Source organism: Benincasa hispida, chromosome 11 (genome assembly GCF_027475165.1).
Source record: "Benincasa hispida cultivar pf3 chromosome 11, pf3_genome.v1.1, whole genome shotgun sequence".
Lineage (NCBI taxonomy): Eukaryota > Viridiplantae > Streptophyta > Magnoliopsida > Cucurbitales > Cucurbitaceae > Benincasa > Benincasa hispida.
In genome coordinates this window covers 2,757,803-2,829,891 of record NC_143488.1, presented here as the reverse complement: position 1 = coordinate 2,829,891, position 72,089 = coordinate 2,757,803, and the positions used below count along the sequence as shown (strand labels likewise).

The 72,089-nt window shown below is 32.9% G+C and overlaps 3 protein-coding genes across 4 annotated transcripts; 1 reads left to right on the top strand and 2 right to left on the bottom strand.

Moving 5' to 3' along the window:
- Window positions 1-1,662: 1,662 nt before the first annotated feature.
- Window positions 1,663-9,005, bottom strand: LOC120092108 (electron carrier/iron ion-binding protein). The gene is made up of 5 exons (XM_039050316.2): window positions 8,550-9,005; window positions 8,172-8,233; window positions 3,287-3,377; window positions 2,679-2,781; window positions 1,663-2,592 (listed from the first exon to the last, which is right to left on the bottom strand). The coding sequence occupies exons 1-5, from the start codon at window positions 8,723-8,725 to the stop codon at window positions 1,867-1,869; spliced, it is 1,158 nt and encodes a 385-aa protein (XP_038906244.1). The 5' UTR covers window positions 8,726-9,005; the 3' UTR covers window positions 1,663-1,866.
- Window positions 9,006-37,641: 28,636 nt separating this feature from the next.
- LON2 (lon protease 2) lies at window positions 37,642-49,278 on the top strand. Its single transcript, XM_039048800.2, has 17 exons — window positions 37,642-38,126; window positions 38,574-38,686; window positions 38,863-38,971; window positions 39,202-39,371; window positions 40,608-40,699; window positions 41,821-42,000; window positions 42,094-42,177; window positions 42,819-42,943; window positions 43,577-43,778; window positions 43,862-44,068; window positions 44,474-44,604; window positions 45,160-45,373; window positions 46,304-46,603; window positions 47,017-47,211; window positions 47,305-47,550; window positions 48,251-48,352; window positions 48,709-49,278. Exons 1-17 carry the CDS (start codon window positions 38,020-38,022, stop codon window positions 48,790-48,792), a joined length of 2,661 nt encoding a protein of 886 aa, XP_038904728.1. The 5' UTR covers window positions 37,642-38,019; the 3' UTR covers window positions 48,793-49,278.
- Window positions 49,279-52,782: 3,504 nt separating this feature from the next.
- On the bottom strand, window positions 52,783-65,483 carry LBA1 (RNA helicase). Of its 2 annotated transcripts, none has more exons than XM_039047570.2 (29): window positions 64,743-65,483; window positions 63,793-64,044; window positions 63,533-63,703; window positions 63,377-63,427; window positions 63,065-63,157; window positions 62,865-62,960; window positions 62,312-62,362; window positions 62,103-62,221; window positions 61,785-61,893; window positions 60,639-60,761; window positions 60,476-60,547; window positions 60,211-60,282; window positions 60,039-60,105; window positions 59,220-59,362; window positions 59,069-59,140; window positions 58,862-58,990; window positions 57,276-57,431; window positions 56,742-56,855; window positions 56,561-56,659; window positions 56,400-56,477; window positions 55,802-55,936; window positions 55,607-55,681; window positions 55,403-55,520; window positions 54,909-55,279; window positions 54,767-54,829; window positions 54,610-54,681; window positions 54,137-54,268; window positions 53,938-54,057; window positions 52,783-53,717 (listed from the first exon to the last, which is right to left on the bottom strand). In XM_039047570.2, the coding sequence occupies exons 1-29, from the start codon at window positions 65,259-65,261 to the stop codon at window positions 53,580-53,582; spliced, it is 3,810 nt and encodes a 1,269-aa protein (XP_038903498.1). In that variant the 5' UTR covers window positions 65,262-65,483; the 3' UTR covers window positions 52,783-53,579. The 2 variants fall into 2 exon arrangements, with proteins under 2 accessions (XP_038903498.1, XP_038903499.1); XM_039047571.2 differs by having other exon boundaries at window positions 52,783-53,714; window positions 64,743-65,455.
- Window positions 65,484-72,089: the final 6,606 nt, after the last annotated feature.

The following is a 72,089-nucleotide window of genomic DNA, read 5'->3' as shown; positions in this document are numbered from 1 at the left end:
TTCATAGCAATTAATTGTATTGTGGTTGTCCCATTTTCTTGACTTATTCATTATAAATAATAATTTGTTCTTCAGAGGGTTTTTTCTTTTTTTTTTTTTTTTGGTAATGAATCTTAATCATTCACTGAGAAAATTATAGAATCATATAATGCCATGATAATGGGGTTGATAAAAATGCCTAATGGCTTCTGAAAAAGTTAGATGTTGAGATGAGTGAAACCACGGAAAACTGAAAGCATTTGACAGCTTTTTTTGTTCCTAGGAAAAATTACTTGCAAAAAGTTTGATAGCCACTACCAAACTTGTCCTTGGGTTCAGCTTTAGAACACACCTATAATTGTGTATAAAATATAAGTGAAATTACAAATTTAGTCACTTAATTTTGAGATAATTTGTGTTTATTTAATAAATTAAAATTTTAGTCACTGGATTTTAGGATTTGGTGTTTATTTAATTCATCTTTTTAAGTATTCAAAATTACAAAATTTAACTACTACACATTTGAATTCTTGAAATTCACGAATCTAAAAAGGACAAAATTGAAGTTTATAGTTTCGTTGGACATAAGTTTAGAATTTATATCTAATAGATTAATTAATCTTTTTAAAAGTAAATAAATTTGACAAGGACCCATTAGACACGAAATTGAAAATTTATGAACCTATTAGGAGCTATTTAGAATGCTAAGTTGGTTATTATAGTTGTTATTTATAGTTTGTAGATTATAATAATCGGTGAATTATAAAAATTTGTCTGGGATGCAGAATACTTTAGTATGGATTATAATAGTTGGGTGCATACTTTTAAATCTAGGTTACATATGAAGAGATAAGATGGTTACCCGGTAGATAATGAATGTTTTCAAATAGTTTTACGGTAGAAAAGTGTGAGTTATAATAATTAGCAACTTCAACTATTATAATAATGCCCAAACATTTAAGTGAGTTATAATAGTCCATTTCATTCAAAGTAAGTTAGAGGTCCAAATGCCACTTTAAATATTTATGATAGTTCAGAGATCAAATAACTACCAATGCACAATAGCTCAGAAAAAGGTTTAAGATGGAATTCTTTGTCATAATTAGATCAATGTTTCCTATGGAACCCATATGGGGTTTTTTTTTAAAATTTATTTCCTCCTTTTCTATTTGGTCTTTGGTTGTTGGGTGGTGGGAGTGTGCAAGCAACCCATCTGAAGCAAATGACTTTGATTCAAAGATAAATAATGAATGAGATATATGGTTGTGTTTGGCTGTCCCCATTATGTAGACTTACTGCTTTCAATTGTTTATCTTTAGCTATTGGAAAGAAAAGAAAGCAAAGGAATTCCCTTTTGTTTGAGGCATCTTGATTACCTCATTTTGTGACTTACAAAAAGGCAAATATATCCTGTAGAAGAACACCACATGTTCCAACTTGATTTTTTTCCTGCAATTATAGCTTTTGAAAAGAAAGATCAATGATTAACCCACTATAAACTATTTTAGGCCCATTTGTTCCAATCTTCTGGCCCAAAAATAGCCCATGTTACAAACTTTTCCTTTTCAATATCTTTTTCACAAACATCTAGCAGATCTTTCTTTGAAAACTCTCAATCTCACACTTCCTGCTAGAAAAATAACACCCCAAATGGCCAATCAAGGTTCATGATCCAACTCATCATTTCATCACAAATAAGAAAGATCAGATAAATGAGATGTGGAATTTGTGGAGACAATGCACATTTAATGCTGTTGCCATATAAACATTAATGGCTGTTGAGAGAATAAATTACACAAGGACATAACAGCATCATGTTTGGAGATTTTAACCTAAAGTCAATAGAGGGGTAAAAAAAAAAAAAAAGAGGACAAAATCTGCATCACATCATAGAGTGCCTATCTGCTTGAGAGAAGAAAAGTGAGCATCAATTTGGTTGAGAGTTTCTTGATCAATATTAGTTTTATTGATCAACTTTGGCAATGAATAACCCAATTCTTTCCTTGAGTCTAAATCTTTCTTTATAACTTGCTCCTTGGATATGTCAGTCTCTTCAGATTCTGTTTGACTGGATGTTGTTTTGTGTGGGTTAAAAAGCTGATGTTTCATTGCCAAGCAAGATTTTAAGTCCTCCTCATTCCGGGCTTTGTTTAGCTTGTCAATGAGATCGCCTAAAGCTCGAGCTCTTTTGGCATGCCAACCTTTTACCGTTTTGAATCCATCATTAAGATTCGTCTGGTCAGCAGTCTCATCAGCTTCGGCATGGTCAGTGACCTCATCGATGTTATCAGTTGCCTCGACTTTTTTAAATTTCCTTAGTCTATCTTCAACAATTTCCTGTATCCTCTTTCTAGAGATGTCTGATGTAACTGGATTTGATCCTAACTTTAACTTCAATCCGGGTATCATTTCCTCAGGGTTGGCTTCTGTAGTAGAGTTTATAGAGGGTCCATCCTTAAGAGACCCATCAATCATAGATCTCATGGAAAAGACTTCCTCCAATAGATTAACATTCTGCATGTATCGATCAAAAGCTTCATTTTCTGCTTCAATATTTCTCTCCCGAAATTCCCTTAACTTGGAAAATCTCCATTCATTAATAGCAGCGGCATCCTAAAATCCTTCTCAAATTAGAATAAGGCAATGTACTTGTGTTCAATAACTACAAAGCAGAAGATAAATTGACTAATTATGAACACCTTTCTGGTCAATGGCTTCCGTGAACGGAGAGGGATTTGCACATTGTTGAATTGGGAAAAGTTGTTAGAGAGTTGTCGAAGTGAAGCTACTCTATGCAAAGTCCTGAAGCACAAAACCAACAAAAATGAAAATCTCCAACACGCAGAGCCAGAAGAAAAGCCTAAATATGGCTATCCAGACTATGCTAACGATAGCCTAATTAGGCATTGTTGTGTTAAACAGTCTGCTGTAGCAGGGGTTGGGGATCCCGGAGAAGTAATCTGATATCATCTTCAGGGGAAGAAAATTATCAAACTTTAAAGGAGTTCAGAAACGTTAAAAAGGAGTGAAGGAAATCCTCCATGATCTTTAGAACTCAAGGACACTAATATATAACCTATAGAAAAAATCCTATTCAAGTAAGGTTGTAAAATCTTCCAATCTCCATCATCTTAAACCAATAATATCCTGAAGAGCCTATTGTTCAATTGTCAAACGAGAATACTGCAGGCTACAAGCAAGATTGGTGCATGGAAACCAATATCGGGAACAAAATTATCTTTTGGTAGTGACGAAAAAATAAATAAAGGCGTAAAATAAAATTAAATGGTGTCTGGAACTCGCATACCCAGATGATGATGGATCTGATGATTGCTTGTCGAATAGAGGAGAGCTAGAAGTAGGTGTCTTGTCTGGAAAAGTCGCATTTGCTTTCAACACTGCAACATAATATCAATTATATTGGAATCATATACCAAGCCTTCAAACTACAAATCCACAGGTCTTCCCAACCTCAGAACAAGCTACCGGGCATACGTGCAGACAGGACAACAAGAAAATATGAACAGAAACCGATATTCCTATTCTAAATGCCCAGATTATATTTGATTAACAAGATATATTTTCAAGGGGAAAGATCAATATTTACCCCTTTCTTGACAAGATTTATCCATTTTTTACCATATAATTTCAATGACATCAAATTGTACCTTAAAACATCGAAAGCAGGTGTGATTTTTACCTCAAACTTTACCGGGTTTTGATAAATTTTCATTTAAATTTTTGCCCAAAAAATATTCCTATGTACAATTTATGAATCATAAAACATATAGCAGGCACAAAAGTTTATGAGACTTCGTAGGAAAACAACATGCATATTGGATTTATGTTGAAAGTTGCGAATTTTGTGAGATTTTATCAGTGGTCAATGTTGTGCATTATGGAAGATAGTGTTGTACAATTCTCGACTTTTAGTGATATTTGTAAGATTTTTTTCTTATATATCCATGATCTTATTTAGCCCATGTGGAACTTTACTACATTCCCAACAAGCATCCCCTCGAACAAGGGATCACCAAGCCTCCCATTAGATGATCATCTATCCAATCGAGCTCTTTAGGTCAACTCCCCTTCTAAGGAGCAAACCGTTGATCCTATAGAGCTCAACCACAAATCTTCACCATTACTATATCTTTCAAGACTCACCACTTCTTTGTTTGGCACCCAAGGATTCTACCGACATGATTAAGTCAAAGGCATGGCTCTAATACCACTTGTTAGAGATGGCAACCTGTACGACCTCTAGTTATAGTTATATTAGGAATATTCGTATGTTTATGCATAAGAGCATTTTAGTGATTAGCTAAGGAGTTTGTTAGTATTCTTAGTTATAAATAGAAGGAGTGGATTGGGAGAAAGTGTGAATCATTTTGGTAGGAATTTCCATTGTGGGAATTTGGAAGAATGTAGCTCTCTTGAATGGTTATGATATATTGTGTAACTTCTCTTATATTGTAATATATATATCTATCTTTGAGTTCTTTGTGTTCTTGAAGCTTTCTTGTTAGGTGGTTTCCTAACACGATCATCCAAATATCTTCATTGGTATGAGGCTTTTTGGGTGAAATCAAAAATAAAAACACAAGGATTTACACCCATGGTGATATCTGTACGATCTTTACTTCCTTTAAATTAAAATTAGTGGGTGAATTTAGTGAATATTGAACACATGGTAAAGATTGAAACACTTGTCTGGGTTAAAATTGATAAAATTGAAAGTTTATTTAGGGTGTAAATTGATACATAATGCCAAGGTTAGGGTTACATTGATCTTTTTACCTAAATTTTAAATATTTGATTTATAATCTGTAGTTTGGAAAGTCCATGGCAATTTACCAAGCATCTGAGAAATATCAAGCATGTGTCCCACAGAAACAATTTTTTCTCCAATAAAATATTAATGTTTCAAACAGATAAAAGATCGAATGAAACTAAGAACCAGTCCTGGTAAATCTAGACTCAACTTACAATGGTGCTTGATCATTTTAATTTAGTAGAAAAATAAGGGAATCCACCAAAATGCCAACTTCCTAGGAGTATCAACTATCAACTAATACATTCAGGTCACAGAAACCACTCACCATTATATTGCACTACTGAATAGGAAAAACTAATGGAAAAACTTTTATGCCACATTCTTTTGACAGAAATCTTCGGATTATCTTCTGAAAAGGTAAGAATCTCAAGCTTAACATTAAATGTTAGAGAACCAAGGAAATTAATCCTAATTCTTCAGTCTCCAAGTACTGGAAAGAGCCAAAAATTGAACTTCAGTCCAAAATGCTTTATACTCTAGTGCACCGAATACTCCTGCTTTTGTGGTAATATCTCCTTTGCCTGGTTTTCCCTCATGCTGATAATCTTTTTTTTCTTTTCTTTTCTTTTTTTTTTTCCTTTTCTTTTGTTTTGTTTTAATTCACCTTCGTGGCTTAGTCCTCCATTTTCCTACCAGATCCACCTTGTACAACTTCAATTGGACGGTCCTGTTTGACATCAAAGCATCTAATATTTCTACTTATTTTCATGGTTGATCGACATCTTCTTAGAATTCAAGGGCACAGTTGTGCAACCTATAGAATAAAACAGATCTTGCAGAAGTATGATCATGATATCTTCTTTCTTTACCCAAGACGAGATATTTGTATATGCATAATAGATTACTCATAGTTCCTTTTTCTCTCTCCTATGTTATTCTCAACCCCCACCCTACATTTATCCTCACTTTGGAAGGTTAGAATTTCAGATAATGCCAAGCTTTTTTGCCGGCAATCAATACACAAGAGATTAAGTATAATTGACCTTACCCAAAGATTGACTTCTCCTGTCTCTAGGGCCTCACTTGTGCCTCTTATGTAAGGGTGTTTCTGTACCGAAGCACACTTTATAGAGATGTCAATTTTTAAATTTAAAATGAATAAAATAAAATAATGTGCATATGCAACCCAAGACCCTGACTTTGGAGATACCACAGGCTTTTCCTTATTAAGCTCACTCAAAGATTCGAACATGCAACCTCTAAGTAGGTGTTACTCAGAGATTGCGGGCCTTATAGAGAAATCAATTTGCAAGTTCAATTCGCAGGATGGAGATTTTTTAGAGGGGTTCAGAGCCCTTGGAAGAGATGCAAATCTTGATTCAGTTTAATCTACCTTTAGATGTCAATGACTAAGGAGTTTAGTACCCATAATCATTAGAGCCCTTTTTTGTACTTTCTTTTAGTTTGCTTCCCGTGTAGAGTTCTCAATTTTTTTCTTGTAGCATACATTTGTATTTTTTTTTCATTAATCTTAATGAAAGTTTTGTTGATCATAAAAGGAGAGAGAGAAGGATACCAAAATTCTCCACCCAATCGATTATAACATGAGTTTACTTTAAATGTTTCTAAGGAAAACTACGACAAATGCCTATAAGCTAAGAAGCACAGATCTAATGACACATTATTTTTTAATAGTCCAGGACATGGACACGACAATGACACATTTATTAAACCATACCTTTTTGAAAATATATATCATTTTTATACAATAAGGAAATTCAAAGTCAATAAGGTGGTGCATTTATATGCTTAAAAAATGAGTTTGATGTATTTCACTTTAAAAAATTTATTCGAAGTTAAATATTTGAGGCTTGTCTATCAAACGTTCGACCTATATTGACTTTGCACAACTAGTGCTTAACGCATCCATTAAGTTGACAAGTGTTCACAAGTGTCAGATTATCGAGTGTCCAACAAGTGTTGGATACAAATGCGCTAGCCAAACTAAAATATATGTGCTTCTCTTAGCCTATAAGAACGAGCAACACAAAAAGCCCTAGGTGCACTTGATAGCTTCTGGATGTGAAATCAGCTTTCACTAAGAAATTAAAGTACAAAGAAGGCCCAGCCGAAGGTGGGAAGTACAAAAACTTGAAAATATATAATGGCAGCAACATCACACATACACTGGCCTTGGTCACTTTCTGGTATATATATGTGTGTGTGTGTATATGTATGTGTAGAACTTTTTCTTTTGGGGATGGAATATTCACCTTTTGCACTTTGGAACTTGGAAAAAATAAAATAAAATACTTATTCAATTTTTAGCACTTTTGACAGATTATCTTTCTTTTTCTCAGGCATCGCTGGAAGATACAGAGGGGCACCAGAGCAAATGTATTTGTAAATGTATCGAATTCAGATATAACAATTTCATTTATCACGAATTCTTATTTCCTAGTTATGATCTATAATTATACTTTTCCAATTCCAATTTTATATCAAGCAATGTACTCCTCCAGGCAAGGAGAAATTTTGTTATTTTTATTGTACGAAATTAGAAAGAAATAAAATAATACAAGAAGCATTCCAAAAAAATAGTTAGCAAAAAAGCCAAACTAAAATGAAAAGGGGATCAAATCTAACAAAATAAGACCTAAAGAGTAATTACAAAAATCTTTGTACACCAATGCCAAAGAAAGATAATAGAACCTATCTAGGAACCAAATGTCTTCCCAAGGACTCTAAACCCCTCTAGAAATTCAATTGTCAAATGCGGATGTTTTAAAGGGCTAAAAGCAATGTTCGAGCTTTTTTTTTCCTTGGAGTGGTGTAAGACATAAGCCTCAATTTAAATATACAAAATTTATAAAAATCTTTAAGAAGTGGCTTGGGCTCCGGCCCCTTTTTTTCTTTTTGTAAATTTCATATATCAATGAAATTTGTTTCCAATAGAAAGAAAAATAAAAATCTTTAAGAAGTAGACCATAAATTACTTACCATAGTGATTACATAGAGAGGAAAATATCATCTCGTGTTTTCTTAAATCTCAACAATCACCACTCTCATATGCCCATAAGCCTCTTTCAATCCAAAGAATAGCAATCCTCAGCGCCTAATATGAGTTCCTTTCGAAACACTAAGTGCATCTTGTACTCTGAGAATTGCCATTTCCTTCTCAAGCTAGAGTGTTCCAAGGTTACAAGGGATGTTTCCCCACCCCACCCACACAATCCCATTCCTATATTCAGAAAGGGCGGAGATGGAGATGGAAATTCAACACATCACACACACACACAAATAATCCATGATAGACAATTTAACATCCGTTAAAATGTTGGAAAATCTATATGCCATGGCAAGAGATAAATAACTATAACAGATTAACAGTGCAGCCAATAGAAGATCAGTTTCTTACCGTGAATATAGCATGGATTTTGGTTTCTCGCACAACAGCTCTTGCACGATTCATAAGGACACCTGCCGCGCACGTTTCAGCTTAGGAAATTATTGTTGAAAATTCAAAACAATGACTTGTAAATCAGATATCAAAATTAGCTGACCAAATAATCTAATCTAATGATGAAAAAATGTAAAATAAGTAAACGTTAGTTTTGAGAACTTTCCAAGTATAATCTCATACATACTGGCGAAAAATCAATCTACTAATAAAAATATTGAGAGAAGAAAACAATCAGAAGACCACAAAAACAAAACAAATCTAGGGTTTCAAGCGCATGAGAGACAAAATTCAAGTCAAAAGGAGAGGAAACAGCAGAAGGAGAGATCAATAAACCTGGAACGAGCAACATTGCCACAAACCCTACACTTGGGCTTGTTAAGGCCGCGAAGAGTCTTCGGTGGCGTTCCTGTACGGTTGGCCAAGTGGTTGGAGGAAACAGCAGCGTTAGCCGTGACGGCGCTGGCAGTGTCAGAGCTGTTGTTGCTAACGGTTGGCGACGGAGCCGCCATGCAAGGGTTAGAGAAGAAGAAAGGAGAGGAAAGGAGGTGAAAAATTGGGGGAATTGGAGGGGGAAACGGTGAGAAAGAGGATGAGAATTGGGAAATTGGTGAAGAATTTTTGAAATTTTGTTGAAGGGCGGGAGATTTTGGGCTATTTGTTAGTGTTTTTAGAGTTTGGCGGTAACAGATCAGGAAATCGGCGACGGCGAAAAACTGTAAAGAGATCCGGCAAGCATCCAGTCCCCTTCCTTATTTTCGTGGCATTTCTGAATTTTATTTTATTAAAATCAAATATATCTTCAATTGGCCCAACCCTTTGTTTTTGGGCTTCCCTCTATTGGGCTGGGCTGAGTTGATTTTCTTTTTTTTTTTTTTTTTTTTTTTTGCATCTGAACATATCCAGCCTAATTTAATTTGAGAGTAAAATTACAAATTAGTTCTTGAGGCTCTCTTGAGTAATTATTCAGTTTTTTTTTACTTTTAATTTCTGAAATTTTAGCCTACTTTTTTTAATTTTTTTATCCTGGTTTTCATCTTTACTTGGGTATGAAAATTAAATTCTCAGCCAAATTTTAAAAATAAAAATGTTACTAAATTTTTTTTTTTATTTTTTCAAATTTTGGCTTGAATTTTGAAAATACCGATAGAAATTAAATAATGAAGCAATAAATTTATAAGTAAATGGGTATTTGTAAGCTTAATTTTTCAAAAAAAAAATTTAAAAAAAAACCTAAATTGTTACTAAACAGAGCCTAGATTTTCAAAGTTGAGTTTTTTTAATTGCTAATGCTATGTTTGGAACCTCGTTTTGAGAGATTTTAAATTATGATAGATTTCAAATGAGAAAAAATGAGTGATGTAAAAAAAAATTAACTAAAATAGTTGAATTTCATAGGAGTTCATAAGATTTAAAAGTAAATTACTTATTTATACCCTATTGGGTAATCATTTGAATTTTTATTTTTTTTAAAAAAAATTAAGCTTAGTTCATCCACATTTCTTAGGATGGTCGAATTCGGAAACATTAAGCTTAGTTCATCCATCTCGTTGTGATAACGTGAACTTTTTAGTCTACCAGGTCTTCTCAACAACGATGGATCAGGATGTAAGACAACCATATTAGGGTGTGTGATCCAGTAATCTTCATGCGATACAAGTTGAAATTGAGGAGAGTAACATTCAGCATACGTTGATAATTTGTAGTAGTCCTCGATAAAATCTTCGTAGTTCATGTTAAAATGTGAGTAAACGGCCATAAAATGCGAGCATGGAATGTCGAATGCTTGCCACTTGTTACGTACCGCTCAGACCTGTTTAACCTCAATATTTGAACGTTTCCTCCTTTGGCATTGAGACTATGACGGCCGATCTTCACATGAAACACACCTTCGATTGTACTTCATGTTTACTAGATCGTGCAGCCCATTTATTTACTTTGTCGTGTGTACCTGGATTTTTACTCCACTAGTATTATAAAATATGTTTGAAATAAACTATTAATAAATTATATATATATAAAATAATATTTACCAGGTGTATTTATCTTGACACTCCAATGCATACCATATTTCTGCTCTTCTTTTAGAGCATTTATAGGCAACATTCGAGCTCCTTTGAGGACTTCATTTATGCACTCTGATAGATTTGTCGTCATCCACCCATATTTGAATCCTCCATCATGTGTTTGAGTCCATTGCTCTAAACTAATGTTGTCAAAAAAAACTTAGACAGCTTCGATTTATTCCTTTGATATCTTCAATTGCTTTGTTGAACTTTTGAATTTGAAACTGTCATCCGGCACGATAAACATAATTTTTCAATTAATTAAATTTATACTTTTTATTGAAGTTGCTGACAATATGTCGTAAGCAGAAACGATGGTGACATTTCGGTCCCGTCCAACCATTTGTTGGGTTGTTCACTGCTGCAATTATATAGCATGTCGATCTGAAATTAAACACACCTCTTCGTATGTTACAATTTCTCTCAGATGTTTCATACTTAGTGATCTCGAACAAGCCACCATACCGAGCGATACTGTTCATGTAACAAGTGGCAAACATTCGGCATTTCATGCTCGCATTTTATGGTCGTTTGCTCACATTTTAACATGAACTACGAATATTTTATTGAGGACTACTACAAATTGTCAACGTATGCTGAATGTTACTCTCCTCAATTTCAACCTATATTGCATGAAGATTACTGGATCACGCACCTTAATATGCCCGTCTTATATTTTGATCCATCATTGTTGAGAAGACCTGGTAGACCGAAAAGTTCACGTTATCACAATAAGATGGATTGGACAGAACCAGCCACTCGACAACAATGTGGATTTTGTAACCAGTTAGGACATAATCGAATGAAGTGTCCTTCGTTACTAAGACGGGCTCCAGATAGTTAGGGATTGAATAATAAATAATTTTTTTTATTATATATTCATTTTATTGTATATTCAATTTTTTTATTGTAATCAATAAAGTTTTACATTATAATAATCTAATATATTCAATTTATAGTATAATAATCTAATATATTTAATTTATTTAATTTATTGTCTAATGATTTTTCAATTATAGTATAATAATCTAATATATTCAATTTGTTGTCTAATGATTATTTAATTACAGTATAATAATCTAATATATTCAATTTGTTGTCTAATGATTATTCAATTATAGTATAATAATCTAATATATTCAATTTATTGTCTAATGATTATTCAATTATAGTATGATTATCTAATATATTCAATTATAGTCTAATGGTTATTCAATTATAGTATGATTATCTAATATATTCAATTATAGTCTAATGATTATTCAATCATGGTATAATTATTAGCTATTTTTTCTCTTTTTTTATATATATTTATATGGAAAGTTCAAATAAAGTGAAGACTCTCACTCTCTCCTAAGATCTCGCTCTCTTAGTCTCGCTCTCTCCTAAGATCTCGCTTTCTCCTAAGATCTTGCTCTCTCACTCTCGCTCTCTCCTAAGATCTCGCTCTCTCTGTTATTGTTGTTATTTTTCCATTAATGATTACTAGCTTTCATTTATTCTAGAACAATCACAAATACTTTTTTGATAATGGATCTACTACTAGAAACTCGATGTGTAATCTTAGCAGTCAATGTGTATTTCTGAATAATCTCATTTTTCAATTATTCAACCATTTCATTTTACCAAGTTCAAGTCAGATTAGTCAATATAAACTAAATCTCGCTCTCTCCAACATTCTCGCTTTGAATCTCACCTTCTCCTAAAATCTCGCTCTCTCTTAAAATCCTGTTCAACATCTCGTTCTCTCCTACTATCTCGCTTTGAATCTCGCTATCTCCTTAATCTACTTCAGCCCATTTATCTCCTTAATTGCTTTGAAGTTTCGACATGTGTGTAACTTTCAACATCGTAGACAAAGCTAATTTAGAATTCCAAGGCATAACTTGTATCCATGTGCTTCATATTCGCCTGGAGTTTGCTCCCAGAAATATAGCCATCCCCCCCCCCCTCACGTCAATCCCACAAGCCTCCGTCTAATTCGAAATGATAAAAAATGCATAGGTTGTTAGAAACAACTCGAGTACACATATTGTTTCCAAGTTTTTCTTTGTTCGTCGAGTTCTCAACGTTCAACCTCCACACTAGTCGAGTTCTCAACGTTCGACCTCTAACCTCGAACTCCCAAAACAACAATATTTCTCTAATAAGTTTTGAAAACAACAATATTAATATTAAAGGTCCATTGAATTCTTAGTCAAATTCCAAAACAAAAACAACTTTTTGAAAGCTATTTTTTTTAGTTAAATAGATAATAAAAGAATAAATTTGGAGGTGAAAGTAGTATTTATAGGCTTAATTTTCAAAATCAAAAACAAAAAATAAAATATTACCAAATCAGGTCTCAGTATTCTCGTATTCTAATTCTCAATTTACAAATCTCAACTATAAGCCTATACTAGTAAATTTCTTAAACTTTCTTTTATTTTGTAACACAATATTTTAAATACATACATTTTAAATCTTTCTCGTTTCAAATAAAGTAAGAATTTTAAAAGTATTTCTCAAGATTCAAATAATATGATCTAAAAATAATTTCTTTAACTTCCTTGATTTAAAAAGAGGGTAAACCTTAAATAGTATTTAATAAATCGCTTTTAATTTTATGTCTAATAGATTATTAACGCCTCATTTTCTTATAATTGGGGAATGGGGATTTGAACCACAAATTTCATGGTTACTAACACATTCGTATGCCAATTAAGTTATGCTCGGTTTGGGATAAGTCTTGTTTGGTAGCCATTTCGCTTTTGGTTTTTAATTAAACTCATTCTACCTATAAATTTCTTGCTTGTTTACCAATCTTTTCATAAACCAACGTTAAGTTTTAAAAACTAAATAATAATAATAATAATTTTTAAAAACTTGTTTTTGTTTTTAAAATTTGGCTAAAAATTCGGTTTTTGTTAGTTAAGAGAGATGCAAACCACTATAAGAAATTAAGATGAAATAGAGTTAATTTTTAAACATCATGGTTAGAAACAGGGCTTGAACTTTTAAAAATATCTAATAGATCGTCGAACATTCACTTTCATGTCTAAGAGGTCATTGACACATTCAGAAATTTTATAACAGGACTAATATATCAAATACAAAGTTAATTGTGATGTCTAACAAACTTTAAATTTCAATTTTGTCTAGTAGGTACGTGAATTTTTTTAAGATGTAGAATAGGTCAATGGCTTATTAGCGACAAAATTGAATATTCAGATACCTATCTGAGACAAAATTGAATGTTTAAAATTTATTGGACTCAAAATTAAAAACTTTGAAATTTATTAGATACTTAGAATTTAGAAACTAAACAAATACGAATCTAAAAATTAGGTTAACCAAATTTATATAAAAAGTTAAGAAATAATATTTTCCAAATCCTACTTACTATATAATATATATATATAAAAAAAAGGATTATAAATAGAAATGAAAATAAATATGACAATGGATAAGAGTTGGAAAAAAAAAAAGGACTATAAATAGAAATGAAAATAAATGTGACGATGGATCAGAGTTGGAAAAAAAAGGACTATTAAATAGAAATGAAAATAAATATGACAATGGATAAGAGTTGGATGAGGTTTGCAAGAGATACAAAAATGACGCTTTCGTCAATTCATATGGGATAGATAGGTATTGCTATGTTTTCCTATTTTATTTTTCTCGGAGACCGTTGGCCCACCAACTTCTAAAAATTAATATAAACAATTCAATTTTAACAATAAACATTAACAAATTTTACACATTTATTGACTAATTTTATATTTTTTTTCTACTTTTCACATTTATCAAGGTGAAGAAATTGAATTCCAAACCGAGGCATGTGAACACAATACCAGTGATGATCAATTTTTGAAACTCCAAAAATTAGAGAAACAATACACGTAATACATATAATAAACATTTGTACTTAAAGCATGCTTCTACAAAGATGAGAGAGGAAAGAGAGAAGAGACAAGACTAACCCTTGAAGACCTTTTTCATCACATACTTCCTCTCCACTTAAGACATTACCACTTAGTCACCTTGCTATTCTCTGGCAAGGAATGAAATTGTGGGATTTCTTTTGTGTTTTGCGATAGGGAAGGGAATTGTAGAGAAAATTTGAGATTTTTTTTTTTTCGTGCTTAAGAGAGATCTGAATTCTCAGGTCTTTCCAACATCTTAAGAGTATGGTGAGTACACTCTCTAATACATAATTCTTCGATGTTTTCTCTCGAGAAAATAAACTTTAATCTTTAGACTTGTTGATCTTTTTAGATGATAAGTCTTTAGGCTTGATGATCTTCTTGGAGGATCAACCTTTTGGGTTTGTTGATCTTGTTGGTCGGTTTGGATCGATCTCTAGCTTGTCAATCCATCAGGATCGACATGTGGCTTTAATCGACTTGAATCAACCTATGGCTTGTTGATAAACTTGGATCGGCCAATGGCCTGTTGATTGACTTGAGTCGGCCTATGGCTTGTTGATGGACTTGGTGAAGGGATCGAATCCCATAACAAAAGTGGATAGTTGCACTGTTAGTGATGCGTCTACTGTGAGCTATACTAGATTGAAGATGTGATATCAATATTATACGTTTAATTGCAGTAATCATGAGTTAATCACGAGTTTTCTCGTCATCAAGCCAAGTATAACTAGATTACGAATTTCGTAGGATAACCCAAGGTTGAACACGAGGATTTGTAATAATAGAGTGACAGGTGAATGTGTGTATACGGCAAGAAAATATTGTCATAACAATGTCAGGTTAATATGATTAACTAATTTATGTGATCTTTCTAAACTAACGGAGACAACCGTGAGATAGATTTTGAGAGTACTTAAAAGAAACAACGGTCTTAACATGTAGGAAATATATGAATAAGGTAGGGTTTGGAGAAGATCAACACCACATCACCAAGCTTATAGAGAGAGTTTGTCCTGGCTCGCAATTCAAGTTATTGCATACCTCTTGGTGGTTAGCCACACTTCTTATATTTCTATGATGCACGAATAAGATTGCTATGAGCACAAGATTGTTTATATCTATAGAAATACTTCTTGCTTTGCTTAATGAGATCCACAACTACTTTTCCTCTCAGGTAGTTAGTCATAGTTACTCGACTCAATGATTTCTCATAGGCAAGCATTTTAATACTCGTGCATTAAGCAAACAGGACAACTTCCACAGATTCTACTTAGATTATGGTATTAATCTTCCCCTTACTCCGTTAGACTTAGCTACTCATGACAATAGATAGTGGAAGTGAAGACGGAGAAAATGATAAAAGTGGACATGATGATAGTGAAATATAAATATTGTTGTTAGATACACAGATGAACAATCTCTTAAACAAAATGCAATGCAATAACTAAAAGATTGAAGAGATAAGGTCTTGTTGTTAGCAATCTTTTGCTTCCTACAGATAAATGTCAAAGTTGTTGGTGATATAATGGTCAGGCGAATGGAGAAGGCTCTCTCAGACTCTTGCTCTGACAAGGATCTAATGAAGAATCAGGGTGAAATATGGAAATGGAATTTTCTCTTGTGAAAATTTGTCTCTCTGTTTAATAAAATCTCATTTATTCATGGTGTCAAGGCTCTATTTATAGATTCGTGCGCTAATTATTGGTGGGATTCCCACTCTGATAAATCGCTATCGTCTGACACGATAGGTGAGAAGTTCAACACTGCTATCATGGTCAATCTTCTAAATACTTACTAGGCGATCCGTTGTTGCCGGCTTAGAGATCTCGAGGCATGCAACCAATTGTTTATTCCTCGGATAGGGGTTTTGTGTATGCGAAAAAGTCTTGCGATTAGTATGCAAAATAGACACTTTGGCACAACATAACTCATGATATGCAGTCAGCAGGTGTTTATGAGATACTTCAATGCAAGTTTAACATGTAGTATGAATTATTAACAAAATCGACGCATATTCCTCTTATTTATCCTTATCATTCCAAGTAAAAGATTATAATAACTTGTATTTCTACAAGTTATCATTCATGAACACTTATGTTTTTAATTATTATTTCAAATTTACATGAAATTACAGATAACATAAACACATTCTAATTAGGCATGCTTTAAATAGAATAAATTTTAGGAGAAGAGAGGTGTCTTTGAAGACAATTGTTCAATATTTTATAATTCCACGTCGTGATCACGACATCAGGAACTCTTCAATGATCTTACGAACAGGACACCATCACTATATCTTCCTCGCTATTCTCCAACAAGGAAAAAATTTGTGGGAACCTTTTTGGAAGATTGAGAGAAGAAATATACCGAGAAAACTTTTTCTCTATGAGTTTTGAGTGATGAGATATTGTGATAATTTTGAGAGGATTCTTGAGTGAAATTCAGAGAGCAAAAAGAAAACTTCTTTTTTGTTCTTGATAATACAAAACATCTTTGTATTTTCCATGAGAAGGCTAAGAAGCACAGACATAGACATGGATACAGGATACAGATACGATACGACAAAACGATTCGCCAATATCTAAAAAACTAAGATACGGATACGTTGAAGATACATAATTATATGTGTGTATATAGAGAGACATGTGAGCATGGGTATTCTATACAAAGAAGTTTGTTTAAGACCGGACCACGAAATGAATAGTCCCATCATATAACACCGTTAATAATAGAGACTAACATTTCACTAGGATGATCATAGATGACATGACTTGAATCTTAAGTGAGTTGTGAACTCCTGTCTATGAAGGTGGTCTTTTGATTTGTATGGGTGAGAGTGGCCAGATCGCCGACTAAGCCTACCATTTTGAGAATTCGTCCAAAATCTATTTTGGCTAATTGCCAAACATTTATTTTTTTTTTTCAAAATAACTCATTTTTTAAATTAAACACTTGAAAAAATATTCCAAACATACCCTAAATTTATTAGTGTCAATGTATTTCACCTCTTATTTGCCAAATTGACTATGAATAATGGCATTTGGTAGATTTTGTAGAGACACACACATTGGTTAGCAATCCAAAAAGATTGGAGAAGGTGGAGAATTTGCAATTAATTGTTATAATACTTATTTTAAGTTAGATTAAAATAGATTCAAGAAGAGAGTGGGAACTTGAAAAAAAATCCAATAATGTTGAGTGGTGGTTGAGCGATTGGAGCAGACGATAGGAAAGAAGTAGATGATGAATATTGAAGGATGAAGGAGATGTGGATCATGATTTAAATATTGCGAGAGAAGAGAAGAATGAAGATTTGATTACGTTTCGGGTTTTTCTTTTAACTTTTTATGTTTTATCATTTTTAATTTATTTTATTTTGGACTGCTCGATTTAAGTGGACATTTATGTTCGGGAGTGATTTTAAAATGGTTAAAATCACTTTTGTCATTTTTAAAATCACCACAAAACATGTTTAATCTTTCAAAATATGAAAGTTGCATTTAAAAGTGTAAAATTGAAAACTAAATTAATTTTGAGTAATTGGAAGTGTATTTTTTAGTGATTTTAAAAATGAAAAAAATGATCTTGATGATTTTAAATTATTATGAAACATGCACTTAAATAAAATGGGTTGTGGATTGGGCTTTTTTAGTGGTTGGGATTGAATAAATAAATAATAATAATAAAAAAAAGAGACCAGCGTAAAAAAAAAGAGACCAGCGTATCCCCTTCCCGTATCTGGAAGCATATATGCATATTTCAATTTTTTTAAAAAAAAAACTAATAAGATACTTCAAAATCACGTATCATACATGTATTTGTCACGTATCTAGACATATTTGTATCGGAAACGTATCTAATACCGATTCTTTACACAATTAGAAGTTTGTGTGCTTCCTAAGAGATAACTCCACTCCCATTAACTCATGTTAACTCCCCTGACATTAACTCATATTATAAAGTTTAATTTTGAATCTCATTCAAAATCAACTCTATAATACAATATATCAATATACATTATATTAATTGTATTATATATAATATATTAATTGCATCATATACAATTAAGTTAAATTCCCTTATAATTTGAACAATTCAAATTCTTTCAAAAGTAAATATTCCTTATGATTAACCTTAATGAGCTAGCAAGGATCTAATAGACCTATATATTAGAAGTTTCAATAATACAAGATTAATTAATTAAAATATTTAATTAAATTAATCGATGTCATTAACTGTGAGTCACTCCACCAAAAACTCATAGCTGCACTCTTCGCACTGTAGATATATTTTTGTGTTCACGGATATAACCAATTTTCAGTAAGTCAACCTTCCACAAATTGCTTGTATCTACAACCGAATCAAATTACCGTTTTACCCCTATAATTACTCTCACTCCTTAAGTACCATTCGTCCCTCTAATGAATAGTCAGTTTATAGTCCAACTATAAACTAAATCCCTCTCGGGTCAATGAGAGAGTGAGACTTCGTTGCTCAAGACTTGGAATCAATTCTTAAGGGAGCAATTCATTTACTTACTTAAAGAAGTGAGGCTTCATAGCTCAATGTACGCATTTTTTCATCCTTAGATGCAATCGATGTAGCTACATCACGAACCAAATCATGTATTTTCATAATGTCAGGTTCAATTTGTTTAAGCATAGAAGATGTTATATGATCATGGGTCAATTTTGTCACACTACTCGCCCTTGTGCCACATTGCGAACACCACAAAGTAAACCCAATGACATAGCATATCTCTATAACGATTTCACATGAATGCAACAATCTTCTGGAAACAAGCTACAAAGCAAAAATAGCATCTTAGCTGGTCATAACGTAATTTCAGCGAAGAATCCACTTTCTCATTCATTATTCCCCTAATATTCATAGCCACAAGATGTCTGAATTGATTTTGATGTAAATTATTAGTTGTAAATTATTTTGAATAATTGTCGATAATAAGTAATCTAAACAATCATGCAATTAAGTTAAATTAAAGTGCACGCGCGCGCGCGCACATATATATATATATATATCTACACACTTAGTTTTATAGGCTTCAATCGTACATATATTTGATGATAATAAACGTTTATTTACGAGTGATTTTAGTGTTTTAAAGTGTCCGTAACATAGAGTTCAAAGAGACAACTGTACATTTTGAATCACTCGAACTGGACATCAAACAAAGAAGTTGTGGTTAAATGAAAATTTGATGTGACGTGTCAAGTATATACCAATCGTAAAATGACACGTGGTGGATTGTTGAAGAGATGAAAAGAAATAGAAAAAGAAAACGACAGACGATTTTCAACGTACTTTGATATCTCTCTCATTTTCGCTCCCCATTTAACCTCGACCATCCATTCCTTTTACCTTATATTCAAGATTGAGGTTAAATTCTTCAAATTTTATAATCAATTCTCCTCCATCCTCTAGCCACCTTCTCGAAAAAAATAAGAAAAATTTCCATCCATTACTACTTCCATTCTTCATCCTCCAAGTGCTCAAGAGTTCATCTTTTTCTCATTCTATTCAATTTTTACAAATGTGATATGTGGGAGAAAATTGTTGTCATTAGAGGTTTTTCGTAATTTTAGTTTTTTTTTTTTTTTTTTTGAAAGTTTTGTATTAAGGTGTTGGTACATATTGGATTGTGAGAAAAAATAAATTGATTAGATTCTGAACTCGTGAAAAATATATGAGATTCTCTTTAGTCTAGGTGAAAAAAAAAAATCTAGGTTTTGTTCTCATCAACAAGAGAACTTTTCTCAGTAAGATACCCAATAAGAAGTCTTAGAGAGTGGATATCGACAAATTGTCGAATCACTATAAATTTCGATGTTTCTTTTCCCTAAACTCCTTTTATTTTTGTACTTATAGTTTCTTTTCAAATTTTTAGTTTGCGTGTTAAATTGATTTGTTACTTTGCATAGTTGCGATATTGACTACTAATTTAACTTGGTTACTTGATGTTAATTTCTTAAATTAAAATTCAAGTTAGTTGCGACATTTAGATAAATTGGAATTAGAGTTTTAAGGTTAAAATTTGCGACAACCATATTCAACCTCTAGTATTATCATTACATCCTACACATAATTTTGTATTGGAAGTAAAAAAATAAATAAAATAAAATAAAATACTTTTTAATATTAATAATAAGTTAAAGTTAGTTTGGGTTTGATTTGGGTTATTTTAGGTGAACCCATGAACCAACCTAAACATAAATTTGTCATTTATTTGAATCAAACCAAATCCCAACTCATAGTACACGGGTGAATGGACAATAATAAGAATAAATAAAACTTAACACTTCACTTAAGGCATATAGACAATAATAAGAATGAAGAGAATAATGGAAACACGAAAGGATTTTAGGACTTAATATTTTAACAAATTTATGTGTTAGTCGTTGAATGTGTTAATAGTCAATATTTTTTTGATTTGACTATTTATCGTTTTAGTATGTATTAAGGGGAGGTTTTGATATTGGAAATTTGTGAGATTTTATGTTTTAACTTAAAATTTTGATTTTTTTTTTTTTTGTGTGTGTGTGTGTGTGTGTTACTGAGAAAATTGGGGTAAGTTCAAGATTATAGGGGTTTCTCAAACTAATGACAAAAATGGGGTAGATAGGAAATTTTTGTTCAAAAATAGGTGGGAATGGAAAGTATTAGAAAAAATAGGATTGTTTTTTTTGGATGATAATCGTGTACCTCATACACGATTAACTTTTAAACTAGTCAGTGTCATATCGATGGACTGGTCAAGATACAAACTTGTGGATCGGGTCCATGATTTGCCTTTGTTTTTTTTTCCTCAATTTTGACCTTTTTTAAAAAAAAAAAAATCTTAACTAACAAATTTATTCATTATTAAACTTAATCATGTATCTAATATGCAATGAAAACTTAATTAGTCTACACCCATATTAAAAATAAAATTTTGACTTGACTAAGTTGTACATCTCTCTACAAATACAAAAATAGATAAAAGAGAAATTAGTTATTTAATTTCAAAATAAAAGTTTGAAGTTTAAAGACGACCCCCTGGTGCTTACCCCATGGGGGTTGTCTTTGTGTGCCTCTAAATCAGCTTTGTCTTCTTGCCGTTGTCGTTTACAACGAACACATTTTCGATCGATGTCAGCAATATTGAGGCGACTTATTTGTTGAATAATACTTTCTACGTTAACCAACAAGTACAAGCACCACCCTACAAGTACGTACCAACATGCTCGAAAACAGATAATAGAGGGAGAAACATAAGATGTACCAGAGTATTCGGCTTGTCAGCAAACAAAAATCCTCTAATAAGTTGCATAATATATTCTCGTGCATACTTACGTACGCTGTTGTCATCGGCATCAGGAGGCAATTCTAGGAATTGGGACATTAACTACGGGATACTCAATCTTGAGCTTTTCAAATCATTTAGTAGAACGCCCAAGAACTCGTCACAAACAGTTTTCCAATCATATTGTAATAAACCTGTCAAAGGTTCTTCATCCACTTGTAACCCAAACTGAATAGCAACATCCTACAATGTAATTGTACATTCCCTACAAGGCAAATGAAATGTATGGGTTTTTTTGTCTCCAACGCTCTACTAAATTAGTAATGAGGTGTCAATCAAGTTGGATAAATCCAATTCGTGCAACCCAAGAAAACCAGCCTACTCAACGTAAGGAGTAATTCGTGGATCAAATGGGATAGTATGTTGTGCAAATGTCTCCTTTCTCCGACAATCCAAAACTATGGTAGAAAAACTATCCCATATTGATTGTGAACTATGGGTATTTTGTTGATATAGTTACACAAGATTAGAAGGATCGGACTCCATTACCTACAAAGTTCAAATTACATTAACAAATAGAGTTCCATTACATAAAAATAAATTTTCATTAAACAAAGTCATCAATGGCCCGAAAAAATAAAAGTTACATTACATAAAAATAAAATTTTAAACAATCTAAATATTTTTCTTAAATTAGCCCAAATAATAATAATAATAATAATATAGATAGATCTATGAATCAATCCAAATTAAAAAAAACAAAAATCTATGAATCAACTCAAATGAAAATCTATGAATCATACACTTAAATACGCCCAAATAAAATATGAATCATATACTCAAATCAGTCCAAATGAAAACAAAAATAGTAGACTATGGAAGAAATTTCACATATTGGAATAGCCCAAATATACAAACTTTGAAAATAAATAAATAAATAAAACTTTTACCTAAGGCAAGTGGTAGATCGGCTTACGACGGCGGAGTAGGATGACGGCAACAACAAGAAGATCGGAGACGGTGGGGAGGAGGAGGCGGCACGACTGTGAGAGAGGAAGGAAGATGAAAAGTTTCGAATGGAGGAAATGGAGGGGTCGTGGGTTTGTTGGGACCACGGTACCCGACTTAAGTAATCGTGGACCTATCCACGATTACGTGGTCAACAACTGTCCATATGGACAGTTTGCGCACCAGGTCACTGCCACTTCACGGGCTTTGAAAGAAGTCGTGTACCAGGTACACAATGTCAAAACCTATTTTTGTCAATATTTTCAACCCAACCCTATTTTTGTTAATAATATTAAAATAACATTGTTTTTTAAAAAATAAATAAAATAGGTGTAAAAATGGAAAATTAAGAGAAAAATAAGAGTATCTATATGGAAAAGAGAGGAATATCTATATAATTTGTTTTAAAATTGATTATTTTTTAACTCAATAAAACTTTAGACAAATTTATCATCATACAAACGGTAGGAGCAATTTTAAACTTATTATTATTTTTTTAATTTATAGTTATTTTTTCAACAAAATATTAACGATTTTTGTTCATATATTAACTGTAAAGGTATTTTTTAAAAAAAAATTTTAGTTCGAAGATATTTTTTTAACTTTTGAAAATTAAAAATATTTTTAGCCTAAAGTACAAAGTTTTGAGGATATTTTTATAATTTTATAATTTGGTCAATCTTTAATTAAATCAATAGTAGAAAACCAATCCACCTACCATGAAAAGATTTGGAACAAAAATACAAATAACATTTTCTTTTAATTTTTTAAAGGAAAAATACAAAAGCTCAAGTAGGTGTAGCTAATCATGCACATGTTTCCACATCGAAAGGCTTATCCAAGTCAACTTTAGAGAACCAAATAATTGACACATACATTTTGGCGTCTTTATGGGTATAATTTGCATGTATACATTTACTAATTTCTAGAAAGAGATAGATACAAACAAAAAAAATGGGTATATTTGATTGAGATTTTTTTCCAACGTTAGGTTTTGAAAAATGTGTTGGAAAATTGTGATCGAGAATTTTATGTTTTAAAATAATTGTTCCTAAGTCTGAAGTAATATCATAATATTATATTAGAAAAGTTTTAATTCATAAAAAAATTATCAAACTATTTTACGAAAATCAACGTCTATCACATAGTATTAATTATAAACTTCTATCAATCTTTGTAAAAAAGATTACATTTTACTATCTTATATAAATAGTTTCTCTTATTTTCTTATTTTTGAAAATCTCCCTTATATTATATAGTTCTAATAAAAATGTCATATAAATATAAGACGGATGAAGAAATTGTATTTCTAAACCCATCATTTTTAACTGAGATTGAAATTGTGCCCTATAAGTTCTTTCAAGATCATTATTTTCATTAGATTAAATTACAAGTTTGTCATTCAACTTTGAAATTTGTATCGGAAAACTTTTAAAAGTGTCTAATATATCTTTGTATTATAAAAAATATATAATAAGTCTATGAACTAATTTTGTGTTTGGTAAAATTTTCACATGTTAAAAATAATGATAATTAAGAATTAATCGATCTATTAGATGTAAATTAAAATTTTATGTTTAATAGAATCCCAAACTTTCAATATTATATCTAGTAGATATGTGAATATTAAAAATTTTGACTAGGTCAATAACCTATCAGACACATAATTTAGAATTTAGCAATCTATTATATACAAAATTAAAAGTTTAAGGATAGAGAATCTATTACACACTCATTGAAATTCAATACCTATTTAATACAAAATTAAAATTTTATAAACAATGTATTAGATACTTTTGAAAGTTGGGAAATTAAGTAGATACAAGACATTAAAATTTATGGAATAGACTTATCATTTGATAGTTTTGGGAATGTCTCTTTATATATATATATATATATATAACATACCTGTATTATTTTTCTTTATATTTTGTTTTCATTTTTTGAATTTTTATTATATGTCAAAATAGATATGAGGGTTCAAACGTAATTTGTCCGAGATTTTTGTGATAAGTTGTTGTGACAATGAAATATTTGGGTAAATAATGGTGATGATGGATTAAAATGAAAAATGAGTGTATTTATGTAATCCAGATGAAATCCTTAGATTAGACATAAGAATAATATTCTACAAATAGAAATCTATGATAAGGTAAAAGTTGCAATAGTTATCTAAATTTAAAGATAAATAAAGTTTACGACAAAAAATTAATTTCCTTTATCAAGTTTAGTGACACAAATTAGATCGCAAAATTGAAACATACTTTTTCTTTACTTGAAATGGGGATACATAAATCGGAAGAGGCACTTGGCCAAACCACAACACTTCACCACCCTTCATAATAAGGGAGAGGACAAAAGCTGGAAAAATAGTTTTTTTTTTTTTTTACCAAAGGAGACCTAGAAAAAGAAGCCACAAATACGAGATTATGAGTAGCTTCGTTCTCCTCTCTTCAGACCTTACAAAAATTATATATATTTACCGTCCAGACTAATAGCCTCTTTCACAAAAATATTAACTTCTCATGAATCAGTGTCTTGAAGGTTTAACAATCTGACCACCTCCATAGAATCTGATTCAACCACCACAGGAGGATTTTGACCATGCTAATGTCTTTCAACCTCGAACAAACCATCTGCCACAACTTTTGAAGGTTTAACAATCTGACCACCTCCATAGAATATGATTCAACCACCACATGAGAATTTTGACCATGCTAATACCTTTCAACCTCGAACAAACCGTCTGCCATAACTTTTGTCTACAACACCTTAATTCCTCAATTATGACTATATCGAATCGAAATGATATCGCAAAATTCAAACCAAACATCCACGATACCTTAACTCCCATTATGACTGACATGTTTCCACTCGATCAAACTCCATGCATCGAAGCATATTTTTTTAGTTAAACTAGAATTGAGTTTCTATTATTCGATAATAGTTTCAATATATTTTAGTTCATATGATTTTTGCTTAGTTTTCTATTGGGTTCCTCTCATTTAAGGGGGAAAATCAATTTTATTCTTGAAATTTTAAAGTTTTGGACGAATCTTTATAGTATGGCTAGACCGTGCTAAATCAACATTTACTCATCATGTTTGCTTCTATTTTTTTATTCAACAGTAATTCTAATATCTCCCACTACTTTTTATTCCTCTCTAAACTCTAATATAGTTAATTAAAATGGTGTATGTCGTTGATTCTAGTAGCATCTTAAAAGTGATTACAAAAGAATCTAAACTATTTTCTATATTTGATCAAACTGATTGTCAGTGAATATGTTAAACTCACTTTTAAAATACATGTTCATGTACATTTTAAAATATGTTTCTTATCACATTTGAAAGAGATTATTGTGAAATCAAATGTCACTTCCTAAAAATTTTTAAATTTCTCACTTTATCCATCAAGAAAATTAAAATTTATTTTATATTTATATATCTAGTATCTTTTCTACGAAACTTTAAAATTACAATTTGATTAGTTCCATGCAACCATTTTTAAAATAATACCAGTTTTTTTCCTTTGACAGATAATCTAGAGAAAACAACAGAAAGCATATAACAATTTAGATAATCATTTTAAAATTATAAATGATAAATTCAAATTTTAATAGCATATCGATGTTTTTTAATCAATAGCATGTTTATTTTAGTCCTTATAACTAAACTATAATTATTTAGGGAGTGTTTGAGGTAAGGACTTTTTAATATTATAATAATCACCTCGTAAATATTATTTTACAATCCATATAGTCAATACTATTTCAAAAACTCTCATTTGCTATATTTACTATTTGTTACAACTTTTACTATTTTACATTCATCATTTTTTTTTATTCTTTGTTATAGTTTTTTACTATTTTATTCTCAAAATAAAATAGTTTACAACTCAAACACATATTATTATAACCAAAATTAAAAGAATCTATACCCAAACACAAACTATTATAACCCAACTATAGTAACTTTAGGAGTATAATAACTAACTCTTTATCCTAACGCCTCCTTAATATTCATTACTAAACATGACCTATTAAGAAGATTAAAATTTATGTAATACTATTTTACATTCGAATCTTCTTTTTTGTTTTTTCATGAAAATATATTTGCTAAAAATTATTTTAAAAGCTATGTTAATAATCTAAAATTACCAACCAAATGGAACTTACTGTCTCATTACAAAAAGAAAAAGTGGCAGTATAGTTGTGTTAAGGATGATACGTGAGATTCAACTAAATCAAATGTCAATTTGAAAAAACTTCAATTACTCCCTTCTAAAAGGGAAAAAAAACTTGCTCAAACTACATGAATTAAATCTTAATTTTTAACACCATAACGACGAAATAGAAACTATGGCCATCGTATTTGTGTGTTAAGGTTTAGGGTATTTTGAGATTAATTTTAGAAGGGTTAAAAAGTGATTATGTGAGATTCTTAACCGATTTTTATATTTCGTAGAATAATTTTGATTAAGGACCCATTTAGATTGACTTGAGAAAAATATGTTTTCTAAAAAAAAAATATTTTTATTTAAACACTTATGACAAAAATGGTTGAAAATACATTTAAAAAACTATTATGAGAGATTGCAAAACACTCTAATTTCTTCAAAAAATGACTTTTTTTTTTTTTTTTTTTAAATTAAACACTTGAAAATTTATTCTAACCACACCCTAAAGACCTGGTTGAATTGACTTCAGAAGAAAAATATTTCTCAAAAGACTTATTTTTATTTAAACACTTTTGATAAAAACTTATTAAAATACATTTGAAATTTTGTTTTGAGTGGTTGTCAAACACTTCAATTTCTTCCAAAATGATTTATTTTTTTAAATTAAACGTTTAAAAATATGTTATAAACACACCTTAAATCTATCAAAATCACTTTTAAACACATCTATTTTACACATTTTCTAAAAACTAGTTCCTACTAAAATCAATGGTACTTAAATCTTATTATTATTATTATTAATCACTCATTTTACCATCACTCATAGACATGCCCTTTGAGATTTTCCTAAATTTAGTTGTCACTTTTTAATTTCTAGTTTTATCCTTTAAAACTATCATTTATTTTATACATATATAAGTATAAAAGCATTTAATAGATCAACGTGATTTGGTAAGCATTTAATAAATTTCAAGCATAAAAACGAAAATTTAGTGTAAAATGAGGTAAAGAAAAATCAACGTATATTTAAAAATGATTTCATTAGTACATATTTCACGGTATTATGAAATTGTTAGAAATATTTTTGTCGGTTATAAAATCATTTCAACTCTAATCACTTAAAATTGAGTTAATATTTAATTTTATATTTTTAAATATAATTTTCATATTATCTCAAAATTGATTTTAAAGGATAAAAACATATTTAAGAATGATTTTAAAAATAACAAAAGTGATTTTAACATTTTATAATTACTCTTAAACATGTCCTTAACCATTTTTCAACCAAACACTAAAAATAACTAAAATTTTCATTTAAATCATTGTTAGGAAGAGGTCTTATGATTTGAGAATTTTCTAGATGAGAATTGATACAAATATCCAAAAGTCATATTTGTTTCACAGTTTACAATATACAATTCTCAGATATCATCTTTTTCCATAAACAATATTTTTTTTCCTTCTTTTGTTTTTCATTTCATATATAGTTCAATTTTAAATTGGTTAATTAATTAATATTAATTTAACAAAATTATACGAATATTTATTTTAATAATTAAATAATAATTTATTAAAATGTTTACTTAATTTATTTTTATAATAAAAAATTATTAAATGGATGCAAGTACTTTATTTACATAAATTTGGGGATTTTCAAAAATAGAAAAATATGAGAAACTATTTATACAAAATAATAAATTTTCAATTTTCTTTGGGGGAGGCTAATAGAGGCTTATAGAAGTTTATGAGTGTCAGTGATAGAAAATTGATAGAAATCTATCATTAGAGATATCCACGGGGCAAGGCTAGGATGTCATTCCCTAAAGTCTCCACAGGGACCAAGGCGAGGATTTTCCACATGGGAATTTGTGGGGATTGAGTCCTCTGCGAAAAAAATTTTTCCGTTAGTTTTTTTTAAAAAAAAAAAACTGATTTAAATTACTAATGTGAGCAAATTTTAATTGAATAATCAACTCTATCACTAAAATTGTTTATCATGGTTAGTTTTACATGACAATTTGAATTTAAAGATAAATTACTCAAATTTTGGTCTAAAAAACCAACCAACCTTTTATTAGAAATAAATAAATATAAATAAAATTATTTATATATATAATATAAATTTAAATATTCAATTTAAACATATTTATTATCTTGACAAATAAACAATCAAACTTGAAATTTAAATGTAATGTTTATATAATAATAATAATAATAATAATGATAATAATATAACATTAAATCATTATTCTAAATAAATAAATAAAGGCTAACTGAGGGAGGAACGGGAAACGGGGTTGGGGTAGGGACGGGGAATGCATTTTCCATCCCTAGCTCACGGGGAATTCCCTCAGGCAATCCCCCTCCATTCAGAACCATGGGAAAAATAGATATCTCTATCTATCACTAGATGTTGATCGAAATCTTTCAATATCCATTGATGCCTTTTTTACTATTTTTGTAAATAGTTTGACATTTTTTATATTTGTAAAAATTTCTTCTAAATTGTTAATTAATTAGCTAACCGTATCTTAAAGATATTTAATTAATAAACAATGATTATTTAAGTAGAGTTAGTACAAATATTTTTTAATAATAATAATTTATTACTTATTGATTTTTTTTTAATAATCAAACAGCTATTTCTTGAGATTAATTTTAATTTGATCATTCACTAGAAATATATGATTAATATTGATTATTTAGAATTGATCAATTATTCATTATGATTAATTTTTATTATTTCACTCATTATTAACACATCATATTTATATTAAAAAAACAGTATCGTGTATTAATATTTTCTTTATCAACATATCATACTTTTATCCCATTTTCTCCTTTTGTATGTAATATATTGTTTATTAAAATATATTTTCTTATATTATTTAATTGAAATTGAAATTACCTTAATTAATAAAAAAATAATTAAGTATTAGATTATAATTAATATAACATTAGGTATATTAATTGGTTAACTTAAATGATAAATTACACAATTTTCAAGTATTTATAATTAAAATTATTGTTGATTCTTAATTAATCAATTTTTATTAATATATTGAGGGTATGTTTACAAATAAAGAAGAATGGATCAACTTATTTATAAATATAGCAAAATGTAACTATCTATTAGTGATAAACCGCAGTAGAGTCTATAAGTCCGATAGATGTCTATCGCGGTCTATAGCTGATAGACAATGACATTTTACTATACTTGAAAACAATTTCAGCAATTTTATCATTTTAAAAAATGAAAACTTAGTTTAAATGATTAAACTGTTGGAAATACTTACAAATATAACAAAATATCATAGTTTATTTGTGATAGATCGCGACAAACTACTATATGTGTCTATCACGACACAAATGGATACAAATAGTAGTTTATCACGGTCTATCGCAAATAGACAGTAGAATGTTGCTATATTTGTAGATATTTTGGTTCATTTTTCTATATTTGAAAACAATCTTAAAAACAATTATCCTATATTGAACAATACTTATTGTTTAATTAATTAATCTATTAAATTTATAAAAAAACTGTCACATTTGATTCTATAAATTAAATATAAATATAATTTTTGTTCATTAAACTCTAATAGTATTTTTTAGGGAAAATTAAAAGGATATTGTCCTTTTAGAAACTATTTAGGAAAATATTGTTGTTTTCAAACTATTTGTAAAAATATTGTTGTTTTTTTTTTTAAATAAGTCGAGTGTTGAAAATAGGTCGAATTTTGAATCCTCGACCTTCCCCTTTCGTATTTTTTGTACGTCGAACTTTGAACCCTCGACCTTGCCCTAACATTATTATTGAGTCTGTTTAATTATCATTTTGGAGACCTTCCTCATAATTATTTGATGTGGAGAGAACAAAAGACCTTTCTCATTCCGGAGACCTTCCTCATAACATCATAATTATTTGATGTGTTAAAAATAATTTTGTATTGGGAGAGAACGAAAGAGGGAAGAGTAAGAGAGAGAGTGTGAGATATTGAGAGAGAGCGAGAGTTTCTAGTTTTTTTTTTTTTTTTTTAACTTGGGAGTTTCCAGCTTGATATGTTATTCTTTCTAACCCATTCATTGGTGCATATCTGGCATGAAGCTTCTAACTTGGGAGTTTCCAGTTTTTTTCTTTTTTGGTCTTTTTTTTTTTGAAACTTTATGAAAGATAGTTTTTTCATCTCAAGTGATTTGATGTGGAGAGAACGAAAGACCTTCATCATAATACTCATAATTATTTAATGTGTTATAAATAATTTTGTATTGGGAGAGAACAAAAGAGGGAAGAGTAAGAGAGAGTGAGATTTGAGAGAGTGTGAGCAGATCATGAGAACGAGAGCGAGAGCGAGAGCGAGATCCTGAGAACGAGAGCGAGATGTTAGCGAGAGTGAGATATCCGTACAATTTTTTTTTTCTTTATTTAATTCCCCATTCCACCTTCTTCTTTCTTTCTTTCTTTTTTTTTTTTTATTTATAAAAAAAAAAAAAAAAAAAAATTTTTTTTTTTTATAATTAAAAGAAAAAAAAAAACTCCATCAAAATCTTGGTACCAAATGTACAAAAAAAATCCAAGATCATTATTGTAAAATCTTTTAAACTATTGACCTCACTACTGTGATTAAAATTTCTGTTCTTTATATCAATTAGTCTTATTTATAGATTTGCATGTGAAGATTTTGAGTGTTGATTTGATTTATTATGTCCCCAAATTATTATCTAAAATATGTAAATTTGAATATTGAAGTTTTTTTAACCTAACTTTTTAGATTTAGACTATCTGATGTTATTATCTATGTCAGCGACATTTAAAAGCTTCTATATCAAAATAATTACTATTCATAATATATAAAAAGAATAAATTAAAAAAATAATATCTCATAAAAATTTTAAAAAATGTAAATTAAATGTCTCATTTATATAAAAATAATTACAAAAATCAATGTGTCCCACAAGGCGGACGTCGTCGATTTCGAGCTGGTTGTCGTCGTCGACTTCGAACCTGAGGTTACTCGGGTTCTTCTCGATGTTGCTCTGGTACCTCTGTAGGTGTTTCATAATATAAATATTCATTATGCTCTCCACGACCCCAGCTATGTCCATGCACGTATGAAGACGAAGGACCAACCTCTGAGTCATAATGTCCTGAACCAAATGTTGGCATAATCATCATCGGATTAACATAATCAGTTCATCCGACTAACCTCATCAAACTCATCCTCTTCCCGAACAAGTCCTCTACGTCTAGGAGCTGGTGGAGGAACAATAGGTATATCGTACATATAATGAATTTACTCCATATAGCTTTGGTTGTCACTACATATAACAAGAACCTGGTTCGGATCATTCGCAACCTCACGGAGTCTACGGTTGTTCGATCTCTGTGAATTATAAAACAATTAGACAATATTTAAAATAATTTTAAATTAAAAATAATTAGATAATATTCATTTATCAGATGATCCACAGCTGCTCCCGAACGAGTGACGTAGCGCCTTGTGATATTATTATACCAATGAATATATTCTGGAGTGACATCTGTGTCAAACTGTTCAAGAAAAACCCCCCACTGCAATAAACCTTGCACGATAGTGCCATCACACTACCAAATGTGCAATTTTTCCAGACCAATCTCCAGTCTTTAGGTCAATATCATGCAGTACGGGTTCAGTATTACAAGGTGATGGGACATCCTGCTGAAAACCGAATTGTCTCATCATCCTGTCAGGTAGATGCCACTCACTAATGTGAAAACATATGAGAGGACTCATCGTCCGCCATATGTTTTGACCATTCGAATAAAAATTAGGCAAAATATACATAATAATTTTGTACGGCTCCCAAATAACCTGAAACACAAAATATTATATTAAAGAATATTAAAGACAAATACAATAAAAATGTGTATAAAATAATCAATTAGATTCAGTGTAATGTACCTGTTCAGGTTGAAGTAGATCAAACATGTATCTATACTGGTTGACTACATGTGTGGTTGTCCTAGTCACACAAAATTTGTCTCTCCACCTAAATTTTTAAATTGATAATTTATAATTTAAATTAACTAGATCAGTGATATAAAAATTAAATTGAATTAAAACAACATACCGAGAACCGTAGGCTCGTCCAATTAACTGAGCGTCATTAACATGTAGCTGTGGAGCCATGGTTGGAAATCGCTCCCAAGGCCCAACTATCTCTCGAACCTCATGTATTGTTGCTTTGCATAGTTATCTATACAACCATGCCAAGCGTGCTCCACCCCACGAATACCGCCCCACATCATAGAGGTTAGCTAACAGTGGCAGGAACATCAAGTGAACAAAATGGCTTGATTTATCTGAAAACAAGCTTCCACCCACTATTTATAGTATATATATGCTTTTGTATATCTTATGACGGTTTCCTCGTCTGCATCATCTGTGAGCTGACAAAATTGTGTTCCTAACCATATTAAACTTAACATCGATCCTTAATCTTGTCGGCACGTGGGGTCGCACCGAGGTACAGGTGACAAGCTTCTAACCAGTCATCGTACATCACTCCGATGATCGGCTCACTGTCAATAGGTAATCCCAACAACACTTCTATGTCTTGTAGAGTGATAGTGCACTTTCCAACAGACATATGGAATGTATGCGTCTTGGGCCTCCATCTCTCGACCAAGGCTGTGATCAGATGTTAGTCCAACTGAATAAATACTAATCTAGCAACCCCATAGAATCTAGATGTGCGCAGTAGCGATAGTATTTGAGGGTGGAGCGGGATAGTGCGCTGGAGAACTGCCTCTCGACGCCTACAAGATAATTCTCTAGTAGTACAATCTCGTCATACAACAAATGATCGATGAATGGACTGGTCGTACAAAACATCGGAATCAACAGGTCTTGGGTTTAAAGCCATGATTTGAAATATATATATATATATATATATATATATTTTTCAATTAAAAAAATATTTGTTTCTCAATTTAACGAATAATGTACAACTTAATTAAAAGAATAATGTACAACTTAATTAGAAGAATAATGTACAACTTAATCAGAAGAATAATGTACAACTTAATTAAAAGAATAATGTACACCTTAATTAGAATAATAATGTACAACTTAATTAAAAGTTATGTACAAGTTAATTAAAAGAATAATGTACAAGTTAATTAAAAGAACAATATACAACTTAATTAAAAGAATAATGTACAATTTAATTAAAAAAATAATGTACAACTTTATAATATAAAAAAATTGAATATACAATAGGAGAGAGCGAGATTGAGAGAGCGAGATATTCAACGAGATTGTAGGAGAGAACGAGATTGAGAGAGCGAGATGTTCAGTGAGATACTCTTAATCTCGCTCTCTTCTACAATCTCGCTCTCTTCTTCAATCTCGCTCTCTCTTACAATATCTGAGAATGGAAGCTCCAATGGAAATAATATACAAACCCATATCTGAGAATCAATCTTTCACTATTTTATTCGATCATTGAATTTATCTCAGTTGTTGCCTACTGAGAGGATTTATCATTATTTTCTCAGAATTTTGGTTATTTTGTTTGTATGTAAATCACATTAGATGAAAGTCCATTCTTGAGCGTGGTAACTTGCATAACTAAACTTTTGTTTTTAGTTTAATTATATAAAAGATGGAAGTTTAAACATTTTACCTTACAGATATGTAACATCTTGAATTAATTCAAAGTGTACTAATTAATGATAACATAACATCCATTAATGATAATTCTTGTGATAGTTCTTATGGTTAAACTAATTAAAATCTTTTAACAATGTATGTATGAGAAATGTTGAGGATATGGGATGATTGCATAGGATTAATTAGACTAAGCTTATCCTGATTGTGTAAAGAGCATTAGTCATGGCCGCTCTCTCCTTCAATCTCGTTCTCTCTTACAATCTGCTTCACCCACTTATCTTCCTTGTCGAGGGTTGAAGTTTCGACTTATGTATGTCAAGACTCTACAAAATTAGTGATATTCCCTTATAAAGCGAGATTCTCATCACAAAATTAGCGAGATTTCCATGTATGTCGAAACTTCAACCCTCGACAACCTAAAGTGTTTCTTTGTTTGTCGAAACTTCAACCCTCGACAACCCTAATTTACGTATTGTTTCCAAGTTTTTATTTGTTTGTCGAGTTCTCAACGTTCGACCTCTACATTAGTCGAATCCTCGACCCTCGAATTCTAGCCTCGAACTCCCAAAACAACAATATTTCTCTAATAAGTTTCAAAACAACAATATTTCTCTAATAAGTTTTGAAAACAACAATATTAATATTAAAGGTCCGTATTTTTAATACCCAACCAAATACAATTATCTTTGACCAACATTAAGGTGATGAGATCATAGTTTGTGGGACCCACAATGACGTGGGAGTTGCTATGACATTTGCCATGTAATCACCTCAAAGTCTAGACCATATTTTATGGATGTCTAAACTAAATGAAAAACAGGTCGACTATCAACCGCTCCACGTTATTTTTTAAATTAAATCCAAAGAAAATGCGTATGAAACGTCCTAGATGGAATATCATATATCCAAATCCACTAATCATTAATATTCCATTGCTTATAATTTAAGTCATCCAAATTAAAAAATAAATTAGTTAAATTTTAAAAATTAGTCCCTTGACTTTTAAATTTGTGTTTGTTAAGTCCTCCAAACCTAACAAATATTTAATAAATCTCCAAACTTCTAAATTTGTGTATGTTTAGTCCCCTTATTCTAAAAATGGCTAATAAATTTTTTAATCTTTCTATAATTAAAAGGAATTCTTAAATTAATTTTCATCTTTTATTCAATAGATTCATAAATTTTTAATATTGTGTTATTCAGACATATCATACACAAAGTTGAAAGTTTATAGTCATATTAGACATAAAATATAGTATACTTATCTAGTCAATTAATTATTTTTTTAATATACAAGGAAGTTATTACACACAAAAGTGAACATTTAAAGACGTGTTAGACTTTTGTAAAGTTTAGTAATATATTAGATATAACATTAAAAGTAAATAAACCTAATTAAATTTATTTCTAGACAAGACAAAACTCATAATTTAACCATATTAAATTACAAGTTACTTATTTATAATCGTTTAATAAGCTTGTTAATTTTAGAAAATTATTCAATTGGTTCTTACCCTTATACATTTATGTGTAATAAATTATTACCTAACTTGTTGTCAAATTAATAATAATAAAGTAATTAGACTTTCGATGTATGAACTTTGCCTCCATAACTTGTTCTCGAATTAACTTTTTGTGTGGACGGTTGTTGTGGGTTGTTCGGAGCGAGGTTGGGAGGTCTTGGTGCTTGAGGACTATCTTGCAAAGTAGAGATAGATTCAAGCATCTGGTTCGTTTGATGATCGGTGATGGACGTTCTTGTTTTGTTTGGTGGGATCCTTGGTTGTCGGGGGGCGCGATTTTGGATTCATACGGGTCTACGGTGGTTCATGATACAAGGAGTAGTTTGGAAGCGCGGTTGTCGGAGTAAATGGATAGTGAGGGAGGTTGGAGGTGACCTATAGTGTCTTGGGAGCTGCTTGAGATATGGGGTCTTATCTAGGCAATGGGACCCAGGGTGGGGAGATTATTGGGTTTGGGTGTCGGATGCTAGTGGTCGATTTTCTATCGCTAGTGCATGGGAGAGTATGCGTCCTCGTCGTCATAGGGTGTCTTGGGCTGGTATTTTGTGGGTGGGGGGTGGTATTCCACGTCACTCATTCTGTGTGTGGTTAGCGGTGAGGGACAGGTTGGGTACGCGAGATTGGTTGAGGAGTTGGGGTGTGTTGTCAGGGGGGGTGTCTTCTGTGTGGAGGAGGTATGGAGTCACGAGATCTTTTTTTTTTTTTTTTTTTTTTAGTGTGGGTTTAGGAGAGAGGTGTGGTCTAGTGTGCTCCAGTTGGGTTCGATGCATCAGGTGGCTAGTTGGGATGTAGAGTTGAGTTGGTTGTGCCGAGTGGGTCGGGTAAGGGGGTGTATAGTAAGTTGTTTCGTGTTTTATGGTGTGCTTCCATATACAACATCTAGCATGAGTGTAATTGGCAACTGCATGGCTGCTCTGGTTCACCTCATGGTCTCTACTATTCGTGTTCGTGCTACTTTATGGCGGATTGACCTTCTTGGTCTTATCTAGTATGTGTACGGATGTTTTTTTTCTTTTTGAACTTCACATTGTTCTCTGTTTTGTTGTAGCCCCTAGTTTGTGGGGTTTGGGTTCTTTTCTCCGTCTTTCTCCCTGATGGTTTGCAAGTTTGCGTTTATGTGTTGGTTTTGTTCTGGTCTTATCCCATTGGCTTTGTTTTGGTTTTATTGTCCTGTCTTTGCTTGTGCTTTGTTGCTTTGATGCCTTGATCCTGGGCTGTGGGATCACCTTGTTGTTATATAACAATATCACATATTCTAAAAAAAAACTTTGCCTCCATAACTTTAAACCTAAGACGATTGTAATGAATAATAATTTTTAGAGATAATATCCAAGTGTATAATAACAACATTTTAAAAAAATTTGCTAATGTAGTAAAGTCTATCAACGATAAACTTCTATCACTAATAGACTTTTACCAGCGATATGGTCTATCGTTGATAGACTCACACCAATGATGGACTACATCGTTGATAGTCTCACACCAATGATGTAGTCTATCATTGATAGACTATCTAAATCTTGTCATGTTTGTAACTTTTTATATATTTTATATCTATTAATACTGTGGACCAGATTGTTATATTTGCGATTGTTTTTTAAACATATTAATATATCGCATTATCTTATATAAAAATTATTATTTAATCAATTTTGAAAGATTAAATTTAAAATGTATTAAAAATATACTAAGTTTAAAAATTTAAAAATTAAAAATATATGAACTAAAATTGAAAAAATTGGGATGATGTCCGAACCTAATAAATAACAATAAAGAAAAGTGAGGCAGCATTCAATTTGGAATTTGATCCAATTCCAAACTCCACAACCGCCTTATCTATTGTTTTATCGTGGGGTCCAACAAAGAAATTTGGAAAAAAGAAAAAAACGAGGCGAAAATAAAATTATGTAAATCCCAAGGGACTTTTCCATAAAACCGACTCGTTTTAAATATTCGACGAAGAAGAAAAAGGGAAAACCGAGTCAGAGATTCAGAATGTTTTTGCTATTGATGCAAAAAGACTCAACGGCGTCGTTTTCGATTTGTTAAAACTTAAACCCCCCACCCCTCCATCTTCCCACCACTGCCACAGACGTCTCTCTCTCTCTCTCCGTTTTCTTTCCTTCTGTAAACTTCAATTTCTCTCTCTTCTTTGTCGATTGCAATCATGGTGGAATCGGTGGAGTTACCGAGTCGACTCGGAATTCTTCCCTTCAGAAACAAGGTTCTTTTACCAGGCGCCATTATTCGGATTCGATGTACTTCACCCAGCAGGTATGAGTTAAGAAACGCTAGTTATTGCAGCTCTGTTTTCTCTTTTCTTGTTCCATTTCATGGATAATTTCATTTTGAATGCAAAATCATGATTCGGATTTTTGTTGAAATGAGATGGAGTAATTTGTGTGAAATCGATTTTGATTCTTTTGTTTTGGATTGACGATAAAGGAAGGTCAACTTTTCCTGCTTTTTCGTCTGTACGGTATATCGTGGGACAATTTTGGTTGTATTCGACTTCTGTCTTTATGTTCTGATAATCAGTTCTCAAATTCAAGTTGGAGCTCAGTTCTACTTTTCGGATTCTTGAACTATTTTCTTTACTGGGAAAATCTGATGTTCTCGGTCCTACTTGCTTTCGTAAATTTGTTTTTGTTGTGAGATTGTGCACATTTTATGGACGTTGACTAAAGGTTGACCTGAAAGATGTTTTTACTATGGACGCAGTGTGAAATTGGTGGAGCAGGAGTTGTGGCAGCGAGAAGAGAAGGGATTGATTGGTATACTTCCCGTTCGAGATGATGCTGACGCATCAGCGATTGGCCCTGTGTTATCTCAAGGTATTCAAGTTGCTGCTTATTTTATAAACCATTTAGGGTTAAGTGGCTGCATTTTGTATTGTATGAAGGAATTTTTGTTTGTGTGATGTATGTGTTTTGTACTGTTTCATTATGGCATGCCGAGGAAAAAATTATTAAATTGTTTCAGGAAAAAAATAAAATAAAATAATGGTCAGGTATGGGAAGTGATTCTGGTGATCGTAGCTCAAGGGTTCAATCTGGAGCCTCTGACTCACAAAGAGTAGATGGGAAAAATCATCAGGAAGTTATTCAATGGCATTCAAGGTATAATGTCTATTTGTATTTTGTCATTTCATAATCTAGTTCTTTATGTTTATTCAACTATAAGATAGCAGAAGTACCTTTAAGTTATTTTCTCTTAAAACTTTTCCTCACTGGATTCTATATCTTTCTCCATGTTCAATATACAATTTAGTCATTTTGTATGTATAATATTACGAATGCAAGATGGGGTAATAGTTGAGATGCTGGTTTTCTGAAATTCTTTTTATCAGGGGTGTTGCTGCTCGTGCCTTGCAGCTATCTAGAGGAGTGGAGAAACCAAGTGGAAGAGTGACATATACGGTTGTGCTAGAAGGTTTATGTAGATTTACTGTCCAGGAACTTAGCACCAGAGGAACATATTATACTGCACGAGTATCACCTTCAGAAATGACAAAGGCAGGTTGGTGGTCGAGTGCATTTTTATATGCTGTAAATTGGTGGAAAGTTGTCATTTTTTGGATAATTTTCATTGGTACAGGAAATTTTAGTATATTTTTCTCCCTTTCAGTTTCTGCAACAATTAAGTCATGTTGGAATTTAAATCTCTTTGGGTGATGCTAAGTATATGTTGTTATCATGTCAAACCCTTTTCTTTGTTGTATTTATAGCAAAGATGTCAGTCCCGCATAACATCTTCTTTTTCTTCTTCTTCTTTTTGGGTTCTGCTATCCTTACTCTATGAGTCAATAACAGAATCCAGAGTGTCGGTTTGCAGAACTGTCGTGTTTTGATGTAAACTTTTGTTAAACCTCAAGGACTTAACACATGACAAGGGCATATAATGAAGTGGAGTCTGTTCTTATTATTTTATAACTTCCTACTTTCTAAATATCAATTATAAAATCTTAAAGTTTACAGCTCAATTTAGAATTTTTGACCTCAATCTTTTGAAATCATTTTGTTGTCAGAATTTGAATCTCACAAACTAAAGAAAGAACAATTGCATTAGAAATAGTAAACAATCACACACACATGCACTAAATTTAAACCAAAAGCCCAATGATAGTGATGTAGTTTTTCTTGCATAAGGGGTCTTGATTACAAGCAAACTTGAAATAATAATTAAACATGCTGGAAAGTTATTCATCAACTGCTAATTGAACATGTACCACAGACATTTAATCGGACACATCTTTAATCATCAAAGTGCTTCCCCATTAGATAACCCTGTTTTAAACGGATAGAAGTTGAGAGGCTACATAAGTTCCATTTGATATAACTTGTAAGAAAGAAGATGGAGGTTTGATGTCATGATGAGTTTAAAAGTTCTGTATTTAAATTTGGAACCAAAAACTTGCGGTTTGATGGAATCAAAGTGAAATTTGACTGCGCACGTGTGTATAAATGTTGAATCGTTATTTATGGATCTGAATCATTTACTGCCTTGAATGCATTGATAATATGATTCAGTGTCAGGAGGAGGCATATAAAGCAAATACTTAACATGTTGAGTAATTTAGGTTCTAGTTTACAGTCCCTGTGAAACTTGCTTTGCTTTCCTGATTTTATCATATGCTTTTCTTTGGAAGTGGTTTTCCAAATAGACCTTTTGAGTTTGTTGATTAAACAAATAGGTTGCCTTCTGACCTCATCTGCTGACGCTGTTAGTTGCTTCTTTCTTTCTCATCTTAATTAGAGATGGAGCAAGTGGAGCAAGACCCAGATTTTATTTCATTATCTCGACAATTCAAAGCTACTGCAATGGAGCTTATATCCGTTCTTGAACAGGTACCCAGTGATGCTACTCTTTTGTTCAGTTACATTACATGGTTATTGTCCTTATTCGGGGTGTTGAAAAATGGTATCTTTCATGAAAGAAAGATACGATATCATTAATTTTGTTGGTTCCTTTGGTGCATGGAGGCAAGATTATTGCTAATGCTAATATTCTTTCAAACAGGACTATTGCTACTGCTAATATTCTTTAAAACAAGATTATTGCTAATTTTTTGTTGAAAGAAATCCAAGTGGTTATTCCTAGACCTGTATCTGACGCGAACAATTTGCTTTTGTTAGAGGTGATGAGACTAGTGGAAGGTGTTTCTTTCGCTTCTTGTAACAATAAATGGAAGGCAGATTCAGGGGCTGTTTTTCTTTTTAACTATTTAGTGAATTCAAGTTCTTCTATTTTCCCCAAAGTTAACAAGGTGTGGTTAAATGCTGTTTGTAAATCAAGATATTCGGGGAAAAGCTTATGTTTTAGTTTGGTTTGTTCGTTGGGTGAGGTTTAAATATTGCAAATAGGTTATAAAAGAAATGACCTCCCATAATTCTATCTTTCAATCTGCATTTTTGTTTTACAGCACTGGGAAGTCGAGAGTTTCAGTATTCTTATAGTGGCGAATGTTAGGCCTATACCATCAGAATCTTTAGTGTTTCTTGGGCTTTTGATAAATGATCAACGGGTATTTAAAAGCAAAACCAAGATTTTATGACTTATGTCATAAAAGCTATTATGTTAGGACTTTGGAATGGAAAAAAACAAAAAAGTCTTTAAAGGGAAATCCTTGGAGTGGAGTGATAGGGTGGGTCTAGCTGAAAGTCATGCTTCTTTTATGGGGACCATTTTTGTAATGTTTTGGGCCTTTTGGTTTAAACCTGTAGTCCGTTTGGGGAATTTTTTTAACTTCTCTTGAAGGGAGTTATTAGTTGCTGGTTCTTTGTTGGTAGCTTCTCATTGATCAATGGAAAATTTTGTTTCTTTATCAAGGGAGATTTACTTTTTTAGATTATATCTATTCCTCTCTCTTTTAAATCTGAGTCCATTTAATTTTTCATCACTTTTGTTATTACTATGTACATCTAAGTCATCCTTTGGAACAGTAATTCACTCATTTTTCCGCTTCTAGAAACAAAAAACTGGAGGGCGGACAAAAGTTCTTTTGGAGACAGTTCCAGTTCATAAACTGGCTGATATATTTGTTGCCAGTTTTGAGATGAGTTTTGAAGAGCAACTATCTATGCTGGATTCAGTTGATTTAAGAGTAAGGCTTTCAAAAGCAATGGAGTTAGTTGACAGGCATTTACAGGCAAGTCTTTATCAAAGAGTAAATAATAGTAAATGTTCACCTCAATATTCCTTTTTCTTCTGGTGAAGTCATGTTGTTATTAACTTGCAACAGTCGATACGTGTAGCAGAGAAGATTACGCAGAAAGTAGAAGGACAGCTATCAAAATCACAGAAAGAATTCCTTTTGCGTCAGCAGGTTAGCTTTCACACAGCATTCAGCAATTATAGCTTTTCTGTAGTCTGACAGTAGGAACATCACATTATGTCCAAGATTTTTGTTATTTTACAGCGTTACTGAGTTTGTATTCATTATCACTAAAAGATGAAAGGATGGGCAATTTGTTAGAAGCTTTATCAATGGTGTCATGTCTAATGGCATGTTATTATATGTAATTGTAAAAATCCATCAATATGTTGCATGGCTACACCTGCTATTTTAGCTATTCATACATACATTTTTACGTTATTAATGACCTTTTTATGTTGAATTCTATAGCGTTATTCAAATATATGATGCATATTATTTCTACATTAGGAATAACTAATGATCTTTTCTAATAATTTGGTGACCTCTTAACACTTTTAGCTGATTTTATTACTTCATATAATTGCATTGTTTATCTTAAATACAAATTGATTAGGATATTGATTGCTTGTTTGATCCAATATAGTATCATTCTCATGTAATCTAATTTGCTGCCCTTATTGTTGAGAATGATTTCAAATTTTTCTGAGATATCTGTTGTTATGGAAAAGTACCTCTGACAGAGGTCAGGTTTCACCATGTGATTCGGTGGATGGTAGGTAATACTATGTCATTTATTGCATGATGTGTAGATGAGAGCCATTAAGGAGGAGCTTGGTGATGAGGATGATGAAGATGATTTGGTTGCCCTGGAAAGAAAGATGCAAAGTGCTGAAATGCCTGCTTATATCTGGAAGCATGCTCAGAGAGAGTTGAGGTATCAATTTCTGAGAAGACACATATAGTATAGGTTTATTTTTTGTGCAGAAAAAGTTCTGATTTGTTATCATAGGTAGCTAGCACTAGCAAACACTGGGAAAAAAGATAGTGAAATAATTTTTCTTTGTTTTATTTTTTATTGTTGAAATGGTGGTTATATCCAATCCTGTGGTGGGATATATAGTGGTGAACTCTGTATAATGACATATTCCTATTTTTGTTACTCAATTCGTTTGCTGTGAAGGGGATGCTTTGCCTTCCTAATCTCTTTAATAACAACATAATATCTTTCGGTATTATTGTGGAATTACCATCTCATGGCTGCAACATGTAGCAAAATGATGTCCTTGTCTGGGGCAGACGTTGCAACCAGTAGGGCAATAGAGGCCAAAGAAAGATTATATGGACAAGTACCATAAGAAGTAGATTTGTTTGCTACACACAATATCAAACATGCACAACCAACCTTGAAAGCTTGCTAGAAAAATTAATGTTTTACAGGAAAGCACATGTTTGATTTTAATACTGTATCATTGTTGGCTAATTCTTCCAGTTGTATTCTGAATCTCTGATCAGATGCGATTTTTATGTGTCGGCTAATTTTACACCTTTATTTCTATAACCTTGACAGGAGCCTTAAAAAAATGCAACCTCAACAACCTGGATATAACAGCTTGCGAGTTTACCTTGAGCTTCTTGCTGACCTTCCATGGAAAAAGGCTACTGAAGAAAATGAATTAGACTTGAAAGCTGCAAAGGAACGTCTTGACAGTGACCATTATGGTTTGGTCAAGGTCAAGCAACGAATTATTGAATATCTTGCTGTTCGGAAGGTAACTTGTCATCTTTCCTTTTTTTCAACCCTCAGTGTCTGAGTTTAAATTTGGTATCATATGACACCGTCCAACATTTTCAGCTTAAGCCAGATGCAAGAGGGCCTGTGCTGTGCTTTGTTGGGCCACCGGGTGTGGGGAAGACATCTTTGGCATCATCTATTGCTGCTGCTCTAGGCAGAAAATTCGTACGCATATCCCTGGGTGGTGTTAAAGATGAGGCTGATATTAGAGGACATAGGAGGACCTACATTGGAAGCATGCCAGGGCGTCTTATTGATGGACTGAAGGTAGTCTTCCCCTTTCCTCCCTTTGATTCTAATTTAATTGCTCTTTCAGAATTATTATTTAGCCAAAGCTTCAGCGTTTGCAGCGTGTTCCTGGTAGATTAAACTATTGTTTTGGTGATCATTGTCTATAGTGTTTGATGCTTCTTATTCAATCCATTTTTATCTAGTATCATTTTTCCTTATCACCTTATGAACTTTAGCCAGGGTGTTTTCCCTTTCAAGAAGGTTAAGGTGCTTATCAATGGTAAGAAACCTTAGTGAGTTATGGTTAGGAAGGAATAGGAAATATTTTGTTGTTATTCCTCTAATCTAATTGCAGATGATTGGAATTGCTCTCTCTCTTGGTTGACTAGGTTTGATGCTTTATCTACTCTTCCTTGAAATTTCTTCTTTAATATTTTACAGAGAGTAGCTGTTTGCAACCCAGTCATGCTATTAGATGAGATTGACAAGACAGGTTCTGATGTGCGAGGTGATCCAGCTTCAGCTCTACTGGAGGTTCTTGACCCTGAACAGAACAAAAAGTTCAGTGATCAGTATCCTAATCTAATGTTTTTATTTTTAGTACATTGCACACATTTTGGTTATAGAGCTTGCTTTGGTGTTTAGCTTCCGTATGGCCTTATGAAGGCAAGGATGAAGGTAAGGGAGATTATTTAGAAGGTTTTAAATAGATCAGAACGTTAGTGTCCTTGGAATTGTCTCTCTCAAGGCTAACACTCTTGTTCTATTTGTGAAATCCGTTTTTGTGAATGAGTAAGAAATAGAAGGTGCTTTAGGAACTAAATAATATTTGAATGTCTACTTTTCATGGTTGGAAAGAAATAGGGTACTTATTGAGGATGAGGTTGAAATGGTCGAGTGGGCTGCAGTAATGATGCTCTCTTTTTTTTTTTGGTAGGAATGTCGGTCATAGATTTAGCATTTTTTTTCTTTCTTGTTGCTGTCTTATAGTAGGGTTTTTGCTGGTTAAGCATATAATTGGTGTCTACTACGTTGCATCTAAATTAATGCTTAGTGTTGTTGAAATTCTAAAATTGCTTCTTTATCCTTGAGGTACTTGGAGTGATTTCTTAACTAATGATGAATAGCTATTTGAATGTCCCATTTGACCTTTCAAAGGTTGTCTTTGTGGCCACTGCTAACAGAATGCAGCCTATACCGCCTCCTCTTCTAGATAGGATGGAAGTCATTGAGCTGCCTGGATACACACCAGAGGAAAAACTTAAGATTGCAATGCACCATTTGATTCCACGAGTTTTGGAACAGCATGGGCTAAGTGCTGAATTTCTTCAAATTCCAGAGGTAGTTAACTCTTACTGATTACAATTAATTGATATCAGAGCGAATACAAACTGGAAAGAGTTTCAAGAGTCTACTGATTCTCTCGCTTGCTCTTTTCTTGTCATTCCTACCTTGCACATTCTCCCTACTCTGTGGTTCCTACATACATCCTGAATCGAGTTCCTACCCTCCCCCATAAACCACACAATAACCTTGCTAATTACCACGTTCTCTTTGCTCTTATTTTATGTGTACTTTTTTAAAATTATTATTTATTATTTTCAATTTCTGTCTTCAGCCAGGCTGCTTTTACTTTTCCCTTGTACTATTTTCTTCATCGACGAAAATATCTGTTTTTTTCATAATAATAATTCTCTCGGGCTTGTTTGTTTCACGTGATCCTACAGCTAGGGGTGGAAACGGTTCGGTTCGGTTCGATTTCGTGGTCAAACCGAACCAAATTGAACCAAATTTTCTAATATGTGAAACTGAATCAAACTGCATATAAGCGGTTCGGTTCAGTTTTGTTCTTTAAATTAAAAACGGTTTGGTTTTAAATTTGATTTTACTTTTTTTTTTCTTTCTTTTTTTAATATATATATATATATATATATATATATATATATATATATAAGTTAAAAACAATCGGTTCGGTTTCAAATTCGGTTTTCGAAATTGAAACCGAACCGAACCGAATTAATTAAATTTTGAAACCGGACCAAATCACATTTTTTGGTTTCACTAGGTTTTCGATTCGGTTCGGTTCGGTTTTGTTTTAGTTGAAGATAGCATCTAATGTGTAATGTCTGTCTTCATCTCAAAAGTGGGGTTCTTTCTATCTATGGACATGCAGCATCAATGCTGTGTTGTTTCATATCTGTTATAGAATTTACTGATGCTATTTCTTATTATATTTGAAAGCAATTTATAAGTACCTGTTTTTTGTGATAGGCAATGGTTAAACTTGTGGTTCAAAGATACACTAGAGAGGCTGGTGTACGAAATCTTGAGAGGAATTTGGCCGCGTTGGCTCGTGCTGCTGCTGTTAGGGTTGTGGAAAGAGATCAAGCTGTCCCATTGAATAAAGATGTGCATCAGGTTTCTTCTCCTCTGTTGGAAAACAGACTTTCTGATGCAGCTGAAGTAGATATGGAGGTCATCCCAATTGGAGCGGACCATGAGATACCGAACCCGTTGAGGATAGCCTCTCCATTGGTCGTTGATGAGGCTATGCTTGAAAAAGTGCTTGGGGTAATAATCCATGTCCACTTCTTGCATGTGTTGCTAAATATATGTTTATTACTTGAAACTATTACTCGTGTGTTTGTAAAGTCCATGATGAATGAACTACTTGTGTTGTGTCCTGCTTTTTTCTGCTTCACCAGTAGACATGCTAGGTTATTTTCAATTGGTTAATGAATCTTTCTGCTCTAAGTTAGATATTCACTTCAGTTCAAAATCTAGTGCTGTTGAGCGAAACGAATAGTATAACTTTGAGCGACTATGTGACCTATTCGGGGCGATGATATCTTTATCGTCATGTTGGCATATAATTGAACTCCCAAAATAAAAAGCTTTTCTTATCCTTTCTTCTTCTTGATTGGAATTTTTAGAGAAACATTTTCCACATATTTTAATTCTTGTTAGTTGTTAATGTAATGCAGCCTCCTAGGTTTGATGACAGAGAGGCAGCCGAGCGGGTTATATCACCTGGGATATCTGTTGGCTTGGTTTGGACTGCCGTTGGGGGAGAGGTTCAGTTCGTGGAGGCTACAGCAATGTCCGGGAAGGGAGAATTACATCTCACCGGCCAGCTTGGTGACGTCATTAAAGAATCAGCCCAGATAGCCCTTACCTGGGTGGGTATCTTATTCATCTTGATACTTGAGTGTCTTCGTAAATATAACTTTATCTCAACAATATTTAACCTCTTCGCTGTTGCATAACTACAGGTCCGAGCAAGGGCAACAGATCTGAAACTGGCATCAGCTTGTGAATCTAATCTTTTGGAGGGTCGTGATATTCATATACATTTTCCTGCTGGTGCGGTGCCTAAAGATGGGCCTTCAGCTGGTGTGACTCTTGTAACAGCCCTGGTCTCACTATTTGGTCAGAAAAGAGTTAGGGCTGATACTGCAATGACAGGAGAAATGACTCTGAGGGGTCTTGTTCTACCTGTTGGTGGCATCAAGGACAAGGTATATATCACCTCATATTTGAATGGATGTTTATAGGTTAAATTACAAGTTTAGTCCTTAAACTCTAAGGTTTATGTCTATATGGTTCCTCATCTTTTAAACTTATAAATTTAGGCCCCATTTGGTAATTATTTTGTTTTTTATTTTTGAAAATTAAGCCCGTTTTCTCTCATTTTTTTACAATGGTTTGCATCTTTCTTAAGTACCAGAGCTGAATTTTTAGCCAAATTTCAAAAGAAAAAGAAAACAAGTTTTTAAGAACATTTTTTTTTTGTCTTGGAAATTTGGCTTGTTTTTTTAAAACAAGAGTAAAAATGTAGATAACAAAGCAACAAATTTAGAGGTGGAAGATGTGGCTGTAGGCTTAATTTTCAAAAACTAAAAACAAAAAACAAAATGATTACTAAACGGGACCTTAGTTATTGAACTTTAATATTTTTTAATGTTGTTGATTTACTAGACACAAAATTGAAAGTTTAGAGTTTCATTAGACATGAAATTAAAATTTATATGGTATAGATCAATTAATTTTTAAAAATTTTAAAATTTGTCAACGACCTATCAGACACGAAATTGAAAGTTTAGGGACTTGTTAAACACAATTCTTTAAACACAAGCTTTAAAATTTCGAAATTAAACTTATAATTTAACCTTCATAAAAAGCACATTCATGTTATAATGCAAGTGAGATGTTTTGCAGATATTAGCCGCTCATCGTTATGGAATAAAGAGAGTTATTCTGCCAGAGAGAAATTTGAAAGATTTAGTGGAAGTTCCTTCCGGCGTGCTTGCTAGTATGGAGGTAAGAATATTAAAGATGTTTTCTCTGTCTATTATTAAGGCCCCCGTTTAGTAATCGTTTAGATTATTATTTTTTATATCTAAAAATTAAGTTTTATTTACTCTCCTTTCTTACGATGTTTTGCATGTTTTTCTCAAGTAAAAGAGTTTAAATCTCAACTCAATTCCAAAACTTTTTTTAGTTTTCAAAACTTAGCTTAGTTTTTGAAAACATTAGTAAGAAGTAGTTAACAAAGCAAGAAATTTAGAGGTGAAAATGGTGTTTATAACCTTAATTTTCAAAAACTAAAAATCAAACGGTTACCAAACGAGCCTAAGATTAGTAATGTTTTTGACATGTTTTCTTCATATCATTAGATATTACTAGCAAAGCGGATGGAAGACGTACTGGAGCAGGCTTTTGAAGGTGGATGTCCATGGAGATTACACTCCAAGTTATGACAAAGCACACGTGGCATGATAATTGTCTAAAACCCGAGCGATTGAATATTAGCACATTGCTGTATCCATCGAGTAAAAAACTACTAATCGATTTTGGTCGGAGCTGGGTCTGGCTAATCAAGCATTGCTCATTATTCTTGTGCAAGAAGTTACCCAATTTGCTGCAGAAAGTTACGATTGGTTTGCATAAAAACCATGGTATGTAATATTCTTTCAAGTTTCTAATGAACGTTCATCGGCTACTGCGCTTTTTCCTGCTCGTGATTATTCTCCATGTAATTATGAAAATAATTCTGTATTTATATATGAAAAAACAGATCTTTAATTAGTCTTATTAATGTTTTCAAATGTGGAATAAGAGTATAAGCAAAAGTGTACGGAAAGAAAGGAAGGATATATAGTGATGTATAACTAATCTTACTGAAATACTGCTTGTTGACTTCAATTATTTCATTTTCATATATTATCAACTTTTTGCTTTCTTAATTTCTCCTCTTTATTTTAGTTTATTTTTATTTTATTTTCTTTTTGACACCTTGATGTTACTTGGGAATGGGCCTAACACGGAACAATCGGAGTAACAATTTTTATATGCATAATAGATTTTTTTTAAAAAAAAAAAATTAAAAAGAAAAAAAAAAGTGATTTGTGAGTTGAGGGGTGTTCTATGAGTTTTCAAAAGGGCCGTGAGTGTTTGATGATATAATTCCAATGATTGGGATTAGTCATGAAATGATTGGAAGTGTTGAAATAAACTTGGGTGATCATCTACAACTATTTATGTCGAGCAATGTTGTCACATCAAAGACCTGCATTAACATTGCACGAACAAGTAAACTACTCAAATTAGACACATAAACTTCGGGTCAATAAGACGAGGAGTGGAGAAAGAAGTGGGGAGAAGAAACAACGGAGATGGGGATTATATTCTCCATTTCCATCTCGATTATATATATTTAATTTTTACTTTATATATAATTCACTAAGAATAATCACGGTGACCAATTAGTTTATAATATAAAAAAGTTGTATATCCATCTAAACTAATTTTATAATAATATATAAAATTAAATAATTTTATAATAATATATAAAATTATATAATTTTATATAATTTTTTATTAGATAGAGATTATGATAAATTGTTGTAGTAATTAAATCTTAATTTTTAGAAATCATGGAAATTAAACATTTTAATTATATATTTATTACGTATTTAAGTATTTAAGTAAAAATGTGATTCTAAGTTAATTAATTATTTTTTTGGTAAAAAAATATAAACAGTAAAAAATTCTCTGTTGGGAACCGATCCTTATGAATTTCTCCAAGGAAATCTCCATCCCGATCTCTTTGGAAAATTTCATGGAGAAATGGGTAGCGGGGATGGGGGATGGGGAAGTCATCCCCGCTCCCGCCCTGCCTCATGGAATCTCTTAATGGGTTACATGCAACTTTTGTGATCACCACTTAATAAACTTCCCTATGTCAATCACAAGTGTTTCTTTGGGGAAAATGGACAAAAATGACATTTTTAGAATTGAGTTTTATATTTTTGACATATTTTTGAAAAATGAGTTTTTTTTTACCTCTTAGATGATGAAAATGATGTAAGCATGAAAAATTTTAGTTGTACAATTACTCTTATGCTCCTTGTTAAATTCTCACATTTTATTTCAATAACCAACCTACCAAATTAATTTATAAAAAATTCCCTACCACAAACATTTATTCACAAAAAAATAATTCATCCATAATTAATTGACAAAAAGATTCTTCACATTCCAATACAAAAAATTATCCACAAAAATTGATTTTCTATGTTAGAATTCATTTGCTTGTATTTATGCTTGTTTGGTTGATTGTTTTATGTATATATATATAGTTACAAAAAAAAATAAAAAAATAAATAAGGATTTTTTTTTTTTTTTTTTTTTTTTGAAGATACTCGGTCGGGTTTCATTGGGTATTCACTGGTACAAAGGAAATGAGTTAAAATTACCAAGTCGGGCTTTCATCTGAGTACAAAATAGTTTAAGATACCCAGTCGGGCTTCAATAGGGATGAAGGAAATTGATCGAAATCACTCGGCCGAGCTTCACCGGATTTTTGTCGAGTATAAAAGAAATTGATTGAACATATTTTGCATGATCCTGGTCGAAAAATTGGCGCATACTTGCATAGACCCGACTGAGAAATAGTGTACTTTGAACATATTTTGCATGAGTCCGACCGAGAATTGGCACCTACTTACATGAGCTCGGCCGGGAATTAGTGTACTTTAAACATATTTTGCATGCGCTTGATTGAGAATTGGTACATACTTGCATGGACCCGATCGAGAATTAGTGTACTTTGAATATATTGTTCTTTGGCCGAATCCCATACCCAAGCGGGTTGAAGACCAGGCCAAAAAACAGCATATAACGTTATGGTTTCCACCCCAGTCTAAAGTAAGTGCACCTTATTTGTGTTTGGAAGTCCATTTGAAAAATGGCAGATTAGTCCCCCAATCTATTTGTAAGTTATCAGATGATCATCCAGAAAAATAATATACAACTGTATTTCAAGAACTAAAAACAATAATAAATAAAACTACACTTCAAGAGAATTAAAGAACGGTAGATTGACTTTGAGCTCATGAACCTATTTAGTTCTCAACAATTTAAGACCACAACATTATAATATCCATAAGGTGGCTATCACCAATATGGTCTAAAGAGAATTTGTGTTTTTTCCAAGGATAAAAATATCCATCGATACGCAATATATCCGTAAATCTAAGGTTCAACATCGATAATAAATATCCATGGATATTTCCAATCTTTTATAAATACTCGTAAAACATAAAAATATAACATCTATTTAATCCAAATAGGAATACCAATAATACTAATATCCATATCTTAGTTTGGAAATAAAAATAACTTATCAATCTAAATAAATCTTTTTAAATTTCGTGACTTGAAATATCCATCGATATTGATATTTTGTCGATATATCCATAAAATTGTAATTTCGATATGAATATGGGCATCAATATTATAATCCTTCGTTTTTTCCCCTTTAGTATGTCTTTAACATTTATTGTTTCAAGTAATATAAACCGAAGAGCATCGTGAGAGGTTAATATGCCAAGAGAGTCATCCTCACCTTCATAATAATAATAAATAGACATGTCAGAAGATGTCCTTGGGTATCTCAAAATATTCATCCCTGACCAATGTGCAACAGTAATTTTCATATCTAGCACTTCCCACCTCATTGAAGAATCTTAAACATTTGGAAAACAAAGAGTCTTGGAACGAAAGATGGAAGAAATTCCCAAAGTAAAATGTGATGCTTTTGCATAAAGTGAAATAACTCTGAAAGCTTCTCAGATTCCCTTCTCTTTCAAAGTGAACCGTCCACCTCTTCAAGCGATTTGAGAGCAAATTCAATCCTCTTGCCCTTGTCTTTTTCCTTCAACTTTGAGGTATCTTATCCCTACATGTTCCACTCGAAAAAGGGGAAGAACGGTATACGATTCTTTAAAATGACCCCCAAAAAGGATAGTTTTTGTATTGGAGATTAAACGGCGGCTTGCCATATAAAAACAAAAGGACACAGATAATTGGAGCAGCAAAGGAAGAAGCCAATAAGGAGATTACTATGGGTGTTAGAGAATTCCAAATCGGTGATAGAAACATTGTAATCCACGAGCTTGACGACCTCTATGATTCTACAACCGGTAGAGTGCTCACCGGTTCCTGGGTCTGGAATTCACGAGGAAGACGAGCATGCCATTTTAGACTCATCTTCTATTTTCCATCTCAGACAACCAGATGAAGAAAGAAGCTTCTAATTGTATCAATCCAATCTCTTCACGTTCAAGTTCAAGTTCAAGTTAAAGTTAGCTTTCCTCATGAACAGATTCAAAATCCAAAATCCCAGAAAAAGCAAAAGTAAGAAACACAAAAGAATACCAATTGGCATGCTTGGTAGAAGATAAAACTGTTCAATAGCCTTCAATATTTCTATTCCATATTGCCTATCCTTCAAAGAAGATGAGGTAAACAAAATGCATTAGGAATGGAGACACTTCATGATAGAGCTGAGTATATAATTCACTCTAAAAGGCCCAAAGACATATATACCATATCAAAATACATTCATTCCTGTGTGGGGGAGTGGTAGCAGCAATCACTAAGCAAAAGAAAAATATATAATACTTCCTATAGTCTATAGCCATCCTCTACTTGATGAAATGATAAAGCAGAGTACAGGTACATGTCACGGGGAGGTGAAAGGATGATGATAAGGCAACTTTCACCAGCTGCTGCTGTACAAAAATGTCCATTTGACTGCTGCCTCTGTATTTTTTTTAATGATGAATCAGTTGCCCCAGAGTTATATCACACAAAATGTAGCTGATCCTATGTATTATGGAACCCCCCCTTCCGCCGAAACCGTGCCATGGAGTGCTCCGTCGCACAAAATAACATTTGGTAGTTTTATTCATTAACACAAAACCTCAAGTAGGAATATGGGTTATCTTTTCTTTCTCAGCCCTGGATGTGCCGCCCTTGTTTTCCTGAAAGACAGCCAAGCCCCTTCGTCTTTTGTCCACTCTTGAGTTATTAATGGATTGCCAAATCACATGTTACCAGCAATGGTTGTGGATAGAATAATCATGTTGACCAAAAAATGGCAAGCAATTCTGCAACCAAGAGGTAGACAGTTGCATACAGATAGCACACCAAGTTGCCGGATGCAAAGACTACCCATCACCGCTGTGAATCCTACACTCTCTCAACCACTAAAATGAACTTTCTGATTTTGAGAGCTCTGTCCCTGCTGAGGCTGCTGCTGTGGTGGGGCCTGCAAGGTCGAGGGCTGTGTATTGTAATGTGCAAAGGGCTGGGAGTAGAGAGAATTCATCATGCCCTGCTGTAAAATTATCGTTTCCTTTTTCAGCAACCAAAGAAAAGATTGGCAGAGAGAAAATGTAACCGACGGATTAAAAAATAAATATAACACTTGGCATTTGCCAACTTTGTTTGATGATAATGCTAAAATTAGGAGCTATAACAAGCCAAGTTTTCTCACACCCTATCATTCAGTAAAGTTAGACAGTAAACTATGAAATCTGCAGAGCATTAAAAGAAACCTGAGACTGTAGGGGGTTTGCATTGGTCACATTATAATGACTTTGGGAGGCTTCATCTAGTGAGGGATCGCTGAAACCAACTTGAGTAAATAAACCTTGTGAACCATGGTTCATGTAGTCCTGTGAGAGTGTTGAAGATTAAATGTCTGATGGAAATTTCAGAAATCAAGCCAAGGAAAGGAGAAGAGTAGTAGGAAACCTGTGACATGAAATCATTTCCTGTTCCAAAACGGGAATATCCAGATTGAGAATTCTGGTTCAGGAAGCTCCCTGGAAAGCCACCCTGCGCTCCTTGACTAACATAATCAATGGGATATCCAGTTTGAGATGCCTACAGATAAACCAGAAGAAAGCATAGTTGATTGGATACATCCCCCCTTAGCCGCAAGCAGAAACAAAAGGTTCCAAGATACGAAGGATAACACAAAAATGTAAGACATCCCCCTAAACGTTTCTAAGCATTGAAATATAAGAATGCTCTAACTTGTTACTTCAGAAAAATAGATAAAATAATTTCTTGCATCGGCTGTTCTCTAATTTTTGTTTTAGTATAAAACTTCTGTACTTAATATTAAACTTGGGCACTAAGGCAAGGAGACAAATAAAAAAAACATTTGACATCAAGCATGGGACCTGGTCTAAAATACTAATTAGGTTCTAGCAGATAAGTACCTGAGTGGAGAAATCAGTGACATTATATGGAACATGTGATCCCTGGCTTTTAAAGTCATCGCCCAAGAAGTCCTGATTGTAATCATCAACAATACTTGAGAAAAGTAGATCATGGACAAACATAGCAAAGCTAAACATATCATACACCAGTAAATACCTGAGAAATTCCTCCCATGGAGTACCCATCGCGAAATGTTTGAGTAGGTGGCTGAACAGGCATCTATTGGTTGAACAAAGATACTTTAGTACATAAAGTAACCCTCAAGGTGGATAGTGAGAGAGGGGGAGAAAATACACACATTGTTAACAAACCCAAGTTGAGACAATGGACCACCCACTGATGGTTGGCTATTGGGACTCTCCAAACCAGGAAAGTTAAAAGTGGAACCAAGATTTCCAATATTTTGTTGAGAGCCTTGCTGATTTGGAAGCTGACTACCAATGGGAGCACCTGCATTTCCCCTCCCTGCCCCGAAACCCCTACTTCCTGGTTGAGGAACATGAGGAACAGCACCAACTGGTCCATGTACAGCTCCACGTGTTGGAATTGCATACGGCTGTGGGGGACCTCCATGAAATGAGGGGAGGGGAACTCGAGGCATGGGATAACCAGATGCATGCACTCCAGGCTTTTGGGCACCATTTGGCAGGTGAGGAGGATAGTACGAACCTGAAATTAGGTGATTTGAGTTGTCAAATAAAATAAGCTGCACAAGCATCCTTGAAGAACAACTTCTACAAAACGAAGTTGGGAACTTATGAAAATGATTAAATGTCAGAAAAAAGAACATACCTCTACCACGACTACTTCTTCTATCAGCATTAGGGCCAGATGGAGCAACAGGTCCAAAATTATCATTCGGCACAACTCCAGGCCCACCAGCAAAGAAAAGACGCCGATCATTATATATCTGAAGAGGCATAAAAATAACCAATAAAGGACAATACAATCTTAACCCCCCCTCCACAACAATATCTATTCCATCCAGTGGTCTACCTTTTTAGGCTTCTGAAATTGAATCATGCTTTGTTTTAAGTTATTCAACGGACCCTCAACCAAGCACTCGTGTTCCTGCCAGACATTAACAGTAGTAAATAAGCCAGAAACACAGCAAATGCTTAGCATAGAAATGAAAGATGAAAGCATATCATAATAAATCAACGATCTCAACTGCAAATCCATATAAAATACCTTGTAATGTGTCAATAAGCTATTCCACAGTGGTTGTTTACTCAAAACCTTCGGGTTTCCAAGAATGACGATACCATATCGAGCTCGAGTTAAAGCCACATTGAGCCTGCGAGGATCATTAAGGAATCCAATGCCCTAAAAGGAATAGGCTTTTTCAGTTACTCCAAAATTATAACCTCATTTGGAAAAGAAATAAAAAGAATAACACAAAATAATTATTGCACAAGGCAAGTAAAATATCAAACACCTTAAAGTCTGGGCCTTCCATTTCTAGGATACATGTACAGCATCAGAAAGTGTGCATTTTCAAAATTTTCAAGTGAATTGATGATAGATGGCCAAAAAAGGCAAATATAAAAAGGTACAAAGTTAACAACCTTTTCCAATAAGCATAAAAACAACCTTGTATAAAAAAGATATGTATATGAAAACATCGTCAAAGAACCAATTTCAAGCATAGATCTAAACAATTGTACCATGCTTGCTTCATGTGTCATACCCCGTCAAGGAAGAGAGAAAACCGGGGAAGAACAGGGGGAAGTTGCATATAAGATTTCAGTTGAAAAGCACAGCAACTACACCAGAAAATGTAACCAACCTGATGTTCATTACTCCTCACACATGACAATATGATGTAATCTTTTTCCCTTCCTTGAAATGAATCCACGCTTGCAACCTGTTAACAGAAACAGGGCCAAATTGCAGATAGTAACAACAAATAAAAACAAGGATATCCACAAACACTTTATGAGCAATTACCTCAATTTCTTTGTAAAGTTGCTGTCTGAGAGCACCATTTCTTGACATATAGTTCACAATGTAAGCTCTTTGCCCCTCATACGGTGTGATAACTCCAATCTGTAGCAATCAGGATAATGACATATAAAAAAGAATTGAGGGAAAGTATCATACCAACAACTGAAGATTACAACTAATGTACCTGACTAGGGACTACGCCACTCCTTAAGAAAGTGGTCACAATTTTTTCTACATTTGCTGCCTCAGTTCTATTTAAGTACGAAGTTCCACTCGCACTTATCTCCTCTTGTCCCATCTAAAAATAATCAATGTGAAAATTCAGTACATGTAAGCAAAATTGAAGACAAATACAACTTAAAAAATACCAGACACATGGGACAAAGCAGAACATGTGCCATGTCAAAACAGAAAGATTCATTCATTCTTACTTTTTAAATAACATAATTTATATTTAAAAGCTTTCAAACTCTACATACATTACATACAGTTCAAGTTTTTCTTTATTTTCATTTGGACGTGTACATCTTGAAACTCAGAGCATGGGCTCCTTTCAAGAGTGCTAATTTTAATCTCCTTTTAATTACTCCTTTTTTCTATAATGTTTTGTAGCTCCAATAGCTTCAAGACTCCCCTCCCATCACTTTTCATTATTCTGCTCTCTAATTGACACATTTTAATTCTTCAAATTCTAAAAGATAACTGAATCCATTAATACCTGAACATAGAAGAACATTGGACGGTTCGGAACTGGCCATGGGAAATCAATGCCTGTTGATTGCCGTTCGTTGATGGTAACTCCATTTTGTAATGTGCCCTCATAGAAGCTGTTAGAAGGAAATTCAGAAAGTGATGGGTGCATACGATATTGGACCTACAATAAAAGAGAAAACATATCATCAGCATTCTGAGACAATTGGATGTGCATTTCTATTTTGATAACAAAAATAAAACTAGATATAAAATAAAGATAAAATACTAGAAGTGGAGTTAAAATCAGATGTAAAAATTGTTGGATTCTAATACTTAAATTACGGACTAGAAATAAAATGAAAGCAACTCAAAGAATTCATCAAGGAGGCTCTCTTTGAGCCTTATTGTTTGGCTTAGTTGTTCCTAACTCATTCGATCAGCTGAGTAGGGAGGAAGAATCCCAATTCCTTCAAATTTACGAAACCCCAAATATGAGTGAATCTTTTCAAAGTTATCAAGGTGGAACAACAGGAGAGGGGAAGGAGGAGGGGGGGGGGGGGGGCGGGGGTGGTGAGAACCGTTGTTTCTATATTCACCATATAATACTTCCATTTCTAAAAAGTCTGTTTTAAATCGTGGCAGACGGATATCATGGTGCAATAATAGTACTCTTAGTAATTTCCTCCGCAGAATGGTCTTCTTTTCCACGAGCAATTCAGACCAACCCATTGTGGTTGGTTGTGAAGATACTAAAGAATGGTCATAGTAAAGATTCAAAGTGCATCAGATAGCCCAATTGAGAAATAATATTCTTGGGACTTTCCTTTGAAGGGGGGTTTTGGAGGAAAGGATCAGCAAGTCTGCTGAATATTTTGGAGAGGGTGATCATTAAACAACCCCCCCACCAACCCCACAAAAAAAAAAAGACAGAAAATCTGGAAATCTAAAAAATAGCAGGTTCCTTCCCCGCAAATCATTTCTCGACTTTCACTAAACCAACTCCATCATCCAAAAGGCCCTGGCTCATGGAGCCCATTCTTTTGGACTAGAAAATGGCTTTCATTAAGAGCAATCAAAACGCCAAAACCAGTACCGAGAGACACCTAAGAATTAAAAGCTCCAAGAAGAACTATATATATATATATATATATATGGAGGGGAAAAAGTTTGCAGAAGTATTGTGTCACATGGACCATTGTTTATAATGAAGATTAAAGTGACCAACATGACCCATACTTCATCATAAGAACCCTCAGTATTTCTATATTCCAAAGAATTGCAAGAACAGCAATCTGCCTCAGAATACACATTAATCAGAAAATTAATTGAACAAAAAAAAGGAAGTTCCAATTGGAGCTCGATCACAGTGGTCACCTCTTCTTAATTAGCAAGCGCTATATTCAACCAACAAAAAATTTCCCAACTTACAGGGAAATGTGCTCTATATATAATTACAAAAGACTATCCCCACTATCCAGAAATGAAACAGAAGAGTGATTTTATAACAATCTAAGATCGGATACTTGCCTTCATTGAATGTCAAAATAGAATAAAAGTTATGTGGCATTCTCATACGTCCCTTGAATCGTATACAAAGAAGAAACCTAATACCTGCAATCTAATTGGCTTCACACCAAGAAGAACAAGACGTTCAAAGAGGGACTGAGCCAACCCTGCACGTGCTGCTTTTTTGCACATAATGACAGGTCCCAGTTGGCAATGGTCACCAACAAGAACAGCCTAAAACAAGAAAAGGTCAATGTGAGAAAGGAATCACAATTTAACTAGATGATGTTGTGAATTGAAAACTCCACATGCCTGCTTTGCTCCAAGAACAAGAGGAATGAGACATTCAGGTTCCGTTGCCTGAGTAGACTCATCAATAAGAACCTAAACCAAGGTAGACCTTTAAGTTTTTAAGCCAATTGCAATTCCACATCAGTATGACAAAAGACGGCAATGCTCTAACCTGGCGAAATCTAAAATTTGATAAGCGAGGATCTCCAGCACCAACACATGTGCAACAAATAACATCTGCACTCTGTGAAATTTCCCTCTCTGTTGCTCTCTTAAGGGCTTTATATTTTTTCTCATCACTGCTAGACAGCTCCCCTGTTTTGGTTAAACAATGAGATTATGCGTTATTAGACAGCAAACTAGCATCTGAATCTTAAATGGAACAGAATAATGTTAACACACTAACCAATACAATTACTCACAAAGAAATACGCTAAGGAATAAAATAGTCATAGCGATAAGTAGACAGGTAACGATAGTATTCAATGTACAATTCCTTTTGAAGCCTCTTTTCAGGCTCTCAGCGACAAATAATTTTCAGAAATCTTCATTTTTTATAAGAAACCCAGCTTCCAATTGAAAAGATGAAAGGATATACATTATACAAAGACATACAAAAAAGAAGCCCGAAAACAAACAGCCCCCACCCAATTACAAAAATGGGTCCCGATCCACAAGAATATTAAGCTGAGAATTACAAAGCACCCTATAAACAGACACCCATAAAGAAGAATAAAAGAGGGATTCATGACTACGCACACTGTTATATGAAATGGAAAAGCAGGTGAGAAGTACTGAAGCTTAAAAAAGCATGGAACTATTCGATATTCATTGGGCTCCTATACAAATCCACAAACACCAAATGATCTTACACAGACAACATTTCTATTTTTAGACAAAATATTTCAGAGAATTCCGAGAATGCAGAATCTCCTATTAAGAAAATTATTTAGAAAAAAAATGCTCATTTAAAATATAAAGCAAACCACACCTTGTTCATCTTTCAATTGTTGCAACTTATGAAGTTCGCTTCTTTCCGATGTGTCAAGATGTCGAACCTATTAAGAGATTTAACCCATCAGACTTGACAATAAAACATGAAAATGAGCACTTAGTCACAGACTCAAATGCAGATGAGGACCCAATCCACAATGATCAAATACCTGGTAGTGAAGGGTTAAGTGTTCCACAGGAGAACTTACAGCTTCCCTTGATTTTGCACATAGCCTAACAACCTTGATTTAAAAAGCAGATAAGAATTGTGAATGATACTTACTATAGCCTCAAATAGACAGTACGAACAAAAAAAGTCAAACAAGACATGCTAATAAACTTTTTTTTTTTTGGTAAGAAACAAACTATTACAACTGACAAACATAAGAGGAAATGTGGTCGCCAAGGAGGAACAAGTAAATGCTAATTCATTACCTTTAACCCAGTTGCACTTATCTTCTCTGCCAGCTGGTCCACAGCCACATTACTAGGGGCACAGACCAGTACCTGCCGAGTGAATGAACATCTTACATTTGCAATCTGATAGCTGAATATGAAGATTAACAAGGCAACTAGAAAAATGTATTTGAAGTAAGACCTGCCCTTGGCCTTGTTTGGCCATATGATACACTATGGCAGCAGAAGTCACGGTTTTTCCAGTACCCGGAGGGCCCTGAATCAAGCTTATTGGCTTCTGAAGAACACTTTTTACAGCAAAGACCTATAATAATAAAAGAAAATTGCAAATAAAAAAATTGCGGTCAAAATTGTAAACTTAAGATGGAGAGGGAAAAAACAACACATGGCCAATCAACTTTCCTTCCCAAGTTTGTCTAAAGGATAAAAATAAATACCAAATAGCATCATAAGAACACATGCAAAAACTATGGCTGTAAGAGTTCCCGCTATATCATTAAAATGACTGGAAGGCTGTGCAACTTTTCTGTTGTTAAGCCATGTGCAAACTACGGCTGTGAGAGTTCCCGCTATATCATTAACATTGTCATAGCTTGTCAAGTCTGTGACTAAGTACTTATTATTGAAGACTTGTTGTAACTATTCTTTAGGCAACATTTTGGTTAGTTAGACCCACCTTTCTTCAAGCGGATTTTTGTGAGCTTGGCTTTTGTGTATGCTCTTGTACTATTTTTTTTTTCTCAGTGCAAATTATGTTTCCTATCAACAACCAAAAAAAAAAGACTGGAAACCTGGAATAAATCCCAACTCTCATAATCGCAAAAAATAACAGTCAATCTAACAATGAAATGTTGAAAAAGGACAAGGGACCTTAAGAGAATATTGACTCTTTAATAAAAGTTTAATTTAACAGGAGAGCATAAGGCTTTAAGTTAAACGTTATCATGCTTGAATTAAAAAAATAATCATGAAAATAATCAATTTCAAAGGCTCATTAGTCATTCACTACTCATAAGAAGAAAAAGAAAGGTCACCCGGTCTAAAACCAGTGTACACAAAGCAATTGTACCTTTCTATGAACAAAATAAGTACAATTCATCATAAAGAGAATATGAAGAAGAGAAGAGACGACCAGCACCCATTACAAATCATTCCCCACCACAACAAAACTCCCCCAAGACAAAAAGCCCCAGACTCTAATAGCATTAAAACAAGAGCCAGATAATTTTATTCCTTGATGATTGGTAAACATATATTCCACAACTCAATAAACAATTGAAAATTCAAATCCAAAAAAACACGAGGTATTTTATTTCTAAGAGCATACTTGGGATGCATTGAGCTCTGGGAGACCGGGAGCACCAAAACGACGAGGAAGTGTATTGCGAACCATCTGGACCTCCACTTCATGTCCTAACAAGTGATGATAGATATAACTGCACATAAAACATCATAAAGCACATTGTCATAACTTGTTGAAATACATATATGAAGCAGCATTTCCTATATATACAATCTCCGCAGGACATTTACAAAAATGAGGAAGGGTTATTCAAGAATGTTGGACACTAAAGAACGCTCATTGAACCTAATAGAATTATAGAAATTAATTTCTTGAATCCCAAACGGTAAAGACAGTTCTTACCCACTAACACTGGTTTCGTCAACAGCAAATGTCTTCATAGCTCCCTGCATTCTGTCAAAGCTAGTACTCTTCCACACAAAATCAACACTAAAACCATGGACCACATCAACTGGGACTCCCTATATACCAAAATATAATATAATCACAAACAAAAGACTTAACCCAGCCAAAAAATAATAATAATAATAACTACCAAAATTGCGTGCTACCTGGCTTGCACGAAGCTCAAGTGCAACCTCTTCCTGCGCAGTTAGCTTGATCTAACACAGCAGAACAAGATTATGTCAAATACAATACAATACATTACCAGTTCGAGAGACAACTCAGTTGAAAAACATACATGTACAATAATCACTAAAACGTCAGAAAGGTCATGAAAAATAAGAAGAAAATTTATGATAGAACAACAAAATAACTTCAAGTGCAAAAATATCAAGCACTCTACCTGTGAATTTATCAGAGCAAATTAACTATATCCAGTATTCTCTTCCTGATTATTCTAAGCACAAAAAACCACCAGCATCTCACTGGCCAGTATTTTGAAAAATAAGAACTTTCCATTAGAAAATCAAGAAAATGAGCAGTACACATGTAGGCAGTCCCCCAAAGATTTCAAGCCCACAACTACTTGAGGGATTCTTTCTGTTGGGCTGTTTTTTCTTCTTTTCTCTTTTTAGCATGCCATTATTAGTTCTTTCATTTTTCTGAAGGAAAGTTTGGTTTCTCATCCCCAAAAATATATATATATATTAAGTCACGTACCACATGTCCAACAGAGTGCCAAGCCGGATGGGCTGCATCACCAGAATAACGTAACCTCAACTCATCTCCAGGTACAAGACGCAACTCATTGTCCTCCTATACGAATAATAAATTAAGCAGCTTAAAAATCGGGGGGGGGGGGGGTGGAGTGGGGAGCAGATTTAAGCATTTTTCTAACAAATAATAAATACCCTAAGTACCTTTGGAAAGACAAAATAAGCTATCCTCTTCTTGTTAAGACCAATGTCCCAACGTACAGTGACATTATCCTTGCTCTGAGATTCTTTCATCATCTAATATAAAAATGGAGCATAGTATTACACAAATCTTTCAAAGGAAAAATCAATATTACATCATTCATTTAAATATAATAATAATAATAATCAAGGAAAGCTACAATCATGGGATCATGAAGTTAGATATTGTCCCCGACCTAAATGGAAGATTTTCCTCAGAAAAATAAAAGAAGAAGAACGGGAAAGTAAGTGAGATAAGGAGTCTTGGTACAATACTTTATCGTAGTCAGCTTCAAGCTTGATGAGAGGTGCAAATACATTTTGATACTGTAACGGGAAAGACAAAATGCCACCTTGTTAATATACCAGCATCAAAGTAAAATGCAACTTCACTAGGATTGCTACTAACTGAAGGTTTAGATACAAGCCCACCTGATAAGCATCTTCATATTTCAATGCTACGGGCTGTGGTTCATCATCCACACCAGGTTTTTCAAGATCTTCAAGGGATGCGTCTGGGTTTGTCTTCCAAAGTTCCTCAATTTTATTTATTTGTTGTGCACTAATTTGCCGTGCCCTCAACTGCTCTTGCTCAGAAGGAATCTACAAAGCAAAACATTTGTAGGATAGTGAGAATACATCATATATAACCACATTTCAAAGATATAGATCTTACAGCAAGTTACACAAACCTTAACCAGCCACTGCAAGAAGCACCTATCATCAATTAGAGGGCACCACTGACTCAAGTCCCAATTCATATCCTTAAGAGCATTTACACTTAAGCAAGGTTCCCTACAAAGTAGAACAACCACACTTTCTGTCTTCGCAGAAATAAATCCAAGGAGGAACACATTTCGGCATCCACAATTGTAACACTCGAGAATTGTTTCTCCCAGAGGGCTGTCTTTGTGAAGACAAACTTCCTTATGCTTTGCCCGGACCTAAAATCATCATATTGGTCAACAGAATAACTAGCATAATTTCTCGGACAAAAATTTCTCTTTTATAAGAACCAATTTCATTATGTACAAAAATCTCATTTCTCGAATGAGAAAATTAATAAGGCAAGATCCAATCAAAAATAAAACATGCTCTATTTTCTACATACACTAAAAAAAAAAAAAAACCAATTTCATCTTCCTTCCAATATTTAACTACTAGAACTGTATAAGGATAAGGATGCATTCAATCATATTATAAAATCCAATTAAAACCTGCAAATCAAGATACTAACGCTGACATTGCACAACAAAATAGTTTTAAATGAAAATAATGCAGCAAAGCACAATAACGTTAACATGCAACCTGATACAAATAGCATTACCCACTCGTGCAACTGCAAAATCAACCAACAAAGAAATATAACAGCGTCCTTTCTCATGTCAATTTCACCTAGATTAAGAAGGACAGAACGTCTGCAACTTCCATATGAGGTAAAACGAATCCTGATAAGAGAGTATCATAATAAACGCCTATTGTACAACACTTTCACATGTTCTACAACGTTCACCGGACAATTGGTCCTCATCGAATTTCCGCGAAAAGAAAGAAGAGTAAATGTGTAATATTTTAAATATTCCAATATGAAAATTCACAGAAAGGATAAAGGCGGAAACAAATAAAAACGACAGAAGCGTACCAGATGATTCACAATATGCGACCCAGACGTGTTCCCTCGCGAATTACAGAACCACTTACGGCACGAGGGTACGTTACACCTCACAACGCAAGCCGGGTTCGAAACCCCACAATACCTACAAGCATGCTCGGTGAAATTCCCCTTCCCAAACTCATAATTATCATCATCCCCAGTATCCTCAAACGTCAACCCACTCATCCCGGCTGCCAATGCATCAACCATTTGACTGTTACCGCCGGTATTCCCCGAACCTCCTCCAGTCCGGCCTTTCGTTGCACTTCCCGGGGCAGCGGAAACCGGAGACGTATCAAACTGGTGATCGGACCCGCCACCACGGTCCGTATGATCCGCTAACGAATCGGAAGGAGTCGGCCACGCTACAGGGGACCTGATAGGGTCGCGAAATTCAGGGTAATCGAAGTCTTCCCCCTGTGTGTTGAACTCAAGAAATGTGTAGGCGTCGTTGCCCGTGTCGGGTTGAGATGCCGTTTCAAACAAATTGTTCTGCTGCGAATCCATGGCAATTGAAGAGCAATTAACAATGAATTCGATCCCAGTTAGAAAGAGAAGATGAAGAGTCAGGATTTAGGGGGTTCGAGTTCGAGGTTTGGAAGAATTGGGATTAGAGTTAGGGTTAGGGTTTGGCCTGGCATTACGAGAGAGAGAGAAAATGAACTGGAAGAAGGAAGTTGGAGAAATGTAAAAGAGAGTTTAAAAAAATAAATAAAAACTCAAAAAACTATTAAAAAAATTTGGGGAGAGTGTTTTGAAGTTCACGCGCCAAAGTGATTGGATAAAGTTAAGTGGTCCCACCGTGACGTGTCAAGTGATTACTGTACGCTGTTAGAGCGCACGTGTGGCGCGTGGAATCGGTGTTTGGCCACGGAGATAAACGGATGTGTCCGTTCCCATTTTTTCTTTTTTTTCTTTTTTAATAAAATACCCTTTTTCTTGTCAAGGAAAAAAGTTGTAACCATTTTTACCATATATTCGATTTTCACCGAATTAATCTAAGTGAATTTAATTTAATAATAGTTAGTATACACTTAATAGTCAATATGAATATATTTTAACTGGCATGAATTTGTACTATAAATTGTTAATATGAAGTTATAATATTTCAAGTGGAAATTATTTACTATAATCCATGATAGCATCCATTAAAATTACTATTTATAGTTTATTAATTTTAGAGGGAAGGCATAATAGGTTAGAACTATAATGTAGGAATATGGTAATTTTTTAAAGGTTATAATTTAGTTCTTAACCTTCAAGATATATGTCTATTTTGTCAATAAATTTTTTTTTTAATAAATTTATGAACGTTCAATGTAATGCATAATAGATATTTGTTTCTTTTTAATGGATATATTATACATAAATTTGAATTTTCTGTTTGTTGAAACTCTAAGTTTACAATTATAGATCTATGAATTTTAAGAAATTTAAAAAGTATAGAGAAAATATCAATTTATACCCTTGAACTTTGAGGGTGGTATCAATTTAAACTTCAAAATAATAATTGTATGAATTTAAATCTTGAAATTATATCAATTTAAACCCCAAACTAATAATTATATCAATTTAAACCTTAAACTTTTTTTTAAAGTATATCAATTTAACCCCTAACTTTCATAATTGTATCAATTTAAACCTTTAATTATGTTTTATTTTGATACACTTATAAAAGTTTAGGGTTTAAATTGATATACTTATGGAAGTTTAGGGTTTAAATCGATATAAACCCCTAAAGATCCGGATTTAAATTGATGTCACTATTAGTTTATGGTTTAAATTGTTACAACTTGTCAAAGTTCATGGATATAAATTGATATTTGCTAAAAACTATAAAACTAAGACCGTATTTGGTAACCATTTGATTTTTTTGTTTTTGTTTTTGAAAATTAAGTCTATTTCATGCATATTTCATACAATGATTTGCATCTTTCTTAATTAGAATAGTTGAATTTTTAGTTAAATTTAAAAAACAAAAACAACTTTTTAATTTTTTTTTTTTTTTTTTTTTTAGTTCCCAAAATTTAGCATGGTTTTTTAAACTATTAGTGAAAAATAAACAATAAAAGAAGAAATTTGGAGGTAGAAGTAGTGTCCATAGGCTTAACTTTAGAAAACAAAAATGGTAACCAAATCTTGTAACTTTACCAAACGGCCTAAACTTATAACTTTAAAAATTTGAATGAAAAACAGACTCAAATCTTAAAGTTCTTTTAGTACATAAATCAAAAAAGCAAAACAAACCAAATTTTTATGGTAACAAATTAGCTTAAGGTTTTAAAGATCCTATGAATTAAGTATTTTTGGGAATAAAAATCCTGAAAATAAGATGGTTGAGAATCAATGATGACTGTATTTGGTTGTAAATGGGAATACTATCAAACTTTTATAGTTATAAATTAGTTTTGTATTTTATTTATAAAATTAATCATGGTCACCTCTATAAAATTTTGATAGATTAATTGATAAACAACAAATTCAATTCAAAGTTTTAAGCAAAATGAATTATTTAACTATCAAATAACAAATATTTGTAAAATGAGTAATTTATAATCAAAGTTACTTGATTACCTAATTTGATGCATCAATTTGATGAATTTATATAAATATGATGTATTGATTAATAAAATAAAATCAGTTTTAAAAAAATAAATATAACATTTAGTGAATGAAAAATAGTGAATTAGAATAATCAATAATAAACTAATTATTAAAAAACAATCTCATAAAATATTAATCATAATGATATTTGATTAATTACATATATAATTTATTAATGAATTAATATTATTGATGTCGGCTCATTATATAATTTATTTATTTATTTATGAATATGGAGTAAAAAATCAAATATTATAATTTAGAATTTAATATAATTTTCTAAATTATAAATTTAATATACATATATTAATTAGTTCTAATAATATGAAATAAAAGAACAAATTAATGTATTAAAACAGGAGAGAGTGCAAACATCAAGAAAGCCTGCGAATGGGTATCATCCATGTGTATAAGGAATGCTATAACTTATGCTCATGATATTCTCATGTATAAAGCTTATAAACTTGTACCAAACAAGAAGATGTGTATCCCTTACCAATTTTCACCTTTATTCTCATACTGATTCCCTCACTAAGGGGTTTGAATATCCATACAAACAACCAAGGTCATTTACAATGGGTGATCTTCAATCCAAAATTCTAAATGTTTGAAACGATGAACATGAATCGCAAGATCACAAGCTATAGTATTTCCTTCATGCTTGACAAAAAGGAATCTTATGGGATGTGTTTCCATAAACATTACTTTTGCCTCCAAATTTCTTCCTTATTATCTACTTTTTACCATAATTTAAAAAACCAAGTCAAAATTTGAAAACTAAAAAAAAGTAGCTTTTATAAACTTAATTTTGCTTTTTGAATTTAGCTAATAATTCTACTATTGTACTTCTAAATATGCAAGTTATTGTAAGAAATTTGAAGGAAATAGACTTAATTTAAATTTAAAAAAGCAAAATGGTTATAAACAAAGCCTAAAAAAATAACTTCTAAAAACTTGCTTTTATTTTTTGAATTTGACTAATAATTCAATAACTGTGTTTACGAAATATGTCAATCATTGTAAGGAACTTGGATAAAATATGCTTATTTTTCAAAAAGAAAAAATAAAAGATGAAATTGTTACTAAACGAGACCTTTAACTTTTAAGATTTGACTCAAATCTTCAAGTTAGTTTAGAAAGATACCAAAAATTCTCAATGTAAATTAATAAAGTTAAAAAATTCTAGATAGAGTAAAGTTAATGAGGCATTTGGGACAAGGAGTTGGTTATTATGATTATAGATTATTATGGTTGGATTATAATAGTTTGTGTTTGAGGATTATTTTTTTGTGGGTTATAATAGTATGTGTTTGAGGTGTAAACTATTTTAGTTTGAGAATGAAATAGTAAACATTGTTGTAAAGAACAAAAAACGAATGTAAAATAGTAAAAACGGTAGCAAATTGGAGTTTTGAAATAGTGTTGGTTGTAGCTAATTGGGACTACAAAAGAGTATTTACTGTAACAAGAGGTGGTTATTACAGTCTTAGGACAGTCGTTGCCCCAAACGTCCCCTAAATAACTAAGGAGGTGTTTTGGGGCACTGAGTTGGTCAATATAGTCAGTGATTATTATAGTATATAGGTTATGATAGTATGTGTTTGAGGTGTAGGCTACGTTGGTATGGATGGTAAATAGTCAACACCATAACAAAGAGAGAAACAAAGATGAGTCATAAATAGTAAACATTGTGACAGATAGCACTTTAACATAAAGATTTTGAATAGTAATGACTGTAAGTTGTAATAGTTTGAACATCACATGTTATAATTAAAACCCCAAATATAGGGTGTGTTATAATAGCTCACCCCATTCCTTAAAGTCGAGGGCCAATCTCCCCAAAATTTGTAATTTACCATTTTTTCACACACTATTGGGAACATATTGTTACACCCCCTCCTGAGCTTATTTCTTGTGCCCAAAATAAGGTGTGAAGACAGTAGACATTACCCTTTCGTAATATCTATCGTCCAACCATCCTGTATTTACTAACCATATTTTAAGCCATAAGCTTTTAGCTAAAAGAAAACTTATTTCATATGAAATATTAATGTTCATACATGACCAAGGTTACAAACCATGTCTAGTTATACTTCCAAACCTCAATTTAATCTCTAGGAAGAAATGATTCCAGAAATCATTCTGCCAATAAACTCTGCCTTCTAGTGGCACTCTATATCCTCCTCCTCCTCTTACTTGGGTGGGGGAGGAGGAACAGACCATTTGGAAAACATGAGTTAGGAAGCTCAATGACTGGTGTATTTTATATGATAATATGTTTTGTTTTTTAAATCCATTTTAGAAAAAGTTTGCACAGACAATCATTCACAAAACTATGTCAAAGTATGATTGACCTCAGTCTAATAACCAAGATGTTATTGGCATGATCATATGCTTCTCCAAAGTGTATCATTTCATCCAAATACAGATTCAAGGAAACAATTCCAATACCCAATACAACCCGTTGAATGTGCACATGTCGATAATTCCCGCTAGTCATACTGGGTACGCTGACAATCCCAACCAGATTATACCGACAATCACAGTCAGACGTCCACGAGATATGCTAACAATTCCCCGGGTGCAGTTCTAGTTTCCAATCAAATCTATATTATACATGCATTCATATAATTCCAGAAAAAACTGTCATTCTCAATCAAAGTAATAGAAAATTAATGATTAGAAATCCAAAAAACATATTTCTCGACCATGCCAAGGATTTTCAAAACCATACACACACACACATACACACATATATAACCATATACCTATATTGACTCATAACAACATTAAAAGTAAACCATTCAGTCCGATTCCCAAGTTCCTTGATCTCCTATTTCCTTATGAATTTTGAGCCTATATTAATCCCGTAATTAACTTAGAATCCCATGTTTAATGTTAAAAATAATCTTAGAACACCTTATTAACCCTAAACTCAGCTTACCAACCTTAAAAGCCCCAAACTAACCCTTTGAATGAAGAACAACAACTGTGGGCACAGGGTAGCTTAGACAGCTAATGTTGGGCGCAAATAACTTCTTCTCAGTGCATAGTCAGCACCTTGGTCGCATAAATGACCCTCCTCAATGCATAGATGGCTTCCTCAACGCATGGTCGCTCTCAACTTTCTCCAATCATTTCCTTTTTTATTCTTTTTCGAGGGATTTTTGAGTTGTAAAATGAAATGAGATCCTCTAAGGATATTTACAGGTTTCAACAACCCGTCCTCACTATCCCCTCCTATCCTCATCACATGATACCTCCACCTTGCATACAATTTAAGTGTCTTCCCCAGATTGAGCCAGTGCATAGCCCTTGCCACCACCTACTTGCATATAAGTAAGTCGTGTCTTCACCTAACCATGTCCAACGCATGCTTCTCTTTGAAGTGGCCACTATTGGTTTTGCATGCACAACTTTGCGTCTTCGTCTTCCACCACCTACCCATGTTTGCCAAGATTTCACCGGTTAAGCCACATACCTCGTCTTGCTATCAACCCAACCCTTCTTTTCAACTCAACGCATAGGTACCTTCCTTAGTTATATCCTAAGTGTTCATATAAACCAACTATGCGCCCACTTTCCCTCTTATGCGCCCAACCTATAGGGTTTCATCCCTTGATGAGCCACATGTTATCCAATCCTTAGTCAACTTCTCACCACAACACCCTCATGTTCTCTATCCTTATATGTCCAACTCTTCCTCAACTTCATTCTTCCTTGGTTTCCATCTATTTCTCATATCATAGCTTCCTCTTTTGAGCTCGTAGTATGGCTATGCGTCCATTTGGCCTCTCTTCACTTCAAGATATGCGTCCAAATCCTTTCCCTATACGTCCACCCACTTTTGATTGTGCATAGTTCAACGCATGGTTCGTTCAATACTTAACCAATCCTATCACCTAACCCTAATTCTCCCAAGATAATTATTCTATGCGTCCAATCCTTCTAATATGCGCCCAAGTAGGTTCATTTGTACCCTAGTATGCGTCAAAGCCTCATTCTCCTCCCACAATGTGTTCAACTTAAGATAATGTATCCAAGGTTAGGTCGCTACTCTTCATAGCATGATGCACATAACATTGTTCTTTATTCTCATAGCATAGTTTCTTATTCTCATAGCATAGCTCATCATGCTCACAACATAGTTAGAGATGTCTTCTACGCATCCAAGATAACTTTATTTCTCTTATAATGCGTTCAAGTGGTCTAACTAAGGTGTCTTGGAAGTCTTCCTATGCATCCAACTTACCCCTACCATGCGTCCAAAGTATTCTTTCTATGTTATGAGTTGAACTTCTTTATCTATGCTACGAGTTTCTGCTATTATGCTATGTTATAAATTCCCTCACTATACTATGAGTTAAACACTTAGCCAACCCTTTCTTCTATACTATGCTTATGAATTCAACTCTTACTCTCATAGCATAGTTCACATACTTAATCAAATTCCTAACTTCAACCTACTACATCTCCAATTTCCTTCTTCACAACTTGTTCATGATACTTATCCTTAAGCTTGATCACATGATCTCAATATTCAGGGATCTTTTGAACACTAGTGCTTCCTATAATTAGGTAAAAGAATTTTGAGTTTACACACATTACATAAGATTTTCACAAATTTCATTTTAGACTATACTTTTTAAATCACATTAGAAAAACATTAATATATGTTTCTTTTGGTCTTGACTAATATCATAAAAATACCTTTATCATGCCCTTTTTTTC

Bases quoted from the DNA above. Each gene is read 5' to 3' on its own strand.
- LOC120092108 (XM_039050316.2), bottom strand. From the start codon at position 8,725: ATGGCGGCTCCGTCGCCAACCGTTAGCAACAACAGCTCTGACACTGCC. The intron at 3,378-8,171 runs GTAAGAAACTGA...ATTATGTTGCAG, and splicing joins AAATCCATGCTATATTCACG to TGTTGAAAGCAAATGCGACT. The intron at 2,593-2,678 runs GTGTTCATAATT...GAAGGATTTTAG, and splicing joins GGAAGCCATTGACCAGAAAG to GATGCCGCTGCTATTAATGA.
- LON2 (XM_039048800.2), top strand. From the start codon at position 38,020: ATGGTGGAATCGGTGGAGTTACCGAGTCGACTCGGAATTCTTCCCTTC. The intron at 38,972-39,201 runs GTATAATGTCTA...TCTTTTTATCAG, and splicing joins GTTATTCAATGGCATTCAAG to GGGTGTTGCTGCTCGTGCCT. The intron at 39,372-40,607 runs GTTGGTGGTCGA...CATCTTAATTAG, and splicing joins TTCAGAAATGACAAAGGCAG to AGATGGAGCAAGTGGAGCAA.
- LBA1 (XM_039047570.2), bottom strand. From the start codon at position 65,261: ATGGATTCGCAGCAGAACAATTTGTTTGAAACGGCATCTCAACCCGAC. The intron at 63,704-63,792 runs GTTTGTGTAACT...TTTGCTTTGTAG, and splicing joins TCTTGCAGTGGCTGGTTAAG to ATTCCTTCTGAGCAAGAGCA. The intron at 54,682-54,766 runs GTATTTACTGGT...GATTACAATCAG, and splicing joins CCATGGGAGGAATTTCTCAG to GACTTCTTGGGCGATGACTT.